At 45.0% G+C, this 66,260-nt stretch overlaps 2 protein-coding genes across 2 annotated transcripts; both read right to left on the minus strand.

The window, feature by feature from the left end:
- Positions 1 to 11,469: 11,469 nt before the first annotated feature.
- On the minus strand, positions 11,470 to 58,482 carry FSIP1 (fibrous sheath interacting protein 1). The gene is made up of 12 exons (XM_075281077.1): positions 58,455 to 58,482; positions 54,677 to 54,872; positions 54,282 to 54,438; positions 53,794 to 53,799; positions 52,223 to 52,315; positions 49,545 to 49,714; positions 47,097 to 47,190; positions 31,536 to 31,625; positions 29,610 to 29,719; positions 26,025 to 26,132; positions 24,779 to 24,946; positions 11,470 to 11,903 (listed from the first exon to the last, which is right to left on the minus strand). The coding sequence occupies exons 2-12, from the start codon at positions 54,839 to 54,841 to the stop codon at positions 11,700 to 11,702; spliced, it is 1,365 nt and encodes a 454-aa protein (XP_075137178.1). The 5' UTR covers positions 54,842 to 54,872; positions 58,455 to 58,482; the 3' UTR covers positions 11,470 to 11,699.
- A 6,988-nt stretch (positions 58,483 to 65,470) lies between these two features.
- On the minus strand, positions 65,471 to 66,067 carry LOC142213323 (jeltraxin-like). Its single transcript, XM_075281638.1, has one exon. The coding sequence runs from the start codon at positions 66,065 to 66,067 to the stop codon at positions 65,471 to 65,473; it is 597 nt and encodes a 198-aa protein (XP_075137739.1).
- Between the last annotated feature and the right edge of the window lie 193 nt (positions 66,068 to 66,260).

Consider the following 66,260-nt stretch of genomic DNA (forward strand, 5'->3'; position numbering starts at 1 on the left):
GACAGGACCAGGGGAGGATGAGGTAGAAGTCAACAAAGTGGCGGAGGCAGATGAAGTGGTGTCCTGGCTCGTCCTCTGGAGTGCATCGCCAGCACAGTCAGCAGTGGCAGTGGCAGAGGCAGTGGCAGTGGCGTGAACGGCAGGCGGCCTTTGTCCTGCCGTTGCTGCCTGCCACTGATTCCAGTGCTTGGATTCCAAATGACGGCGCATTGAAGTGGTGGACAGGTTGCTCTTCTCAGAGCCCCTAATCAATTTCGAGAGGCAAATTGTGCAGACAACACTATATCTGTCCTCGGCGCATTCCTTGAAAAAACTCCACACCTTCGAGAAATGTGCCCTCGAGGTGGGAGTTTTTCGGGGCTGGGTACGAACTGGAACATCTTGGGAGATTCCGGGTGTGGCCTGGCTTCGCCTAAGCTGCTGACCTCTGCCTCTGCCTCTAGCTACCCTTTTTGGTGCTGCACCTGCCTCAACATCCACACTACTTTCCCCGCTTGACATCCCCCCTGTCCAGGTCGGGTCAGTGTCCTCATCATCCACCACTTCCTCTTCCAACTCCTGTCTCATCTCCTCCTCCCGCACAATGCGCCGGTCAACTGGATGCCCTGACGGCAACTGCGTCACATCATTGTCGATGAGGGTGGGTTGCTGGTCATCCACCACCAAATCGAACGGAGATGGAGGAGACTCTAGTGTTTGAGCATCTGGACACAGATGCTCCTCTGTTAGGTTCGTGGAATCGTGACGTGGAGAGGCAGGTTGAGGGACAATGAAAGGAGCGGAGAACAGCTCTGGGGAGCAGGGACAGTTTGGGTTATTGTTCTGTAAAGCTTCGGAATTTTGGGAGGAAGGAAGACAAGACTGTTGGGTAATAGGAGGAGAGGAGGCAGAGTCTGACTGGCTGCTGGACAATGTGCTGTAAGCGTTCTCTGACAGCCATTGCAAGACCTGTTCCTGGTTCTCGGGCCTACTAAGGTTTGTACCCTGCAGTTTAGTTAATGTGGCAAGCAACCCTGGCACTGTGGAGTGGCGCAATGCTTGCTGCCCCACAGGAGTAGGCACGGGACGCCCTGTGGCTTCACTGCTACCTTGCTCCCCAGAACCATTCCCCCGACCTCGCCCACGGCCTCGTCCACGTCCCTTTCCGGGAGCCTTGCGCATTTTGAATTCCTAGTTAGAAATTGGCACTGTATACCAGTAGTAAAAATTGTGGGTGCACGTAACCCCAATATATTCTTTGAATTCCCAGTCAGACACTGGCACTATATGGCAGTAGCAAGAAATGAGGGTATTTGTATTCCCAATATACTCTTTGAATTCCCAGTCAGACAATGGCACTGTATACCAGTAGTAAAAATTGTGGGTGCACGTAACCCCAATATATTCTTTGAATTCCCAGTCAGAAACTGGCACTATATGGCAGTAGCAAGAAATGAGGGTATTTGTATTCCCAATATACTCTTTGAATTCCCAGTCAGACAATGGCACTGTATACCAGTAGTAAAAATTGTGGGTGCACGTAACCCCAATATATTCTTTGAATTACCAGTCAGAAACTGGCACTATATGGCAGTAGCAAGAAATGAGGGTATTTATAACCCCAATATATTCTTTGAATTCCCAGTCAGACAATGGCACTGTATACCAGTAGTAAAAATTGTGGGTGCACGTAACCCCAATATATTCTTTGAATTCCCAGTCAGAAACTGGCACTATATGGCAGTAGCAAGAAATGAGGGTATTTGTATTCCCAATATACTCTTTGAATTCCCAGTCAGACAATGGCACTGTATACCAGTAGTAAAAATTGTGGGTGCACGTAACCCCAATATATTCTTTGAATTACCAGGCAGAAACTGGCACTATATGGCAGTAGCAAGAAATGAGGGTATTTATAACCCCAATATATTCTTTGAATTCCCAGTCAGACAATGGCACTGTATACCAGTAGTAAAAATTGTGGGTGCACGTAACCCCAATATATTCTTTGAATTCCCAGTCAGACAATGGCACTGTATACCAGTAGTAAAAATTGTGGGTGCACGTAACCCCAATATATTCTTTGAATTACCAGTCAGAAACTGGCACTATATGGCAGTAGCAAGAAATGAGGGTATTTGTATTCCCAATATACTCTTTGAATTCCCAGTCAGACAATGGCACTGTATACCAGTAGTAAAAATTGTGGGTGCACGTAACCCCAATATATTCTTTGAATTACCAGTCAGAAACTGGCACTATATGGCAGTAGCAAGAAATGAGGGTATTTATAACCCCAATATATTCTTTGAATTCCCAGTCAGACAATGGCACTGTATACCAGTAGTAAAAATTGTGGGTGCACGTAACCCCAATATATTCTTTGAATTCCCAGTCAGACAATGGCACTGTATACCAGTAGTAAAAATTGTGGGTGCACGTAACCCCAATATATTCTTTGAATTACCAGTCAGAAACTGGCACTATATGGCAGTAGCAAGAAATGAGGGTATTTGTATTCCCAATATACTCTTTGAATTCCCAGTCAGACAATGGCACTGTATACCAGTAGTAAAAATTGTGGGTGCACGTAACCCCAATATATTCTTTGAATTCCCAGTCAGACACTGGCACTATATGGCAGTAGCAAGAAATGAGGGTATTTGTATTCCCAATATACTCTTTGAATTCCCAGTCAGACAATGGCACTCTATACCAGTAGTAAAAATTGTGGGTGCACGTAACCCCAATATATTCTTTGAATTACCAGTCAGAAACTGGCACTATATGGCAGTAGCAAGAAATGAGGGTATTTATAACCCCAATATATTCTTTGAATTCCCAGTCAGACAATGGCACTGTATACCAGTAGTAAAAATTGTGGGTGCACGTAACCCCAATATATTCTTTGAATTACCAGTCAGAAACTGGCACTATATGGCAGTAGCAAGAAATGAGGGTATTTATAACCCCAATATATTCTTTGAATTCCCAGTCAGACAATGGCACTGTATACCAGTAGTAAAAATTGTGGGTGCACGTAACCCCAATATATTCTTTGAATTACCAGTCAGAAACTGGCACTATATGGCAGTAGCAAGAAATGAGGGTATTTGTATTCCCAATATACTCTTTGAATTCCCAGTCCGACAATGGCACTGTATACCAGTAGTAAAAATTGTGGGTGCACGTAACCCCAATATATTCTTTGAATTCCCAGTCAGAAACTGGCACTATATGGCAGTAGCAAGAAATGAGGGTATTTATAACCCCAATATATTCTTTGAATTCCCAGTCAGACAATGGCACTGTATACCAGTAGTAAAAATTGTGGGTGCACGTAACCCCAATATATTCTTTGAATTACCAGTCAGAAACTGGCACTATATGGCAGTAGCAAGAAATGAGGGTATTTATAACCCCAATATATTCTTTGAATTCCCAGTCAGACAATGGCACTGTATACCAGTAGTAAAAATTGTGGGTGCACGTAACCCCAATATATTCTTTGAATTCCCAGTCAGACACTGGCACTATATGGCAGTAGCAAGAAATGAGGGTATTTATAACCCCAATATATTCTTTGAATTCCCAGTCAGACAATGGCACTGTATACCAGTAGTAAAAATTGTGGGTGTATATAGCCCCAATTCTATTGCTAGGGGACTTGCAGGGTATTTCTGGGGTGAAGGTGGGGGGGCACACCGTTGGAACGGGTATCGGGGTATATATCGGGTATACGGGAATACACTGACAGTGTATTCCATTCAGGATCCTGGGAAAGCTGGGTTGCGGCGATTGAGCCCGTCAGTGCCACGTTACACTGACAAGCTTCTCCCTGGAATTTAGCTCTTATAAGAGCTGTTGTGGTTGTCTTCTCCTTCCTATCCTAGCCTGTCCCTGCCTACCCAGAATCTAAGCCCTAGCTAGCTGGACGGAAACCTCCGTCCCCGGTGAATTGCAAGCTCAGAATGACGCGAACCTGGGCGGCGCTGTTCTTTTAAATTAGAGGTCACATTTTTTCGGCAGCCAATGGGTTTTGCCTACTTTTTTCAACGTCACCGGTGTCGTAGTTCCTGTCCCACCTACCCTGCGCTGTTATTGGAGCAAAAAAGGCGCCAGGGAAGGTGGGAGGGGAATCGAGTAATGGCGCACTTTACCACGCGGTGTTCGATTCGATTCGAACATGCCGAACAGCCTAATATCCGATCGAACATGAGTTCGATAGAACACTGTTCGCTCATCTCTAGTAAGCATCAGTATAATATTTGAGATGCAGATCCAGAAGTAGTATGTGCAATGTCTCGGTCGGTCCATAACCTTCGTCTGGCTTGATCTGTGTTTCGAGGTAAGGAGGGCGTCACTGCCATTTTTACTTGAACTTGCTGCCCTAGGCTATCTACATTGGTATGTCTACGTTCCTATAAGCTCCTTTTTCATGACAGATGAACATAGACTAGATACATTATCTCATCAATCTTTGTCAAAATATCAAAAATACCTGATCACAGTGGAAAACGAAACTCTAATAGGTGAAAGTGGAAATTGTAGAGTATTACCATATTCTGTATGGAAAAAGCATTGAAGAGAAGATCAAAGCAGGAACGAGACGGTCATCCAAAGAGCTAGAAACCGAAATCTACAATATGCGTGCTTCAAGCCCTTTGCAGAGATGAAGATCTTCTGTCCAAATCTAAAGAGAAGAAATTGTACCCACAAAAATCACATTGCTGATTCCAAGGGCGTAACTTGAGGGGGTGCAGAGGGTGCAGTCGCACCAGGGCCCAGGAGCCTTAGGGGGGCCCATAAGTACTGGCATCAGTATGGAGATTGCAGCTTCCATCTGGCCAATAAGCCAAGGAGACCCACAGATTACCTGAACCACACTAAGGTGGATTAAACTCCTTAGCTCCAGTGACCATCACTATCAAGAATTCACTGTAGGGAAGAGGTAGGGGGCCCCGGACAAAAGATTGCACTGGGGCCACAAGACCTTAGATATGCCACTGGCTGTGTCCAAAGTCTTAGGTCCACAGGTAGAACTGTATACAACACTATCTTAACCAATTTGTATCAATCTTGCTTCTACCGATTCTCTGAAATTGCTTCTCTAGCCAAATTTGAAGAGGACCAGCCATGGAGGATACTATGGGGCAACTAATAAAGTCCACATTGTGATAATGTAAATGGCAATGTAAATTTACGTTGCAGCTTCTGGCTGCCAAATGAATGGGCCTGAGCAGCAGAATCTGCCATGGATTCCTATGTGCCAATGTACAGTCATGCTGCTCTGCTCCTCCTTATGAAACTTACCTATATAGAACCTCACACACAGAAGTCTATGGAGAGGGAGGAAGAGGCCGGTTATTGATTTATTGCCTGATTCTGTGAGAGTCTTATCTTGAAAGTCAGAAAAGCTCTTATACTCATTGTGTAGCAGAGTTTGCCTTTCTCCTCCCTCAACCCTTTCAACCCTTCTATAGACTTCTGTGTAAAAGTAACTGAACCAGAGAAGGAAACAGATTTCCTTAATAAGATATATTAGAATGTTTCTTGTATTCACCAGTACTATTCATTTATGATATGTGATCTTATAATTGGAGGTACGTATTAAGATAATAACGCCCCCTACTGGCTGCCACTCAGCATTTCCTTAAGAATTTTAAAAAATGAATAAAATAATACCAGAAACAATTGAAGGATTTTTAATTTCCGTTACTTATTAATTATTCATAAAAGAGAAAATATTTCTATATTTTATGATTTTAGACAGTTTTATTCTCTCGGGATATCCTTCAGAGAATTCATCTGCCAACTTTATGGCCGGAATTATTACAATCATGGTTTCTTATAAAACCGCATGGAGTCTATAGAGACTTGGCTCTCTTCATGAGATTGCTATACAGCAGATGTTTCCATGATTCGGAGTGATGTAACATGGTCTGGTGATATGATTCTGGCTCCGTGCTATCTGAAGTCATGCAGTACGAGTATTTCCCACACCGTTATTCTGTATACAGCCAAATAAAGTGTTGTTCTGCAGCTTCCGCTGACTCACCCAACTATGCGAGCGCCTCAGACTTATTTACTTCTTCATTACTACAACTATGTAGGAGCAGAATATTCTCACAAGACTCATCCGTAATTTCTGCTTCTTCTATGTTCCTTTTTCAAAGGGTATTTCCATCTGGACGTTTATGACTATGCCCATGGAATATGTCCTCAACGGCCGATGGATGGGAAAGGCCGCTATCTCGAGAACGTGGGCCGTGACCCCTGTTTTGCAGCCACATAAAGGGAGAGATGGCCAAGCAGAGCAGGGAGCCTTGGCTATTTTTGGAACTGCTGTACAAGTGAATGAAGGGAACCGCACACGCATGGCAATGTCTCCCTTCACTGCAGCCAAGAAATGAGTTCAGTGATGGGTCGCAGAAGCGGAACCCACATCAAATGGACATTTATGGCATATACTGTAGATACAGCCATAAATACCCACCTGAGAATACTCCTTGGAACGACACTTTTCTGGACTCACAAGGTGTAACTGGGAGATGATTTCGAGGCGTCTTCGTCTGTCTCCGTCTGGAAGCTGCCTCCCATTGTTGTGCCAGATGCTAAGTAGAAGAAGCATCTTGCTTGATCTTGTGTATACTCGATGGCTGAACCCACACCAAGATACATGACTGACTAGCCATTTATTGGGGCAGAACTTCGGATTTCCACTGTGGGAAGCGCTGAACCAAAAAGTGGAGGGGAATTCTGCCTCAAACTCCTTTGCCATGTGAACGGCCCCTAAGGTGTGTGTGATCCTAAGAACACAATTAAAGGGGCTCTATCATTCGTATATTGTGATTTGTAAATGAGCCTCTCTGTGTACCCTGGGCGTTCCCACAAGCCTCCGTGCACCCCCAGCATCATACCTTGATAACACTCCCTCTGTAGCTTGTGCTCCGAGAAGTCCTCCTCCTCCGTGTGAGTAACCGCCTCCAGCGTCTGTAATCTTGACCGTGCGCATTGAAATCTCGGGCATGCACAGTAACGCTCCCTTCTGAACGAGACTGCACATGCTCAAGCGCCATTTTCTTGTGGAGACTTGCCCAACTGTACTGCGCATGCGCTGCACACTCATGTAGTTCTCAAGGGAACTGAGCATACGGAGAACTACATGAGCGTGATGCATATGCGTAGTACAGTCAGGCCGATCTACCCAAGAAAATGGCGTTCAATCATGCGCAGTAGCGCTCAGAAGGGAGCTTTACTGCGCATGCACAATATTTCAATGTGTATGGTGAAGATTACAGACACTGGAGGCGGTTACTCGCACGGAGAAGGACTTCTTGGAGCATAAACTACAGACAGGGCATTATCAAGGTATGACGCAGGGGGTGCGCGGAGAGGTTCATTTACATATCGGTTTTGCTGACGTGTAATAAAAACGGGGGGGGGGGGGGGAGGTCTTTTGATCGAGTAGCAGCACCTGAATAGCAGGCATATGAATATCTCAGATCACAAAATACGAATGATAGAGCCCCTTTAATGTATACGCCTGAAGCTTTCCCATCACATACACCAAAAGCAAATGAGATTAAGGCCTAGTTCACATGATGAGGATTTACTAATGTCAAATCCAAGGCTGACACTTCTCATGTCCCTGTATCCACCCAAGAATTATCCTTCGTTCTGTGGGGCTGATCCACAGCTTTTACATGTGGAATCTGCAAGAGTACTGCGGTACATGTGAACAGGATATAAAATACTCCATTTACCAGCCCAGGATACAGGATGTTGGTGGGTTTAATTTTGGTGCAAAATCGTCACCTAAATCCCTATTAAATCCTAAGTGTGAACATATCCATAGAAGACTCAAAGCTTTAAAATTCAGGTGCACTTGTATAAACCTCAGTGCTCCTTGGGAGTTCCTTGGCTGGGTCCCCACAATGAAGAGCTGCTTTACGTGTCCTTGAAGTTACCTTTGACACAAGGGAAGCAATGAAGTAATGGTGAGAGTAGGCTTGATCTAGCTTTGCCTGGTCAGCACAATGTCGGAGACTCGGGTTATTTATTCACTAAGAGATGGTGACTTCATAAGTGAAATATTCTGGCTCTGGATGTGACCTGCTGCTATTTCATTCACCCTCTGAATCACTGATAGTAGCCAGCAGTACACCACATAAGCCATTGTGGTTAAGGAAGTAAAAGTAACCGCGGCCACCTACAGCGCGTGCTATTCTGCAGAAAGTGAGGATGAAATCTCCAGAACTAATAAGACTGATACTGTTTCTCCAGGTCATTGGCTAAAATAAGCCTTTGCTTTATTTCTAGTTCCCAGAGAGTTTTTGTACAGAGCTTGGAAGACTGAAGACAGGATAGACCGTTCTACAGGGGTGTGCGACCTGGACCAGGGCACAAGTTGTATCTACTAAATGGGGAGCCACTGGATATATGATACCCAACCCAAAGGGAGGGCACCTAGCTTATTAAAAGGATTCTTTGATGTCTCAAATGCCTCCCAAACCAATAGTGGCCCATTGTAGGGACCTTTAAAGGGGTTGTCCAGGACTAGGCTGCTTTCTTCTTTTCAGGAAGTGCCATTGTATCTGTTGGTCACGTGGCTATGCTGCAGCTCCATCCCATTCATTTTATTTGGAGGGAGATGTGGCGTTGCCGTGACATGATGTCACTTCCTAAGAAGAAGAAAGTAGCCTTGTTTTTTATGTCATGCACGAGCCTTTTAATAGCAGCTTCAAACCAATGAAGGAAGCAATGCAGAAATATTTGCAATATATTTTTTATTATGGATTGGTAAACCACCTTGGGTGCACTGGGAGTGGAGCTTGACTTGCAATATTTACCTACAGATAGCTAGAAGTGTTTCGACTCTGCTCTGCAAGTGCAGGCCAATGCAGCTGTGAATGACATTTTTAGCCCCTGTCTGCATTACATCTGCCTGTAGGCAAATCCCCCAAAACAGACCCCGTCTCTGATGCACTTCCAGGCCGATTTGCATATCTATATAAAGGTGGTAATCTCTGCATTGCCACTTTGTTTCTAGAAATGAGCGAACACTGTTCGGATCAGCTGATCCAACAGCACGCTCCCATAGAAATGAATGGAAGCACCTGGCACGCAGACTTTGCCGGCGGCCGGCCGCTTAACCCCCCGCGTGCCGGCCGCTTCCATTCATTTCTATGGGAGCGTGCTGTTCGGAATGGCTGTTCCGAACAGTGTTCGCTCATTGTGACTATACAGGTACATTCCTGCTCCTATTCACAGCCCTTACATGGTATTATTATTGGTTTGTGGGTATTTTAGATTTGACGGCTTCCTTTTAAGTGACTTATTTAGGCACAAAAGTGGCAGAGTTTTATGGGCACCATATGGCATAATTGTACATTGTATGATTGGATTGGGCACTTTAAGATATACCATGGGGAAAGGCATCAATAGTAGATATCTCTTGGGGCCTCATCCACCCTAAGGCCGGTTCTGATGCTATACTTCCCTGTTGATATGCTCTACCAGCAGTAAACGGAAGATGGCATGAAAATCCAATAAAACTTGGAATATTGCATCATAACGGCTATTTGGGAGTGAATTTCTCCTTAAAAAAAAAATTAAAAAAAATATTGAAGTGTTAACATATTGTCCCCTAGGTAGCGCTATTCTTAAAGTGGCTATACAGTTCCCAAATGTAATGCTGAGCTTTCCCTACCACTTGGTGATATAGGGTATTTCCATACAACTGCTTGACATGTGGGAGGTGATATATAAGGTCACAGGACATTATGTGCCAGATTAGTGCTATCTTCCATTAGGTCCAGTGCCTAGCCTTATTGCCTCACAGCGCTGGAGTCCCAGGTTCGATTCCTACCAAGAACAACATTTACAAGGAATGTGTAGGTTCTCCCCATATTTCTGTAGGTTTTACTCCCACACTCCAAAGACATACTGAGTGAATTCCGCCTCACAATCCGCTGCCAAAAAACTCCATGTGAACAGACTACAAATGTTTAAAAAATGTACACAACAGGAACAATGTTATACAAAAAAACAATTTTATTCAGGCAATTAAAAAAGAAAAACTTTTTTACACTTTGACACAAGAAAGGTGTGTTTCTTTTTAAGTAACCGGCCCTAAAACATCATATTAGTAGTGATTTTGGGGGTGCTAGACTCATTCAAAAATCAAAAAGTTTTGGTTGATGAAAGAAGAGAAGACTAGAGATGAGCGAACGGCATTCGATTGAATTGATATTTGATCGAATATCAGGCCATTCGAGGTATTCGATTCCAAACGAATACCACGAGCCAAACGCACTAAAAATTCGTATCCCCTCCCACCTTCCCTGGCGCTTTTTTTGCACCAATAACTGCGCAGGGGAGGTGGGACAGGAACTACGAAAACGGAGGCAGTTAAAAAAAAAAATGAAAAAACCCATTGGCTGCCGAAATCAGGTGACCTCCAATTTATACGAATAGTGGATTTAATATCTGGGTCATATGAGACTGTGAACTATGTGACTGTGAGACTGGGATAGATGTACAGGCAGGGATAGCTAGGGATTACCTTTATTTAGGGGGGAATGTCACTCACCAAGCTCTTTGGGGCTCTGTCTGGTCGGAATCCCTGTCAGCTTGCGATATGCGCGAGCTGACTTTTTCCCATAGGAATGCATTGACCAGTGTTGATTGGCCGAATGCCATACAGAGTACAGCATTCGGACAATCAACGCTGGTTCTGCCAGTGGAGGCGGAGTCTAAGATCAGTCCACAGCAGTCTCCATTCTGGTCCGATCTCAGATGTAGCAGAGCTGGCCGTGCGCTGAGCTCTGCTTCGCGAGGCGAAACGGCCTGAAGAATGAGCATCTCTCTTCTTTTTTCCGTGAGCCGGAAGAAATGGCTCCCGGAAAAAAGACCTGAGCGACTCCCTTGGATTTCAATGGGAGCCGTCTTTTTGGTCAGGATTTTGAGATGGATACTGCCTCAAGTGAATGGTTTCAATCTTCTAGGCCTCGGGCAGAGCCGACTGCACATGACTATGGCTACAAGAAAATGGCCGCTTACACAGTAAGCTGTGTAAGTGGCCATTTTCTTGTGGCCACTGAAACAGTAAGCTGGTGTAAGCGGCCATTTTCTTGTGGCCTGGGCATGTGCAGTCGGCTCTGCCCGAGGCCTAGAAGATTGATACTCAGGACAGAAGAAGACACAGGGAGAGGGCGCTCCAGAAGAAGATAGAGGCGTCACTGGAGATTTCTCTCGCAGCATTGAGGACGTCCCCAGTGCTGTTTGAGCGCTGGAGACCACCCCCAGTGCTGCGAGAGAACTCATTTGCATACCGAAGAAAACCCGGATTTCTACCGAACGGTGGCTCGGAGAACACATCTAAAGGTAGGAGAAGAATAGCCTTTCTTAAGGCTATTCCTACGTGTTAGTCAGAAAAAAAGGGTATCCAATGATAGGATCCCTTTACGGCACAATATGCCCCAGTCATAGAGTTGTGATTCTTGGATACGGGCTAGAAACTTTGCTGAGGGAACCGTTCTTCCATAAGTGAAATGTATGGGCCTTTAATGAGGGATCTGGTAATAATTATCAGGTTCACCCCTGGAATATAATGCAAAGTCTGTCTCGTTCTCACTTTTACATCATGTCCCCTTGCCCCATTACTCGTCATGGAGAGACACAGAGACATTGTGCGGAGGATCGGGCGTATGTTGATGCTATGAGATCTGGACAGATGACTCACTGAGCAGCGAGCTATAGCCAGAGACTGATGTTATAGAGCTGCTGCTTCTCTGGATGTCCTCAAGGCGCTGCTCGATTTCCTTCAGACGTGCCTTCTGTTCTCGCAGCTCCTTTGTGTAACGTAAAACTTTCTCCCCCGGTTCAGTCTCCAGGTTCCCAAACTTGACCGTCGAAACTTCCTGAAAAGGAGGTGAAGAGATGATAATACAATGGAGGATGTGTTGGATGAGTCACTTCGGCATCTCACATACTTCCTGTAAATGTGTGCTTGTATTCTCCAGACGTCTTACTAGAGAAGCAGCTGTGCATGGAAGCCATGTTTATATAGAACACTGCACGTATACAAGACCATCAGGAGTGGGGTAATAATTCCATACAGGACATGCAAACCTCTCTTCAGTACATGCCAGGCCAACATCATGGTCTTCATAGCTCTACCAAGTATGGTATACTGATATTAGAGGGCGTACCAGCTCCATTTTATTACCAAAATGAATGCGAGGGGGTTCGGTACAGTGCTGTACTTATAATGTACAGTAATGAAGTACACAGCAGTATAGCAAAAAAGTGCATCAATATATACATATATACATATATAGAGTTATCCCATAATAATGGAGGACAATGGTGAGTGCCCAGCACTGCACCCTGTATTCAGCCTATGGAGCGGCTGTCAAATACCATGTGGAATCAGCAGGGGTGAAAGTGAATAGTCCAGGGCTTCTCTCCCCTATTAAAGGGGTCATTTTAGTTTCACAATATTGATGGCCTATTAGTTCTTGGCATGATCTAAGTTGATGTCTTGGGTGTATATACACAGTCCAGTCATATTAATGTGACCAGCCCCTACTTTTGACGTCAACATTAAATAACCAATGGCAGAAGGCGCGTGTCATCAGCCATCTGGGTGCACTCATCGTTGTGGAAGGCACGATGGATCCACACAAGTATGCATCTATCCTTGCGGACCATGTTCACCCCTACATGTGAATTGTTCTTCCTCAGGAGGATGGCATCTACCAGCAGGACAATGCGACGTGTCATAAAGCTGGCAGTGTACATGCGTGGTTCGAGGAGCACCAGGATGAGTTTACCGTACTCCCTTGGCCAGCAAATTCCCCAGTCTTGAACCCAATTGAGAATCTGTGGGACCAACTTGATTGGGTTGTTCATGCCATGGTTTCTCAACCGTGTAACCTAGCGCAGCTGGCCATGGCACTGGAGTCAGCATGGCCCAACATCCCAGTGACATCATCACAACATCCCCTCTCTTCCTGCACGTCTCGCAGCGTCCGCTCTGCCAAAGGGGGTTATTCTGGATTATACAGGTGGTCACATTAATGTGACTGGACTGTGTATCTACTTAGTATGTAGAGTATTCAAGTGAATATATTAATATATCAATATATCACCACCACTATTAAGAATATAGCATGCAGGTAGACCAGTGTTTCCCAACCATTCCAGACTCAGGGCACTTCTGGTAAATCGAAAATCTCATTGGGGCACCCGTAACAAATACCTTTTACTGAAACACAAAAAAGTCCTAAAGGATGAAGATCCTCCCAGCCAGAGTGGCCCCATGACAGTTTTCCATGGCAGTCTTGTTGGGAATCACTGAGGTAGACAGACCCATGTAAACCATAGAGAAGTGGACTCTTCCAATGTTTAACCATAAGATCTTGAGCCATCCATGTATGATATGAATGTCCAGTAAAGGGTGTTCCCAGAACCTAGCCCCGCAGATAGATAGGTTAGGGTCACCTGAACCAAACAGTGTACTCCCCTTAATAAATAAACACTTTGGATAAATGAGGTCCTTGTCACTGCTCCAAAAGTAAGAAGCAACGTCCTTATTGTTCATTTAAAGAGAACCTTTCATGTCCTCTTGTACAGGTGGTTTTATATACCACTAGAATAGAAAGTCAACAGTGTGCTGAATTTAACGCACTGTCAACTGTCCTGTTATGTGCCCCGGGGCTGGAGTTATTAGTTTCGCACCAATCTCTGCCCAATGTCAGAAGGCAGTTCCTGACAGTCTAGCTGGGGTGTGAGGAACGCCCCTCCTAACAGTACTCATCCATAGACTAGCACTGGGGGGCATTCCTCACAGCTCTTCGTCATCCCTGGGCGGTAAGGAACGCCCCTCTGACCATACAGGGCTATGGATGAGTACAGTCAGGAGATGCGTTCCTCACAGCCCAGCTAGACTGTCAGGAACGCCCTTCTGACAGTGGGCAGGCATGAGTATCGAAACTAACGGCACCAATATCTCCAGCCCGGGGACACATAACTGGAAAGCCGACAATGTTCCGAATTCAGCTCACTGGCAGCTTTCTAATGGTATATAAAACCGCATGTGCAGGACGACCTGAAAGGTCCACTTTAAATGACTCATTTACATATTTACAAAGTAACAGTATCTCAGAAATGGAGACGCAAGAGGAAACACTGATTCGGGTGACCCTAACCTATCTATCTGGGTGGTTGAGTTGATATAATGGGTTCTGGTGACACACTCCCTTTAAGGTGAATGATCGCCAGTCAGGTGTTTTTTTCTGGGAGCTGGTTTGTTCCGGAAAAAGAAGCGAGATGCTCATTCTTCAGCCCGTTTCACCTCGCGATTCTGCCTGAAGACACTCCCTCCTCCCAACTAGGCCCATTCATTGGGCCTAATCTGCACCAGCATTCAGTCGCGACTACCCATATTTTGGATCAGAACCTGAGGCGGCCTCCACCTCAGGTTCTGGTCCGAAATACCCCATGTGATCTTAACCTAAGGGTCTTCTAGATGGCAGACATTAGCACTCCTTATCTTGATTCACCAGGCACATATCGGTTCTTTTGAAGTTCCCCATTTCCCATCTTTATATGCTATCCGGGGTCCACAGAAAGCAGGGTGACAATTTTTATGGCAACCAGAAGTAGTCACCCAGTATTTACTGTGACTGCGGATGGAACAGAACTTATTACGCGCAGCGTTTTCTATACTGTATAGTCTTATAAAATGAAGCCTGTACTGTGTAGTCTTATGATGTCTAGCATTCATTCCTGTGAAGTTTTATTATTTTCACGCACTCCTGAATCGCCTCATTCATCATATGGACTCATTCATCATCTAGTAGCTGCACCCGCAGGAACCTCTGGTTTTTATTTCCTTTCCAAATTCTCTGTGTGGGAGAAGAAAATAATTCACAAATGGCTGAATAATAGGTTAATATATACAGAATAATGGTCACTTACTGTAAATTAGAAAAAAAATATTAGGAGTCGCCAGGGGGTTTCGCGGCAAGATAGACGTACAAGGCTGCCGGCGATGTGCTCTTGTGGAAGAGGGAGCTAGATGGCTGTCACGGACTATTGCTGTCAGTGTGACCCCCTACAGTGCCAGTGCTCCCCCTAGTGTTTCATACAGAGCTGGAACTTGCCTCTGCCAAACAGTGCCAGTCAGAGTGCTTCCTGTTTAGTGCCTGTTAGAGTTGCACCCTAAAGTACCAGCTACAGTGTAACCCCGCTGTCAGGGAGAATGCTCCCAGCGTGCCAGCGACACTAAATACCCGTATTTGCCTCCTGCGTTGTTTCTGCAGTGAGAAAGATAAGCAGTAGCCCTGCAAAATCGGGCAGCTGCAGATGGAGATCAGTTTCGGTCTTGCTGGAATCTTCTTCTGGGACTTCTTGCGCATGCGTGATATGCGCTCTTCACTTCTGCCAACAACTGTACAATAAAGCTTTATTGAACAAGCGCCGGCAGAAACAGAAGAAGTGACACTTCATGCCACAAGACTGAACATAGATAAGTATGATGGGGACAGAGGTAGTAAAGGTGGAGTATTGGTGATGCTTTGTTTCGGTAAATGCGGTAACGAAACATCACTGGATCATCAGAAAATGTATCAGGGGCGATCCCCAGGTATATAGGTAAATATACCGTACATTAAAAAAAAACAAAGTCAAATAGAAGTTAGATGGGGGAAGGGGGTTTAATTTAGGGATTAATTTAGGGTCCTTCTCCACAGCAGGCGCCTATCGCGCTGTACAGTGTGAGCGGGGAAGAACGCCCCCTCCCTCTGCTCACAGTGCTCACCCATAGATGAGTAATATCAGGAGGGGAGGGGGCGTTCCTCCCCGCTCACACTGTACTGCGCGATAGGCACTGCTGTGAAGAAGGACGTTCCTGATAGATTGTCAAGAATGTCCTTCTGACTGTAAAGCACTACGGTACTGGCACTTAGCTCTTCACTCGGGGCACAGATCGGGAAAGCCGACAGTGCGCTGAATTCAGCGCGCTGTCGGCTTTCCAGCAGTATATAAAACTGCCTGTGCCCAAATCCATGAGAAGTCCTCTTTAAGAGGATTTCCAAGCACCTGGTACAAAGATGTTTAAGTATTATTCTGTTTTTATCCCATTTATCTTGTGTTATTGTGTCATCTTTTCATATATATATATAACACAAATCCTTATCGGTATTGGGTATTAAATAGTTAAATGTAATGTTACTCTGTGTTGCTCTATGCATCCGTTACCTTTTTGAGGTGTTTTTGCCGGTGATGCCTGTATATGTGAGTGAGGTTTCTGCTGATCCCAAAGACAGTAGTGGTGGCAGCGTGTATTTGAGGTGCGTGGACTGTGTCGGGGTGCAATTAATGCTCAGTTTGAGTGGAGACTGAATGAGATGACCCGTCAGCGACACCTGCGTCACGTGCTAGGGCGGCCTGTATCTGACACCTCAACAGCCCTGGTGGCTACTTTGTCTCTTCAACAGCACTGGCCACAGCAAGCGACCCCTCCTGGAAGGACAGAGGGACAACTAATGGGATGGGGAGGGCATAGGACAAACATGTAACAAAAAGAAAATAGGGACAGCTCAGGACCACTGGTACGTTACGGAAACAAGGCAAATACCAGAGGGCAAACACAGACTTGGAACTGGTCTTATATGTCTGCATACATGTACTTTACTTAGGCTTCTGGGCCTTAACGTAAAATGTGTATCTATCGTGTCGTCTTATGTGGCAGATGGACTTTTTGGCTCCTTTACACAGCAGGGCACAGATCCAATTGCCATCTCTGCATCCCTTTAAGGATTTCTCTGTTAGTGGAAAGTAATTGTAATTATAATCCGCAGGTCTATGGCTACACACATTGCAGAAGTAGAAGTGTATTCCTGCATTATACACGTGAATAATGCTATTCAGCCCTGAGACCAGGGAAAACAGACAGACCTCCTCCTCCCAACGTCTCCCTTTACCTGCAGCCAGGAGATGTATCACATTCTGTCTATTCTCCGGCAGGGCTGAATACCTCTATTCACATGGAGGGGGGGAGGAATACACAGACATTCTTCTCCTGCGCTGTGCAGAGTGATATAGCTGCCGGGTCCAGTTTACAGGATTTTAGGAGCCTGGTAAGAAAGAATAGCCCGCTACGATGATGGGTAAGCTGGAGGCTATCACTAACCCTATATACAGTCAGACAACTCGATAGAAATCTACTATGTAAGGCAAAAGTCAAAATAAGCACATGGAAGAGATGTGTTGGTCTCCGTCTCTAAATCATTGACTTCATTCGGCACCATTGTCACTAGGGTATTAATCCAGCTCCAGTTCACACAAAGTTTTTTGGTTTAGGATTTTGAGGCCGAATTCGCCTCAAAATCCTGACCAAAAAGACGGCTCCCATTGAAATCAATGGGAGACGGTCAGTTCTTTTTTCTAGGAGCCGGGACATGCTCATTCTTCAGGCGAATCCGCCTGAAGATACTCCCTCTTCTAGACTAGGCCCGTTCTTTGGGCCTAATCGGGAGTGGCTGCACCAGCATCCAGTCACAGTTCCCTGTATTTTGGATAGGAACCTGAGGCGGCCTCCGTTTTTGATGGGTGTCATCTGTTTAGCTTCAGCTTTTAAAGGAGATGTCCCATTACAGACACTTAACCCCTACATTTCAATATGATATCCGATAATATCCATCTGAGTTGTAGCTAGGTTTCCCTTCACCGGTAGCAAAGGCTTAGTACACAGACGAAAATATGCAAATCTGTTCTCCAGGATGTAATTAGGAGAACAGTGCACTCTGTACGCCGCCCTCTAGGGGCAGCCCCCTTAACATCATGCATGACTCAGTTAATAAGCCTACTAACATGATGCGGATTTAATTGCCAAATTAGTATTTCTATTCCAAAAGGAACAGATTGGACAGCGCTGTTTCGGTCTCTTGGACCTCCTCAGATTTTGCTTCTTGGCACCCCCTTCACCTCGGTTGTCACCACCCCCAGCTATATATACCGGAAGTCATTTTTTATATCAGTTTTAGTCACTTTACCTAATGGTTATTGCTATCATGAGCATAACCTAAGGATGCCCATTACATTTTCAATTGGTAACAGACATATGTATGTTTTTATTTTATAGGGGAGAGTAAGCTGCTACTAAACACCTCTGGCATTGACTTTCTTAACTTTGAGAATAAAAAAAAAAAAAAAAATTGAGCATGAAGAATTTTTTATGCTTAGTTTACATCTGCATTGGTATTCAGTCCGCACGGGGCCTCCCTGAACGGAATACCAAACGCAATTACAAGTGCTGTGCAGTAAAAGCACACGAATCCCATAGACTATAATGGTGTCCGTGTGCTTGCCGCGTGTTGCCCGCACGAATCATGTGGGCAGGAAAGTAGATTTTCCTGTCTGCATGATCCCTGCGGAGATCTGGCAGCAAGAACACGGACCCCATTATAGTCTATGGGGTCCGTGTGCTTTCGCTGGCACATCGCTTGCAGTTGTGTTTGGGATTCTGTTCGGGGGGGGGGGTCCAACGCAGATGTGAAAAAGGACTTATTTAGTTATGGGGGCCCCATACACATAAAACAGCCAGACGATCCTGCTGCCATAGTCATATACTTAGCCCCTATCCTGTTAGGAAAGGATACATTTTGTTAGCGGGTAAGCGCCTTTAACCACTTCATGACCGAGTCGTTATCCTTGTTCCATGATTGGGTACAATTTTTTTTGTTAACTGGGAAAAAATTTTAAAAAGTAGAAAAGTGTCTGTTTTTTTTTATTAATTACTTCCCCTCTCTATTACTTTATTTGTCTCTTCTCTTCCTCCATCTTTGTATAGGCAACACAGGTTTTTGCCTTTTTTTAAAAAATAATAATAATAATATACCTTTGGGGAGCATTTCAATAATAAATTCTTAATACGTACTCCTGAGTTGATCTTGGCCCTTTGAGACCCAGCAACCATTGCAGCAGCTCCCCAACACCTGCTGATCATGGGACTGCCAAGTTGGCTTCCATATCTGAATACACATCACTAAGGAGCATCTGTATACAACAATAAGGAAAGCAGGGAAGGTAATAAACTATTCCTTCCTTCTCTCTGGTGAGTCCAGCTGTCACTTCCTAATCTGGGGCAGCTGCAACCTCTGCAGTGACGTACCGTTACACCATTGCAGAGCGAAAAGGCGGTCCCCGTAACGTTTAGAGTCAATGTACGTCTAGCAAAGGGTTAAATCCGCTGATTCCTTTTCCACCGCTGACATTATTATGTGCATTTAACCTGTATAACATCATATTAGAAAGGAACTATCATGTGTTCTGATACTAGCTATTTTTTCCTATCCGCCGCCATTGTCTCACACGTATTAGTTTATGAGCCCCAATGCTAGTAAACTGGCAAGTGGGCGGCTACCAATGCTCAGTGTCAATGACCGACCAGTGGAGAGCGCCCACTTTGGAGGATCCCTACTGTCCTGCATGACACAGACAAACCATTGACGTTAAAGGACACTGTGTAATACTTCATTTCTCCAGTGGTGGCACTGCAGGGAAACTGAATACTTCCTACCAAGAAGGGATTACCCAATGCAGAGAAGTGCAATGTAAGAACATCTCTTATTTATTCTAGTAGGTCCACCAAAGGTCAACCTGCTTCTTATAACCCCTGTGTATGCTCTTAAAAGTAGTCAGTGCCAGGGTTGAGTCAATATCGTGATTTACAGACTCCAACAAAGCAGGAGACATGCATTATATTAGTTATATATACACTATATGTCAAGTTTATGGCAATACATAGATCTTATACAGTCTCCTGAAAATTAAATGTGAACCAGGAAGACCCCATCTTTACCCCTGAGATAGATAGGCACATATAATAGATTGTGCTGCTGTGTAATCCACATCCATTTGGAAAGAATCAATAAAGCTGCCAGTGTTTTAATGCCGCACATAACAGCGATACCTGAGCCTCACTAATACTCCCAATATAATAGAAAACACACCGGTGTCTGGTCTTCATTATACCGCATGTGAATGATAGGAGCCAGGACATAAAATGTGCCGCTATCTCAGATACATGTATAATGTACATCATATGCGATATAGCTCACAATAGTGGCCATATAAAACTGTAATAATACCGCAACCCGAGTGATGGCTTGGCAGGCTTGCTTTTACCTTTTATATGCTGCTAGTACAGTGCCAAACCAACTTGGGGCTAAAGCGTGGGGTCAGGATGGGGAGTAAAATAAAAAAAAAAAAAAAGAGGTACTCACCTACCCCAGTCGTCAACCCCTAGATAGCCAATGCAGCCTCGGCTGTCACATGCTGGGTACTGTGGTGTCAAATATGTGACTGCTGAAGCCAGTTATTGCCTACAGCGGTGCCCGGAAGACATACGTTATTAAATGTGTAATTTTATATATTTTTTTCTTAGGAATTCAGTCACAGATTTTTGTGCGAATTAGAGGATTTTAATGGCTCATACAGGGTAAGAGGGGGCGAATTCTGACGCCAAATCCACCTCAGAATCCGCCCCCTCACAATGGAGGTCTATGTAGACCTCTAACTTCCTTTTTTCCGTGAGTGGTATGTTCCTGCTCACGGAAAAAAGAAGCGAGCTGTCCTTTCTTCAGGCGGATTCCGCGGCTGATTCAGCCCCGGCGTCCGCCTCACGGCAACACCCTACGGACTAGACTCATTCATTAGGGCCTATTCCAGGACGGGAAGCTGCGACTGTCGGAAGGCAGGCACATTTTGGTTCAATTCTTCCAAAACACGCGGTCCCGTGCCTCGTGTGAACAAGGCCTACAGCTTCTCACTGACCATGGATATCAGCCATTCATGAAGGAGTCGAAGCAGAAATTGAAGTTGCGCTGTGGAAGAACAGAGGTGTTGGTAGTTTGGCCTCCCCATTCCAAAGCCCTGGTGGGATCGGACTTTAATCCATAGTAAAAAGTCTTATCATTTTGGTTTACTTCTTTGCCAGTCCCTTGAAAGTAACAAGAAGGCTTGACAAAGCGTACATTTCCCTCTGACAATTCCTGACCCTGTGCTCTGCTATTTCTCATTTATGATTTATATCAATCAATTGGACTCTTTGATTTGTTATCTACGTTTGGGGAAAAAAAAAACTAAAAAGGTTGGTATTGTTTGGTCGCCATGAGGTCACTCTTTCTATGACAACACTGAGACAGGGGACATTATACTTGGGACATAAACCTCTTTGTAAGGGTCGTTCACGTGGTGGAAGGTAAAGTGAAATTTGAGGATGTCTCCCAACATGTCTCCTCTCTAAATTCCAGGCCTGTGCATAGGCTATTCCAATGAATTAACCATCGTTATACTCAGTCTAGTCATATTAATGTGACCAGCTCCTACTTTTGACGTCAACGTTAAATAACCAATGGCAGAAGGCGCGTGTCATCAGCCATCTAGGTGCACTCATCATTGTGGAAGGCACGATGGATCAACACAAGTATGCATTTATCCTTGCCGACCATGTTCACTCCTACATGCCAATTGTTTTTTCTCAGGATGATGGCATCTACCAGCAGGACAATGCGACATGTCATAAAGCTCGCAGTGTACGTGTGTGGTTGGAGGAGCACCAGGATGAGTTTACCGTTCTCCCTTGGCCAGCAAATTCCCCGGACTTGAACCCAATCGAGAATCTGTGGGACCACCTCAATCGGGTTGTTCACGCCATGGATGATCAACCGCGTAACCTAGCGCAGCTGGCCACGGCACTGGAGTCGGCATGGCTCAACATCCCAGTGACATCATCACAACATCCCCTCTCTTCCTGCACGTCTCGCAGCGGTCCGCTCTGCCAAAGGTGGTTATTCTGGATTTTGACAGGTGGTGACATTAATGTGACTGGACTGTGTACTACAAGGGTGGCCTCATATTGCCAAAATGGGAGTCATTTGCACGGAGTTGCCCTTCTTCAGAGGCAGAACCCCAAGTGGTTAGACCACCTCCATAACGTCCATGTGTCCTAATAAAGCACATGGACGGGACTGCCTTCATAAGACTGCATTTCCACTTTGGATTAGACATCTGTAAGGAAATCCAACGAGCTGGAAAACAATGCGGAGATAATATCCATGTCCAGCCTCCTTGTTGAACATAATATGCGCCTTTGATGAGGATTTTATTTAGAGCTGTAAGCTGCGCGAGTCCTCCGAACCGCAAAGACATAAATCAACTCTTCTAAACCTGGAAGTCTCACATTACTCCCTATGTGGCGAGGGTTAATTGTATGTTTTTGTCATTTTTCTGAAACACTTGTACTCGCCACAAAATGACACCCATAAGACTTACATTATTGCTTTAAATATAACTTGGCAGGCCAGCGCTTGGCGTGTTTACTTCCTGCAAGAAGAATTACCTATAATTTCTGTGCAAGTCAATTATCCCCAGCGTCTGCCAGAGAGACATCTGTATGGATTAGTGTTACACGCAGGACGAGGTCTGGATCTGCGCGTCCGATGGTTTACGTATTACTCATATTATTTGTAGCCACGCAGCTCCTCAGAAAACTATGTGCAGGGGTAAAGCACGGCCGTCTGGTATCTAACACTTCCCCAGTAATCTGGTCTACGACGTATGTGCGGTACAGAACTTTCTTTATGTATTTCTGTGGTGTCTGAGACCCCCTGATGAAAACGCCTGCATGGATCCAGATCTCTCTGCAAGTGATATCAACACTATGACAGAATGAGTAAAAATAGTCTAGCGAACACTCTCAAAGGCGAGCGCACACTTCAGGTCTGCATTTTATGAGACATAGGATGGGATTCCAGCGCGGTGCGATACACTGCATCACATGGTATCCTATCCAGATGTCTCATAGGCTGCAGGCCTAATACGTGAGCAATGCTACCTATTGAGGGGAGTGGGGTAGGTGTGTGTCAGTTTTATTATTTAATGGCTCACTGTTCTTGTGTGGGGGACACCACTACTGAATGAGGGGTCCACAGGGAGCATTTATATTAAATAAGGGGACACCATTAAGGCCTAATGTACACCACCAAGTGTACAGGCTGATACTCCTCCAAGAGGGAGTTTGGTGTCCTGTTCCGAAGAATCTAGAGTAGGTCTTATCCTGCTCTGAGTCATCAGAACAAAACACATTGGAAACACTCATAGAGGTCAGTACATCATGGCGTGTACTCGAATGACACTCCGAGTGTATTCTGCTGCATACTCTGCTCCATGTTGGATGCTACACTCGATTCTTAGTCGTGTGCATGAGACCTAATGAATAGAGATGAGCGAACAATGTTCGGATCAGCCGATCCGAACAGCACGCACCCATAGAAATGAATGGAAGCACCTGTGACGCCGGCCGGCCGCCGGCAAAGTCAGCGTCACAGGTGCTTCCATTCATTTCTATGGGTGCGTGCTGTTCGGATCGGCTGATCCGAACAGTGTTCGCTCATCTCTACTAATGAATAAGAAAAAGTAAAGAGACACCATTACTGAATGAGGGGCCCAAGATAACACTATAAGGCCGGGTTCACACGGGTTTTTTGGTCAGAACCAAAACACGGGTAGCTGCGACTGGATGCCAGTGCAGTGCACCCACATTCAGTCGCACACTCCGCTCCGGATTAATCGCAAATCAATGGGCCTAGTCGGGAGGAGGGAGCATCTCCGCCTGAAGAATGATCATGTCCGTTCTTTCTTCTGCGAGCCGGAACAAACGGCTCCCGGAAAAAAGAACTCACTGGTTCGCATTGATATGGCCTCAAAATCCTGACTAAAATACCCCGTGTCAACCCGGCCTAACTAAATGAGGGCCACAAATTGATTTCCATTGGGAATTGGTATACTAAGGAGCACCATTACTGTGAGAGTGCCCCCTACTGAGTGAGAGGCATGAAGAGTACACCAATACTAGGTGGAAGTACTATAAGGTATACTGTGTAGCGAGCACTATTACTGTGTTGGGGGCGCTATTACATTTGAAGACAAAGGAGACCAGTAGGCTTATGACCACTATAACGGTATAGTGCACTAAGGGGGGCAGCAAATTCTGCATCGATGTGGTGAGCGGGAGGAGTCTTCATGGTGATCTGGGCCAGATATTCACTTACATAAGGTCTACAGCATGTTATACAGAGTGCTATTATGCCTGAGCACTATATGGGTACTGCATGGTGCTATTATAGGTTATAATGGTCTTCATATGAGTTCTATACAGTCATAGACAGTATTGTTTGATCGTGTATACTGTATTATTCAGAAATATGCTATTATATTTCCATTAGTTTTTATGACAGGGTAAATTATTTGATTCAGGGCTTATGCATGGGTTCCTGCCCAAAGTAATAACCACAAATAGCGTCCCCGTGTCCTATTATATCTAAGTGTCTTTCTATGTATCGGTCACATGATACAGTCATAGATTCTGCTTCACTGACTTTGCGTGTGACTTATTTGCTGCTAGGTCTGCATTATTGACTTCTTGCTATAAAACTTCAATGAAAAATTGTTTTTAAAGTTGTGTCTTGAATATTTTTTTTTTTTGGTGCACCCGTCAGGGGCTTTCCATATGATCCCCCTAAACTCATCTGACTTCTGCCTCTACCTTGTGGTCGGTTTTACAACATTCTTGGACAGTATTTACAAGACATTGCAGCGTTACTTGATGATGGTGAGTCAATATGGAAACAGCAGGGAGTGCTCACAAAAGGTCTTCAGTAACGTGTCCCAACATAACCCCAAAATTAATACTAGTATGAAGCCCACCAACTAGAGCCCAGTTTACCTGTTTAGACTCCTGGAGCACCATCTCAGGTTCGTCATCATTGGTGACATCAGGGTCTGGAGTGCAGGATAGCATCTGCAGTTCTGCTTCTATTTTCGCCAGCTTATCGAGGTCACCAGGTTGTGGAGTATAGCCTTCACCAGGCACAAGCCAAAGAGAAACGCTGGCCTATAAAATACATACATGCACAATCCATGGACAGAAATCACGTATAATAAGAAAGAAGATTTCACTCTTATATTGAGAGTAATAAGACAATGTTTCACTTTATGCTTCTCAGACTGAGGAAGGTTCAGGATTCTGAGATCTGATGAGATGTTTCCTAGGGCCCTATCATGTTCTACAAGGATCACTATAGTTGCAACTAAATTACCTCCCTTGCATCTTGCATGTATCTGCCCAAAGCTTACAGTCTGTAGCCATGCCCGCACACCGGATGCCCATCCGCATAATCATAACTATACCAGATAGACCAGGGGTTGGGAACATATGGCTCGCAAGCTAGATGTGGCTCTTTTGATGGCTGCAAAAATATGTGGCGTTCATGGCTCTCTCAGCCAAAAAGGTTCCTGACCCCAGAGATAGATAGATAGATAGATAGATAGATAGATAGATAGATAGATAGATAGGAGATAGATAGATAGATAGATAGATAGATAGGAGATAGATAGATAGATAGATAGATAGATAGATAGATAGATAGGAGATAGATAGATAGATAGATAGATAGATAGATAGATAGATAGGAGATAGATAGATAGATAGATAGATAGATAGATATGATAGACGCAGATAGATATGAGATAGATAGATAGATAGATAGATAGATAGATAGGAGATAGATAGATAGATAGATAGGAGATAGATAGATAGATAGATAGATAGGAGATAGATAGATAGATAGGAGATAGATAGATAGATAGATAGATAGATAGATAGATAGATATGATAGACGCAGATAGATATGAGATAGATAGATAGATAGATAGATAGATAGATAGATAGATAGATAGATAGATAACTGGAGGAATAGATATATACAACATCGATCATTCTTGCACCGGTCTCCATGACACATGTCACAGCTGTGGTGGTAACAGGGGTACTGGTGCCATTATTACATGGTGGAATAATCCATCCATACAGCAGTGATTATGATGGTTTGGATCGGTTCCTTCTTTTCCTACTATATAGATGCTGTAATGTGGCACTTAATAAAATTGCAGCACTTAAGCCTAGCACTCACCATGATGTCATCATCACTGCAGCTATCTTGAACATCCCCCAACAGCTGCTCCAGCCGTAGCTTTTCGTCGTCCATTAGAAGGACATGGGACCCGGCGTCTTTCACTAGCTGTAATATAAACAGTCCGTCAGATCTCATTAGGGCCTGGCTCCATGCGAGTGGTCATGCCCAGCGCTGCCAAACATAACAAGCTTTTACATCACATTTAGCAGGAGTGCTAACCAGATCAGCTTCCCGACAACTACAGGGCGTGGAACCATCGGGCAGCTCCACAAACTCTTCTGACACATAGGACGTCTTTCTACTACATGGGGAAGACTACGACGCGTGGTAATAATAGAGATAGGCCTTGTGCAACCACAAGAACCCACGTGATGAAACATCTAGAATGTGTTCCACAGAACTCATTGACCTCAAGGAGGAAAGCCCAAATTATAGGGAGTTGTCCATTTTCTATAGAAGACTCTGGCCACATTACCATAGTAATGCATCCAACATGTTGTGGAAGTTATAGATGACAATTATAAAGGTGCATTGTATGAGGACACAGGCGTAACTACAAATTCATGGGGCCCAATGCAAAATCTATAAAAGGCCCCTAAACTACTTAGTGTCTTCTTATGTGGCAGGGAGACCTTTGGAATCCCTTAGGCCTGTGAAGGTTATAATCATGTAATGTATGAAAAACATTGTTATCCTTAAAAGCTGAACGCTAGATATAGTTGCTTAAGCTTGAAACTGGTATATTGTTATATGATAAGATGGCGCCTTTATCCACGATGGGTGCAAAAAAACCAAATGTTTGGCTTGCTGCCACAAGACAGCTCCCCAAGGTCACCATGCAGAACCTGGAGCAGCCAGCTATACATGGCACCAATCAGGAATGAATATGAAAACTTACGTTGTTGTTATATCACTTCCTTTCTCTGCTACTATGTAACCCCCGTGGTCTCAATAAAAAGTGCGTCAGCACACATTCTTTGGTTGAGAAAAGAACGATTACCAATACAGAGTGGAGTGACTTCTTTACCGCCTGGCGCTCAGCCTAATTACCGTATATACTGGAGTATAAGCCGAATTTTTCAGCCCAGTTTTTGTGCTGAAAAAGCCCCCCTCGGCTTATACTCGAGTCAGCAAATTTTTTTTTTTTTTAGGAAGGTGGGTCTATGACCAGCCACAATATTAATGTATAGAATCTCCCATAAAATAGTGAAAAAAAAAAAAAGAGGATTTAAAAAAAATTAAAAAATAAAAGTTCTAAATCACTCTCACTTTCCCTAGAATACATACAAAAGTAGAAAATTACAGTGAAACACATACACATTAGGTATCCCTGTGTCTGACAGTGCCCGGTCTACTGAATATAGGGGATCTGCAGTGCTCCTGTTCCATCAGGAAGGGGTTAATAGGAGCACTGCAGATACCCTATGTTCAGCCAGGCTGAATTCCAAGTGGGGGGGGGAAGAAAAAACTCCAGTCCTCAAGCTCAGGGAAGGGGCAGACAGACAACCATAACACCCCCTCCCCTTCCCCAGCACCTACTGCACCCAAAAACTCCGACCATTTTAATTTTTGAAATTTTCCAGTAGCTGCTGCATATCCCCCCCTCGGCTTATACTCGAGTCAATAAGTTTTCCTAGTTTTTCGTGGTAAAATTGGGGGCCTCGGCTTATATTCGGGTCGGCTTATACTCGAGTATATACGGTAATTAGGACAACGACAGTTACTCGGGATTATTGGTCAATTAGTCATAAACGTGACTCTGACCTTATGAGGCCCAGGTACATCTATATGTCTTATAGCCACATCTCTGGAAAAATAGATTTATAACATTCACAATAGTATATATCACAGGCAGCTGTGGTTTGGTATAGCGTCTACATATATAGACGTAGGGGATGATTTATGGAGACTGGTGTTTTCTTAGCCAATCTTGATATGCCTTATACACTTCCCGTGCCTCCGATAATCCGTGCCCCTATAATGACCACCATTTATGTCAGAAAACTGTAGAGAATGATGATTTGCCAAGGTCAATGGCCCAACCCGTACTATGTCCCCTTTGCGGAAAGTGTTGAAGGCGGCATAAACTATCATTTTCTACATTTTTGGTCTTTGCAAACCTTTTTTTTCGAATTTTCTAGCCTAAAAGGATGATAAAGCTTCACCATTGTGTTCAAGAAGAAAGAATACAGCTCTCGTGTCTAATGGAACTACTCATTTTATATGAAAGATTGTTACAGTTTTTTTCCAGAAATGTAATCTTGATAACATATCCTTAGGATAGGTCATCAGTATCATATTGTCAGGAATCAGACACTTGTCAAGCCTATCGATCAGCTGTCTGAAGAGGTTGCGGTGCTAGGGAGTCACCTGACGTATTTGCTGCTCAATCCCATTTACGGCAAGTAAATACCAAACACTGCTGCTATACTATGCCCAGTGCAGTGCTTGGGAAAAGGCTGCAGCACTCAACAGTTGCTGGGTGTCCGCAGTGGGCTCTGCCATCGGACCTCGGGCAAACCCTGGCCACAAGAAAATGGCCGCTTACACAGTAAGCTAGTGTAAGCGGCCATTTTCTTGTAGCCTGGGCATCCGTAGTTGGCTCTGCCTGAGGCCTAGAAGATTAAAACCCAGGACGGAAGAAGACACAAGGAGAGGCCGTTCCAGAAGAAGATGGAGGCGGTGCTGGAGAGTTCTCTCGCAGCATTGGAAATGCCCCCAGTGCTGCGAGAGAACTCATTTGCATACAGAAGAAAACCCGGATTTCTACCGAACGGCGGCGCGGAGAAGACATCTAAAAGGTAGGAGAGGAATAACCTTTCTTAAGGCTATTCCTACATGTTAGCGAGAAAAAAAGGGGATCCAATGATAGGATCCCTTTAAAAGACCAGTGTTCTATATCAACAGGGGAGTCGGAAAAAATAGACCACCATTATGGTGCCATTTTTTGCCTTGGTATTTGTTTTCCCAATATATTCTACCCCCAAATAATAAGCTGGCTAAATGCTTCAGATACCCATTGACCAAATGGACAGCTATGCCTATCCTACATGCATGCTTGGCCGATCAGACCTATATGCTGAATAGAGGGGTAGAAAGCTGCTCTCAGACTCCTTGGTTGGTGGCTTACAAGATCTCCCTTGAGAACATAAGAAGGATCAGGTATTTTGCAATCCAACAGCCTGATTCTAACCCCCATACACATTAGATGGCCATCAGGTTCTGACAAAATCGGTGGGTTCGGCCTATATTATTTATAAGAATTCAGCGCACTGCAGGTATATAAAACTGCAGGTGCCCGAGGACATGAAAGGTCTCATGACACGACAGTAAGATATTGGATAAACTTCTCATCAGTGTGTTCAGCCGCTGGGACCGCCTTTAATTGTGAGAAGAGGGGGGGTTTTCACACAGCCAGCGATCCCATTGAAATGAATGAAGTGGAGGGTCCAATCTCAATGGGAGTAAAACTCCTCCATACTCAATAACTTGTGGCATAATCCCTTTAATCCAACGCGTATGGAAAAATTACAGCTAAAAGTAATACCCACAAGACAGGAGTTGTCTCTAGCGGGCACACACCTCAATGTTCCTCTGGATGAAATTAACTCTTCGATGGTCTTTATTCTTCTTTCTGTGATGCGATTTTTCACTGTTGCTTAGGTCAGCAGTGTCAATGCCAGAAACATTACCTGAAATCACAGCAGCGGAGATGAATGGTACGATGTCAAGAAATTCTCTATATAGTAATAATGATAATACGCTACAGTCTAGAATACATAAAACATGAACAAGCACATTGATAACATCTCCAGGACTAATATACCATGAACTGTTCTTCACAATTGTCACATGAAACATCCAGTTCATTCCCGGACAACCTTTATGCATAGTAAAATGGCGCACTCATGGTTGGACATACATGTGTTTCGTGAGATGATCAGCTTTTCAAAACAACGTGACTTTCAGATATTCTGTCACAAGCTGTCTATCCTGTATAAGCCTATGTGTGGCCACTCGTGGGTTGAATTGTGAACTGTAGCCCTGTTAAGGGTTTTGCTAGAATATGACAATATTGTAAGGGTGGACACATCTGTACATTGTAGTGGTTTTCCTACAGAAAGAAGATATATATTCACTTCCCTAGATCAGGCAGTGGGCACATTGTTCCATTCATTTCAATGGTAGCACCGGAGATAACCAAGCTATTCCCCTGTTCTTCGGATCAGTGGGTGTCTAAGTGGTCGGACCCACACCGATTCTGTAGATAGGGAATATCTTGCTTTCGTGGGAAAATCCCTTTAAGGGCAAGCCTACACATCCCAGAATGGTGGGATACAGTTTCAGACAATGGGATGGGTGTGCGCAAATCTTATCTACATGCTGTGGGAACTTTTTGCATGGAAACTGACCTTTGGTGTGGATTTTAGCCACGGTATGACATTTCTACTGCCTAGATTTCCCTTCTTCAGAGCAGCGTGGGTGAAAACCATGGTCAACAAATCTTACACTCATCACTGTACGAATCATGATGGAAATTCCACCTTGTGTAGACCAACCCTAAGAGTTAGTTCACATGTAAATAACGTGTGGCTTATTTTGGCACCGGAAAAAAAAGCTTCCTAATTAGGAAGCTTTTTTTTGGACCTTGCCAAGCTTTTTTTGAAGCTTTTTTTTTTTTTTGTAAAAGCAGCTTAAAAAAAAAAAAAAGCCAGGCTGTTTTCTCCTCCTGTAAAGTGAATGGGCTGAAAAAACCGCATCGCTTATTTTTGCAAAAAAAAAAGTGCGGTTTTCACCTCCCATTCACTTCTATTGCTTTCTCCAGGTGGAAAACCCCCGGAAGAAAGGTCATGTCGCTTCTAGAAAAAAAAAAGCTAGCAGTCTACATAGACTAAGGGCTTGTTCACACTTGGGGAAGTGGGGAGGGTCTTGACACCGAGAGACGCGGCGAGATGCGTCACTCTCAGGTCAAAACCCGCCTGCCACGCGGTCGTGGCTTTCCCCTCCGCAGCCAGCTCGAATTAATGAGCCGACATCAGAGGGTGCTAGCTTTTTTTTTGGACCTTGCCAAGCTTTTTTTTTTTTTTTTTTTAAAAAAAAAAAACAGCTTATAAAAAAGCCAGGCTGTTTTCCCTTCCTGTAAAGTGAATGGGCTGAAAAAAACCGTGTTGCGTTTTTTTCCGTGCGTTTTTTGCAAAAAAAAAGCGCCGCTTATTTTTGCAAAAAACCGCGCGGAAAAAAACGCACGGTTTTCGCCTCCCATTCACTTCTATTGCTTTCTATAGGCGGAAAACGCCTGAAGAAAGGTCATGTCGCATCTTTTTCTCTGCTAGAAGAAAAAAAAGCTAGGAGTCTACATAGACATTGAATGGAGGAGGATTATGATGTGGATTCCGCTGTCAAAATCCTCCTCCATGTCCCCGTGTAGTGCTATAGCAGGGACTGCAGACAAGTGGCTATATAGGTTACCCTGTAGGTCCTGTCCTGCCATGCAATGATCCTGGTTACCTGGAGAGTCTTCCAGGTCCTCCTCATCGTCTTCAGGTGGAAGTTGAGTGGAAAACAATGGAGGGAATATTTTTTCAAAGACAATGGAATCTCCTGAGGAGCAAAAACAATGCAGAAGAACAGTTGTCAGAATTTTGCAAATCGTAAATAACCAACATCCTAGTAATAGAAGAATGAACGGGATCGATACAGCAAGACATATGCGACATAATACACCAGTACAAGATGGCAGGCGAGAGGAACCAGCAGCAGCAGAGGAGGTCACCCTGCCTTCCAAATATTGTACATGTAACATATAAGTCTGCAGTGCTATATACAGGTCTATCATATAGCACTCAGGTGGGCCTATACCATTCCTTGAATTATTTCGCCATTTCAAGGAATCGTGAGATCACTGTAAGGCCGGGTTCACACGATGTCTTTTGGCATGTAATGTGGCACGTAGACGCCGTGGGAGCTTTTGCGGGCTGTATACGCTCCCATTGATTTCAATGGGAACCGAGACCGTATACGCGGCGCTATTTTGCGGCCGCCGCAAAATGACAGCCGCAAAATAGCGCCGCGTATATGATCCACGCTCCCACATGGGCACTGGCCTAGTTGGAAGGAGGGAGTGTCTCCAGGCCGAATCGTGAGGCGAAACAGCCTGAAGAATGAGCATCTCGCTTCTTTTTCGGCTCCTGGAAAAAACATCTGACCGGTTCCCATTGATTTCAATGGGAGCCGTCTTTTTGGTCAGGATTTTGAGGCAAATACGGCCTCAAAATCCTGACCAAAAATCTCTGTGTGAACTTACCCTTAGCATCAGATCAGGTTTTCATATACATTCAATAGATGCGAAAAAAGAAAAAAAGGACGCAAATAGATGGTCATCTTTTTACATAGACACCACTATGAAAAAAAAAATAAAAAATTCTATAAAAAAAATGGTATACCATACTTTTGTGTCCAAAATGGTGTCAAAACTGCATTACAACAGAGGAGATAAATCCACTTGGAAAAAACATGGCACACTAAAGACAATAATAAGTTTTCCTAAAACCTGAAGCGAAGGCCTAAGAAGGCGCTAGTGGGAGAGACTATAGGAAAGTCAAACAATGGCTGACTTCAAACATTCTCGGTGGTGGGAAGAAGTAAAGAAAACAGGTGGCACAAGACGGATTGGCTTCAAGGGCCATTGGAGCGCACATGTCAATGGAAATATAAACTAAGCATTAGCCAAAAATGTCAAACACCCTACTTTTCCTTGGAAACCTGTAAAAGATTGTCCAGTTAACACCTACTGGTCAATACACACAGTCTGCCGCTGTGAGAAGTTCCTTTAGTGATCTGTGCGTGCTTTCCCATACAAACAAAGCCGTAAGTATCTGTACATAGCAACTGCAAGAAGCTTCCTATACACCGCTCTAATAACAGGATCCACACAACCTGAAAATTATCAGACGGACCGAGAGATTTTGAGAGGTTTCAGCCAATGTGACGCCAGAAGAAGACACGACTGCCTCATGCACACGACTGTAGTTGTTTCAAGTATACTTCTCGCAATTATGGCTACAATACGGACCCCAGTGGCGTAACTAGGAATGGCGGGGCCCATGGCGAACTTTTGACATGGGATCCACCCCCCGACCAACGCCAAAGACCTAGACCAACCGACCCACCCACCCTGCATTCCTGCACGCACTATTATTATTATTATTATTTATTTCTATAGCACCATTAATTCCATGGTGCTTTACATTTGGGATTCCATGGTGCTTTACATTATGCCCCATACTGGCCCCTGCACACAGTATTATCCCCATAGTGGCTCCTGCACACAGTATTATCCCCCCATAGTGGCCCCTGCACACAGTATTATCCCCCCCATAGTGGCCCCTTCACACAGTATTATCCCCCATAGTGGCCCCTTCACACAGTATTATCCTCCATAGTGGCCCCTGTACACAGTATTATGCCCCATAGTGGCCCCTGTAAACAGTATTATACCCCATAGTGGCCCCTGCACACAGTATTATTCCCCATAGTGGCCCCTGCACACAGTATTATGCCCCATAGTGGCCCCAGTACACAGTATTAAGTCCCATAGTGGCCCCTGTACACAGTATTATCCCCCATAGTGGCCCCTGCACACAGTATTATGCCCCATAGTGGCCCCTGCACACAGTATTATGCCCCATAGTGGCCCCTGCACACAGTATTATCCCCCATAGTGGCTCCTGCACACAGTATTATGCCCCATAGTGGCCCCTGCACACAGTATTATCCCCCATAGTGGCCCCTGCACACAGTATTATCCCCCATAGTGGCTCCTGCACACAGTATTATCCCCCCATAGTGGCCCCTGCACACAGTATTATCCCCCCATAGTGGCCCCTGCACACAGTATTATCCCCCATAGTGGCCCCTTCACACACTATTATCCCCCATAGTGGCCCCTTCACACAGTATTATCCTCCATAGTGGCCCCTGTACACAGTATTATGCCCCATAGTGGCCCCTGTACACAGTATTATACCCCATAGTGGCCCCTGCACACAGTATTATTCCCCATAGTGGCCCCTGCACACAGTATTATGCCCCATAGTGGCCCCAGTACACAGTATTAAGTCCCATAGTGGCCCCTGTACACAGTATTATCCCCCATAGTGGCCCCTGCACACAGTATTATGCCCCATAGTGGCCCCTGCACACAGTATTATGCCCCATAGTGGCCCCTGCACACAGTATTATGCCCCATAGTGGCCCCTGCACACAGTATTATCCCCCATAGTGGCCCCTGCACACAGTATTATCCCCCATAGTGGCCCCTGCACACAGTATTATCCCCCATAGTGACCCCTGCACACAGTATTATCCCCAATAGTGGCCCCTGCACACAGTATTATCCCCCATAGTGACCCCTGCACACAGTATTATGCCCCATACTGGCCCCTGCACAGAGTATTATGCCCCATAGTGGCCCCTGTACACAGTATTATGTCCCATAGTGGCCCCTGCACACAGTATTATCCCCCATAGTGGCCCCTGCACACAGTACTATCCCCAATAGTGGCCCCTGCACACAGTATTATCCCCCATAGTGGCCCCTGCACACAGTATTATCCCCAATAGTGGCCCCTGCACACAGTATTATCCCCCATAGTGACCCCTGCACAGTATTATTCCCCCATGGTGGCCCCTGCACACAGTATTATGCCCCATAGTGGCCCCTGCACACAGTATTATGCCCCATACTGGCCCCTGCACACAGTATTATGCCCCATAGTGGCCCCTGTACACAGTATTATGTCCCATAGTGGCCCCTGCACACAGTATTATTCCCCATAGTGGCCCCTGCACACAGTATTATCCCCCATAGTGGCCTCTGCACACAGTATTATTCCCCCATAGTGGCCCCTGCACACAGTATTATTCCCCATAGTGGCCCCTGCACACAGTATTATGTCCCATAGTGGCCCCTGCACACAGTTTTAAGCTCCATTGTGGACACCAATGAACAATTATTATACTGGTGGTCTTTTCAAACCCCAGAGTATAATAATCGGAGACCCAGGGGGAGATAAAAACATAAAAAAACAGCGTTAGGCTGCCTTCACACGATGTAACGCTCCGCTCATTTTGTAAAATGTGTAAAATGTAGTTAGCCGTTGAGTTCAATAGCTTTTTTAACACGCGTATTTTTGAGCGCGATGCATATGGACGCAGGCCCCGGTCATGTCATTGGTAAGTAAGTAGGGCTTGTTACCGGCTGGACTGACTCTGCTACCGCTGCTACCCCAGTAGTTACGCCCCTGACGGACCCATTCATTTCTATGGTCCTATACATAAGCTCCTAGCTTTTACTGGTCAGTGCCCAGACTGAAGAAACCATCAACAAATTATAAATCAGGTCCTGGTCATGTGCATGTAGCCTAAAGCGGCTTTATCACTAGCTCCACAATACTGACTGATCGCCGGGAGTGATCGGCTGAACAACAGACTGTCTTTATAAAAACAAACCTATTAAATGAAATGTGTCACCAAAAAAATTACCTATTTTTAAGCAAAGTTCTAATAAACATATTTTAATATATTTTTATACCCATTTTATTCATTTTCCATGTCACTATATGTATTTTTATTATTTATTATTATTTTTTTTTTTAAGTACTATATCCTGTAATTTTCACTCTGTCTACTAAGCATAATAATAGTCTGACATTTAATTCTCTTGGGGTTTTCTTTGCAGCAGTCACCTCATTTACATAATAGAAGGTCCTAACAATAAAAGCAGAAGTAGTTTCAGTGATTTACCACTCTCATAGGAGGACATGGATGCCAGATTATGATACAAAGTGCCTTGAGAAGGCCCTTTTGCACAAGGTGATAATTTGCCAAAGTAGGTCACAAGTGCCCAAAGGGCGGCTCCAATCTTGGCAAGTGTTCGAGCTCTTGAATGTAAGTCGAGTCCAAAGCCTCCAGGGAAGCTGTAGAACTGTGGAGCATTCAGTCAAGACCAAGGGGGAGGATACTGGAATGGTTTACTCGTTGGAACGGACGTAATTGCTGGGCTTTGGATCACTAATGGGGCTTATTTATTGGGTACCATCGCTTATTTAGGAGGTAACTTGTCAATTGTAGGGGTTCGACCACTATGACAACCACCAATCAGGAGAATAGGGGGCCCTTGTACCTCTAAATGAATGAAGTAGCTAATCATGCATGTGCAGCCATCCAATTCACTTCTATGGGAATGAATAGTGCAGAAACACGAATGCTCGACCTGCCGCTCCATTCACGTGTGGGGATGGAACACCCATTCTTGTGACTGATGGGGGCTCTAACAGTCGAATCTGGATCAATTATCAAGTTAAAGGGATCCTATCATTGGATCCCCTTTTTTTCTGACAAACACATAGGAATAGCCTTAAGAAAGTCTATTCTTCTCCTACCTGTAGATGATTTTTCTGCGCCACCGTTCGGTAGAAATCCGGGTTTTATTCTGTATGAAAATGAGTTCTCTTGCAGCACTGGGGGCAGGTCCCAGCGCTCAAACAGCACTGGGGGCGTCCCCAATGCTGCGAGAGAACTCTCCAGCAACGCCTCTGTCTTCTTCTGGAACAGCCTCTCTGCAATTCTTCTTCTGGGTTTCAATCTTCTAGGCCTTGGGTAGAGCCAACTGCACATGCCCGCGGCCACAAGAAAATGGCCGCTTACTCAGTAAGCTGTTTAGCGGCCATTTTCTTGTGGGCCAGGCATGCGCAGTCGGCTCTGCCCGAGGCCTAGAAGATTGAAACCCAGGACGGAAGAAGACGCAGGAAGAGGCCATTCCAGAAGAAGACAGAGGCGTCGCTGGAGGGTTCTCTTGCAGAATTGGACCCGCCCCCAGTGCTGCGAGAGAACTCATTTGCATACCGAAGAAAACCCGGATTTCTACCGAACGGCGGCGGGGAGAAGACTTCTAAAGGTAGGAGAAGAATAGTCTGTCTTAAGGCTATTCCTACGTCAGAAAAAAGGGTATCCAATGATAGGATCCCTTTAAAGGTTTTCTTGGCCTTACAAACTGATGAATAGGTCCCAATGTCCCTAAGGATCAGTGGGGGCCTGACACCCAGGACCCCGCCGATCGGATGTTTGAAGAGGCTGCATTCCTAACAAGCACTGTGGCCTCTTCCCTGTGCTCATGATGTCACATTCATCAGTCACATGATATAGCAGCAACTCAGTCCCTCTGAAGTGAATGGGACTGGGCAGTAATATCAAGCACAGTCCCTATGATGTACAGCACTGTACTTGATATTCAATGGAGAAGCCGCAGTGGCCTCTTTAACCAGCTGATCAGTAGAGGTCCTGGGTATCCTAAGGATAGGTCATCAAAATATATATGTATATGTATATATATATATATATATATATATATATATATATATATATATATATATATATATATAAATATATATATATATATATGTCCCGGAATACTCCTTTATTTCCTATACTGTAGACAGAGGGTAACTTGAAATAATCAGAATACTCTTTAAGCCCCCTACCCATCTGTAATGTCACCGAAATATCTGTTTGCCATAGAAAATTATTTTTCTAAAATACTCAGTTCTGACTCCAAAACTGCTGTGGATGCAGATTTAGCAGGAATAAATCTTCGGAGGTAACCCGTACCCCTAGGCATGTGCAGGTAGCGTACTGTATGTAGCCTCCTTCAGGCACGTATGGAATGTTGTTTTGGTATACTGATAAGGATCGACATTACGGGCGCACAATGGAGCACTCACTTTAGTCACCTGACTCCAATTTTCAGGACGAGAACTCATTTTGAAGGTTTTCTATAAGGAAATCTAGTAGCTTAAAGGGCTTTTATAAGGAATCCTGTTCAGAAAAAAGGAAACGCAATCTAAGAACGATTTTACAAAACGCAGATCCACAATGTCAGAAAAAAATAAATTCGCATAGGAGGCCGGCAACCCTGGGACTGGGCCAAGCCTGGCTCCACGACAGAACCCGGCTTCCATGTTATCTGCCGCACCAGGTTGCCAGGAGGTGGAGACAATGTGGACTGCTCATCCAAGACCGACAATATAAGGTTACGGATTCATTAAACTCCGGTTAACCCTTTCAGACGATCCAGGTGCAAGCTATCAAAGTGAGAAGATTTATAGGGAAAATATTTCCGTACGCTTTGATCCATAATCCCAAATCTAATGCCATCTAAACCTCCTGTGTTAGGAAGGGGATTTGTGGCTATTATATATTAGATAATGGCCCCCATTGTATATAATAAGAATATTAGGAGTCACCCTGAGTTACGTGGCCTACAGAATAGCCGTGTAATACGTATCCACAAATGTACATAACATGGGTATAAACCTGGCATTGGGAAAGCGCAGAGGAGGACAGCACTGGGGGACTGCTTAGGATTTAGTTTTCTTGACTAGGATGCTGTGACTGACAAAGGTGGTAGTGGCAGTGGTAATAGAGGACATTGGGACCGGCAGTGCGGACAGCGGATGGCAGTGAAAGACTTAGTGGATGGTGAAGGCAGAGGGGATGACAGTGAAAGGTGGAACAGATGGCAGTGGAGGGTATAGTGGATGGCAGTGGGTATAGTGGATGGCAGTGGGTATAGTGGATGGCAGTGAAGGGCATAGTGGATGGCAGTGAAGGGCATAGTGGATGGCAGTGGATATAGTGGATGGCAGTGGAAGGGCATAGTGGATGACAGTGGATAGTGGAGGGCAGTGGATATAGTGGATGGCAGTGGGTATAATGTGGGTATAATGGATGACAGTGGGTATAGTGGATGGCAGTGGAAGGGCATAGTGGATGGCAGTAAAGGGCATAGGGGATGACAGTGAAGGGCATAGTGGATGACAGTGGAGGGTACAGTGGATGACAGTGGGTATAATGTGGGTATAATGGATGACAGTGGGTATAGTGGATGGCAGTGGAGGGTATAGTGGATGGTATAGTGGATGGCAGTGGAAGGGCATAGTGGATGGCAGTGGAAGGGCATAGTGGATGGCAGTGGAGGGTACAGTGGATGACAGTGGGTATAGTGGATGACAGTGGGTATAGTGGATGGCAGTGGAGGGTATAGTGGATGGCAGTGGGTATAGTGGATGGCAGTGGAGGGTACAGTGGATGACAGTGGGTATAGTGGATGACAGTGGGTATAGTGGATGACAGTGGGTATAGTGGATGGCAGTGGAGGGTATAGTGGATGGCAGTGGGTATAGTGGATGACAGTGGGTATAGTGGATGGCAGTGGAGGGTATAGTGGATGACAGTGGGTATAGTGGATGGCAGTGGAGGGTATAGTGGATGGCAGTGGAGGGTATAGTGGATGGCAGTGGGTATAGTGGATGACAGTGGGTATAGTGGATGGCAGTGGAGGGTATAGTGGATGGCAGTGGAGGGTATAGTGGATGGCAGTGGGTATAGTGGATGACAGTGGGTATAGTGGATGGCAGTGGAGGGTATAGTGGATGGCAGTGGGTATAGTGGATGACAGTGGGTATAGTGGATGGCAGTGGAGGGTATAGTGGATGACAGTGGGTATAGTGGATGACAGTGGGTATAGTGGATGGCAGTGAATGGCAGTAAAGGGCATAGTGGATGGAAGTGAAGGGCATAGTGGATGACAGTGGAGGGTATAGTGGATGACAGTGGATATAGTGGATGACAGTGGGTATAGTGGATGGCAGTGGAGGGTATAGTGGACAGCAGTGGCTATAGTGGATGACAGTGGGTATAATGTGGGTATAATGGATGACAGTGGGCATAGTGGATGGCAGTAAAGGGCATAGTGGATGGCAGTGAAGGGCATAGTGGATGGCAGTAAAGGGCATAGTGGATGGAAGTGAAGGGCATAGTGGATGACAGTGGAGGGTATAGTGGATGACAGTGGGTATAGTGGATGACAGTGGGTATAGTGGATGGCAGTGGGCATAGTGGATGGCAGTGGGCATAGTGGATGTCAGTGAAAGGCGTAACAGATGGCAGCGGAGGCACAGTAGATGACAATGGAAAGCATAGTGGACGACAGTGAAAGACTTAGTGAATGGCAGTGGAGGGTATAGTGGATGACAAAGCAGACCCAGTGGATGGCAATGGAGGGCACAGCGTATGCAAATGTAGAGCAATGTGGAAAGCTCAGAAGACCATTGTAGATGTCAGTGAGGGGCACAGTGTATGCCAGTGGGGCACATTTTGGATTGCGGTGGGAAGAATTATTGCTGCCACTGTAGTATCCATTAGAGCTGAGACTGGAAGTGTTAACCCTTATATTACATGCTCTGTACTACAGGCTTATTCATATATAATACTACTATATCCCCCAACACTAATAATAACAGATTACTGGGGGATGAAAAATACAAGTATCAGCTGACCACTGGAGCGGATGACATCTATAACATGCTGTTCAGATGAGAGAAGCCGTTTAGACTGACGTGTCTCCAGAGTAGCCTACACATGTCTAAAGAGGTGACAAGTCATCAAAGTGCACCAAATCCAGAAAAGAGAAGAAAGAAGATATACTGGGCCAAGACACATCTCAAGAGATTGCTAGAAGACACAGAGAGTGACTTAGTAGAATAAGCAGGAAATGATTGAAGACCTTACACATAATCCTCACTGCCAAATACAAGAAATATTCTACCATAAAGTACCTGAGATAATGCGTAGAGGAGACAGGAGGTGTAACATGTGGAAATATGAGGACTTTCACTTTCTGAGGAGTTTATCTGCATGCTTAGATAGCAACTTGGTAAAGAATCAAAGCTGAAACAGGCCAAAAGCAACGTAAGAAACCGGTGTACGCTCTACAGCGATCTCACAGTCTACATTCACAAAGGAGCTCCATGAGAATAGACGGCAGGGTCTGGTGTTTAGTGTTGGTTCTATTTACCTGTGATGCAATACCAGACCTGGCCAACGGACAAGAGTGGTGCTGTTCCTAAGAAACCCCTAGCTATCTCCTAACATGTACGAGGTTCCAGGTGATGTTGGGAAGGCTCTGGGCATACTTGATATATCTGCTACGAGGGAAGGGTTGAAAAGATCCCCTACATATCAGATTGGTAGGTCAGTCTTGCCACCATTAATCTCATGTGTATGGCCAGTCACTTACCTGCTGACTGTGTATTTCTCTTACCGACTCTTATTCCTTGTGCTACCGTTCCTGATCTTGACTCCTTACTGACTCCTTAGACTGTTTGTCTGGTACTTCTTGTTCTTCTTCCAGCTCTGACCCTTGACTTGGCTTCTGACTATGCTCCCATCTTTTCCTCACACTTGTCAGATTCTGGCAGCCCTCCTCTTATGACCCTTGGCTCTGTTCCAGACTTCGCTCCCACCTCTTACTCAGAATTGTCACATTCTGACAGAATTCCTGACCTGGGAATCTGACCATAGACGTCCATACCGCTTTGTATAGGGAAATTCCATAGACTTCACACCTGACTGTGACCTAAAGGGGTTTTCTGGTAACACAAATGTATCCCAAATCCAAAGGATAGGGGTAACTTGTAGATCAGACTGCTGAGGCAACCACCGATCAGGACAACTGGGGTACTTGGCACGCCAATCCTGGAGAGGCCGCTCAGGCATTGCACCAAAACACAGGACTCAGCGATCTGCGGCAGGTCCAATGAAATGAAAGGAGAAGGGTACTGCCCAATTTGTCTCTGGCTGACATGGCCACACCCCCGATGCACCGTACAGCTCATTTATATACAGGTTAAGGCCGGGTTCACACAGGGTTTTTTGGTCCGGAACCTAGATGCCGGTGCACTGCACGCGAACTCCGCTCTGGATTAGGCCCAAATGAATGGGCCTAGTCCGGAGGAGGGAGTGTCCTCAGGTGGATTCGTGAGGCGACTCCGCCTGAAGAATAAGCATGTCTGTTCTCATTGATTTCAAAAGGAGCTGTCTTTTTGGTCAGGACTTTGAGGCGGATAAAATCCTGACCAAAGTACCCCGCATAAAAGTTTGTTTTCTTGACAAGAGGAAAAAAAATGTACCCCTGGTTTAGAAGCCATCTTGATGTTAGTAGACTCCCTTTGAAAAAACCTATAACCGGCACTAGGCAGCTGTGATATTTGGCGGCATTATTTTGTACATTGTATGGTGGTTTTATTTAGACACGGAGTGACCTATTAATATGCAGGTCTAGGAAAACCCCTGCTCGCTGCCTATTTCGACGTATGTTCTTAAATTTTATTTCTACAAAGGAACAAGATAATCTCAGGTCAGGACAGATAGTTCCAGACAAGGGTGAGATTATTGGGGCAAAAATAAAGTGTTTGCAACGTGATGCAACACATTCCCATGAATATGAAATTTACTCCTATATTACAGGAATGTGCGGCTTGTACAGAAATGTGGGAAGACGGTGCGAGGCCGAAACTTGTGGAGGTGAATAGAGCGGCTCAGGGACGTTCACCATCATCATGTTTAATGGACCAGCAACTGAATGGACGTACACAATACAACGCTAAACCCAAGGCTTGTCAATGGATTTATACTGGAACGTATGGGAAGAAGAGAATGAAACCAGTAACCTATCACCACGTGAACAGACCCATATCACAAGCTCTCGGTTTTGCTGGTGTCTCTTTCACGAGACTTTTACTATGTGAGCTGATGCTGCCATCTACTGGTCTTTTATGCGAACTGATTGACGCATCATGGTATGCGGAGCAGCAGGGGTCGCAGATTTTGCAAACCCAACTGGTTAGCTAAGCCTGGGGGCACAATGAGCCCTTCATCACATAATACAGTAGAATGGCAGAGTAGTAAATAGATGGAACATCGGCACATGCCAAGAGGACAGTAAGATACAGAAGGACAGTTTGAGATTTTTTGGCATTGTCCAATTGTCCCAGTTTCAGTCCTCTATTTTGCAATGTGTCTGACGCAGTGATGGCGGCGCTACAGCTGATCCCGTACAATGAGACTGAACTGCGCTTTGTACTGTAATAGGGGCAATGGGGGTAGCACTATTTTATTTGGGCACTATTGACACTATTATTTAGTATCTGAGAATTGCTGAATTATTTCTGCCTATGTGGCTATTCCCACCCTCAAATTATACTTGTGACCCTCTATACGGGGGAGGGGGACAAGAGCATGCTCCCCAGTACTGAGTAGGTTCACCAGCTGGATAGGAGAAAAAACTCTGAAATAGACGTCCATTAGTTTAGTTACAATCTCTAGTCCTGTTAGGAAGCTCTTTAAGGCCGGAACCGCCGCACTAAAGCGCTGTAGGAACAACTGCAGCGTAAACACATCACGGTTCTTTCCACAGCGTTTTGAATAGAAAATTCACAGAGTTTTCCTCCGCGGACTTTCTGTTACAATTATATCTATGGTAAAGCCGCCGGCGTTTCCGTAGATATAATTGACATGCTGTGATTTTCAAAACCGAGACGTTTTTGGAAATCACAGCGTGTCCGCACTGCAATTTTTTCCGCAAAGTGGGCATGGGATTCGCATGAATCCCATCCACTTTGCATGCCGCGATTTTGAGGTGGATTCCGTGCCAAAATCCACCCCCTCTTGCCCCGTGTGAACTAGCCCTAAGGCTAGTTCATGCATTTCAGATCATTGAGGATCCAGCAGCTGATGCACAGAGAATGGAGCAGGACGCAGACAGCGCCGTTTTCTGTGCAATGAATGAATTGAGTCAGGGCAGCTTGGTTTACATTCAGGTGAATAGGAGCTGATCATGCAGTACCTACTCTGACCACTAGATAGAACGGCGCTGTCTGCTTCCTGTTCTAGTCTCAGTTGCTGAGAATAGCTAATTCATAGGTGTCCCCGGTGTCGGACTCTCACTGATCTGACATTGCTGACCTATCCTTAGGAGAGATCATCAATATTTTTAGTCCAGAAAACCCCTTTAATGGATCAGACATTGACTTACAGGATAGCTATCTACAGTGCTCACTAGATGGTCACTCCTCCGGCACCAGTACACGTCCGTCAGGCAGGGTTTGCATAAACTTCAACATCCTTTGCTGACATGGGTGCTGCCATAGTAACTCTGCCCCCATCCCAAACCTTGTGCATGTTCCAAAAATTCATGACTTTCCAAGCGAGTTTACAGTGTTGTCAAGTGTAAGAGTCTATAATCTCCGATCTGCACCAACGCATTGCCAGGACACATTTTCCACAGTTTTTGGCAGGTGTTCAGGCCTACAGGGAACACATTCATGAAATGAACCAAACATTGCTGGGCAATCATGATGAAGTAAAAAGTACAATGCCCTGAGAATACAATACTGCGGGGGGAGTGATGTGCGGCACCGAGACGGGGAACCAACTCCGTCTACCAGGGCCCACAACGGGCTCTACTACCACTACAAACAACCTACTAGGACAGCAGATGCTGGGTGTTTAACTATGGTTCCCGGGCAGCTGCAATGGCCGCCGGGTGTCTAATGTTTTATACAGTAGACAACCAGCACTAATGCCCCCTGTCGGTGCCCACACTGTTCAGGGCATTAACCAGTCCGGCTCCTAGTTTAAAATTGACTGAGGCGCCATTTCCCAGTGATTGCCGGCACCCGGGTCTGGGATTGTGATGCCATAAAAGCGGGGAGTCTTGTGAAGGCTCCCTGGCCTGTCATTCAATGGATTCTATTGCAGGTTACTCTATGTAGCCTGCAATAGAAGCCCCAGTATTTTGCAATGCATTAGCATTGTAATGCATTGCATTAGTGATCACACCCCCTGGGGTTTAAGACTCCCCCCCCAAAAAAAATAAAAATAAAAAATAATAATAAAAATTCAAATCACCCCCCCTTTCCCTAGGACACATATAAAAGTAGTTAAATACTGTGAAACACATACACATTAGATATCCCTGTGTCCAAAATCACCCATAAGAAAATTGCACAAGTGCACTTTTTCTTCAAATCCCCCCCCCCCCCATTCTGATTTTTTTCCCTGCTTCCCAGTACATTATATAGAATAAATAATGGCGGCATCATGAAGAAAAATTTGTCCCGCAAACACTAAGACCTCATATGGCTCTGAGAGAGGAGAAATAAAAAAAAGTTTTGGGGTTTGGAAGGCGGGGAGTCAAAAACGAAAAATGAAAATCAAAATTACCATCGGCGGGAAGGGGTTAAAGGGAGCTTACTAACTGATGAGCTACCCGCATGCCCCCTGGTTGTGTTCCAGTGAGCGCTGCAGCCTCTTTGGTATCTATCAAGCACAGCACTGTACATGTCACTTGAATGGGACTGAGCTGCGAGCAGGCCATGTGACCAATGAACATAACTAGCTGGATATGTCAGAACCTCTGTATATAAAACCTGGATACAGATATTTCTAAAAATTTCAAGGGAATGGTGCATGTTATGGCATGATGGTGCTCAGCATAATGTCCCCTACAATGCCCAAAGATGGTTTGATTTGAGTTTCCTGGTGACAGTCTCCTTTTAAGAACCTTTAAGGAACATTTTTTAAAAAAATTTTGGCTTTCTCGTATTCCTTTCCAATTTACGGGTTTATCCAAGCTTACAGATTTAAACTATCCTTAGCTTTTTGGCTGAATGCTGCGGCTTCTTCAGTACTTACAGCACTGTACATTGTGCAGCAGACGTGCGTTACATAACAGCTCAGTCCCATTTACTTGAATGGGACTGAGCTGCGAGCAGGCCATATGGCCTGCGAAGTAGAAGTGAACACTGCCGCTTCAAACAGTTGATTCCAAGGTCCTGAGTGTCAGACACCCCAAGGATCCTAAAGATAGGTCATCCATTTAAAAGTACCAGAAAACCCCTGTAGGAAAAGGCCCCACGTGACGTCCTGCAGCAAAAAAGCACTGTGCGAAAAAAAACGTGGCAGCAATTTTGGAAATCACAGCATGTCCACAGTGCAGTTTTTACCGTAGTGTGGGCAGGGGATTTGCTAGAATCCCATCCACTTTGCTTCGACTGTAAAACGCAGTGATTTGTTCCATGGAATTTACGCCACATGGTGCCCGAGCCTTAAGGCAACGCAGGAGAATTGTTTTATCCAGCATGACTTATTTTTTGAGTACACAAGTTAGGGTGGGTTCACACCTGCGCCCCGTCTTCGCTTTTAGGAAACCAGCAGTCAGTTTTCAAACCCATTCAAATGAATGGGTTTGCAAAGTGTCCGCCCGAGAGTGTTTTGTGGTCTGCGCAGCAAAACCGTTGTTTTTTTTAACTGGACAGAAAGTCTGACATGCAGGACTTTGTGTCTGGTTAAAAAAAACGGTTTCGCGCAGAGACCATAAAACGCTCATGGGCGGACACTGTCTGCTGGGTTTCCATCTCCTGTCAGCAGAAGACGGAAACCTAAAAGCGTAGACCGGGTCTCCACTTTGTGGGTTTCTGTCTGCTGACAGGAGATCGAAACCCGGCAGTCAGTGTCTGCCCGTGAGCATTTTTTGGTCTCCGCGGCGAAACCTTTTTTTTTTAACCGGACACAAAGTCCTGCATGTCCGACTTTGTGTCTGGTTAAAAAAAACGGTTTCACCGCAGAGAGGCAGAAGGCGCTCACAGGCGGACACTTTGCAAACCCATTCAAATGAATAGGTTGAAAACTGACTACCGGTTGCTGTCTCCTGTCCAGAAGACGGAAACCTGAAAGCGGAGACCGGGGCGCAGATGTGAACCCACCCTTACTTGTACAGTTGATTCCTGAAAAAAATTCACATAGCCTGGTATAGATCTTTCACCACTGTATCCTATGCATCGCTTTTTAAAATGGTATGCTATACACTGGAGTTCACTGCAGGTATTACACTGAGCGCATATGGCGGGTGTACGCCCTTATAGTCACTAATACTAATCTCAGGCCCCACTGCCCCTTCTCTGCCCTTCAGCATCCAAGTTATAGGGTCCACGGACAAAGTATCAGCCCTATAGAAATGATGGGTATACGGATTATATTATTGTGCACTGCCATTATTACGGCATACAGCAGCCTACTTCTCTGCTTCCTAAACCAATGTGAGGAGAAGAACAACGGTCATACCTGTTTTCAGCTGTGACTGCAGGCTAGCTTTATTATTTCACAACTTACCTTCAGGGTCCTCCAACTGCGGAGTCAGTGCCAGATATTTGTTAGTATTCACATTCTCCTCATGGCTGCGCGCTGAAGACTGCTGTGACACAAGCTTGACAAAAGAGAAGTATAATATCAGGATAGTGTGAACATGTTTTAGATCACATAGTATCCATGTGCAGAGCTGATCTGACAGATACGGCATGTAGAAAGCTAAACTAAGACATCTGTGACCAAAAACGGTAACAACAAACAAATGTGACAGACCCAACTTATTCTGACTATTATAGATTAGTCTATACATACAGGAGGACATCATAGCTGGAACCATCACTGGTGCCTACTACCAAGGAGCCATGCTACTCTGTTAGGTTGAGGCCCCATGTTGCAGAAACGCTGATTTTTTTGTACCAGATTTTGCAGCGTTTTTTTTGAGCCAAACCTAGTAGTGGCTACAAGAGGAATGAATATACTCTAGCGAATCCCATGCTCGCGGTAAAACCGTGGTGCAGACACACAACGATTTCCAAAACCAGCACGTGTCAATTATACCTACGGAAACGCCAGCGGTTTCTCCATAGGTATAATTGTAACAGAAAATCCGGGGATTAACTCCACAAACTTTCTGTCCAAAGCACTGCGGGAAGAAACATGATGTGATGCCACCACAGTTTTTCCTGCAGTGCTTTTTTACTGTGGGATGTCTCATGGGGTCTTAGTCTTAAAGGGATACTATCATTGGACACCCTTATTTTACATAGGAATAGCCCTAAGAAAGGCTATTCTTCTCCTACCTTTAAATGTCTTCTCCGCGCCGCCGTTCGGTAGAAATCCGGGTTCTCTTCGGTATGCAAATGAAGTCTCTCAGGGCATGGGGGCGGTCCCCAGCACTCAAACAGCACTGGGGGCGTCCACAATGCTGCAAAATAACTTGCTTACACAAGAAAATGGCCACTTATACAGCTGAGTAAGTGGCCATTTTCTTGTGGCCCGGGCATGCGCAGTCGGCTCGTGCCCCGGCCTAGAAGATTGAAACCCAGGACGGAAGAAGACGCAGGGAGAGGGCGTTCCAGAAGAAGATAGAAGCGTCGCTGGAGAGTTCTCTCGCAGCATTATGGACGCCCCCAGTGCTGTTTGAGCGCTGGGGACCACCCCCAGTACTGCGAGAGAACTAATTTGCATACCAAAGAAAACTGGGATTTCTACTGAACGGCGGTGCAGAGAAGACTTCTATAGGTAGGAGAAGAATAGTCTTTCTTAAGGCTATTTCTACGTGTTAGCCAGAAAAAAAGTTATCCAATGATAGGATCCCTTTAAATGGGTTTTTGAGCCCCTAATGCATGTTTCATACTGATGACTAATCCATGGGGTAGACCATCAATATCTCACTGGTGCGAGTTCAACAACTGAACTGCAGACAGGCCTCCCCGAAGCTGCAGCAGTGGACAGGAAGAGGAAACAGCTCTGCTCCTATTCAAATCATAGAATACAAAATAAAATATATATATATATTATTTATTTTAGGTGGAAAATCTGTCTTTTTTTTTTAAACAATTATGCAAAAACTTATGCAAACAAATACAACACGTCAGTTTTTTTTTTTTTTTTTTTTTTTTTTGGGGGGGGGGGGTTGCTGGATACTTCATATAGTGAATGACTCTTTTGGAATAAAAGCTGTAGAGACAGCGGCCTTCCACTAGTTACAAAGTCCCCGCTATCGCTGGTCTTCTACTACTGCTTGGCTATAAGGCTATTTCAGGAATATTCTGAACAATACAGTTCTTTCCAGAAAATCTCTTCTCTCCTTGCCCTTAACTTACCTCTCCATCACCACCAATTACCATGATGGAGTGAGCTCAGCAGTATAACACGAGCCTGACCCTACTTCTAGGCCGAATCCCCTAGTCCTGTGGTGAGAGGTCTTCAGGCTTGTGTCATGCTGGTGAGATCAGTAAGACTACAGCTATGGGGGGCTCCCAAACAGGAATGACGGCCCTCTGGAGATTAGGACATCTGTAATTGCCTAGCTATGACTAAGCAGGGGGTACTAGGTCACCAAATTCCCTCCACTTCCTAATTAGGGATCTTCCAGTTCCTTAGGGTCACTGCGTGCTATCTTCTTTCAGGGTTGGTGGGATAGCAGGAGCAGGCATATATTGTGGCAGACCCCTCCACTGCTTGGCCAGCACAATTGTACATTCTAGTTTTGTTGTACTGGGTACAATTCACTACCGGGGCAACACGGTGGCTCAGTGGTTAGCACTGCAGCCTTGCAGCACTGGAGTCCTGGGTTCCAATCCCACCAGAAACAACACCTGCAAGGATTTTGCATGTTCTTCCCGTGTTTGTGTGGTTTTCCTCCCGTGCTACAAAGATATACTAATAGGAAAAAAAAATGTACATTGTGCTCCCTATATGGGGCTCATAATCTACATTTTAAAAAAAAAAACAAAAACTATTCACTACCTGGAGTTCTTCCCAGAGTTGTTTTCTCATCTCCAGACCCTGAGCTTTGACCTCTTTCTCTTTTGCTATTTTTTTCTGTAAGATTTCATCCAAAGCTTTCATCTTCTTAATGGCTTTTTCCAGTTTGGGGTCAATCTGGTCTTCTGTACTGTCAGACTGCTCAGTGGATCCTGCCAAAACACAGATATATAAATTTCTTGGTGCATTGCACCTCAGATCTAGCGCCCTCTATTGTACGTGGCACACAACAACCTATCTGGAGTCACTCCTTATATCCGTGATGGCGAACCTATGACAAGGGTGCCAGAGGTGGCACTCAGAGCCCTCTCTTTGGGCATTCTTCCGTGGAACAGATTATACTGTGTGGGGGCCACTGTGGAGTATATTATACTGTGTGTGGACCACTGTGCAGCAGATTATACTGTGTGGGGGCCACTGTGCAGCAGATTATACTGTGTGTGGACCACTGTGCAGCAGATTATACTGTGTGTGGACCACTGTGCAGCAGATTATACTGTGTGTGGACCACTGTGCAGCAGATTATACTGTGTGGGCACCACTGTGGAGCTGATTCGACTGTGTGGGGGCCACTGTGCAGCAGATTATACTGTGTGGGGACCACTGTGGAGCTGATTCGACTGTGTGGGGGCCACTGTGCAGCAGATTATACTGTGTGGGGGCCACTGTGGAGCAGATTATACTGTGTGTGGACCACTGTGCAGCAGATTATACTGTGTGGGGGTCACTGTGCAGCAGATTATACTGTGTGGGGGCCACTGTGGAGCAGATTATACTGTGTGTGGACCACTGTGCAGCAGATTATACTGTGTTGGGGCCACTGTGGAGCAGATTATACTGTGTGGGGGCCACTGTGGAGCTGATTGGACTGTGTGGGGGCCACTGTGCAGCAGATTATACCGTGTGGGGGTCACAGTGGAGCAGAAAGCTCTATAAAGCCCCATTCTTATGACCATATTTTGCAAGTCTGTAACTGTCTGAAATTCTGGATCCGCACATTATTAAGGTTAAATTGCTGTGTTGGCACTTTGTGATAAATTACCTGTAGTAGGTTTTGGGTTGCAGTTTAGGCACTTGGTCTCTACTAAGTTCACCATCACTACCTTATATGATACCTCTGTTGCTATGTAATGAACAAACAGCATTCAGACTTTCTCATGAAACTATTCATTAAAGGGGTATCCAAGCCATAAATTGTTCTCACTTATCAACTGGATAGATGTTAAATGTAAGATCAGTTAGTGTCAGACAAGTGGGAACCCCCCCCCCCTCTAATTGCTATAACAGCATACTCTGGTTTCCATCAAACACATGACAGTGGTCTCTACTGAGTAGAAGTGAAGCGCTTAGACTCTGTATCCCAGCCTAGGAGAACTCACACCCTCTTAAGGCTAAGGCCCCCCGTAGCGAAATGCAGCAAATAAAAGACTGTAAGGGTCCATTCACACGGAGTAACGTGCCGTGTGACCTGGCACGTATACGGCATGTTAGATTTTGAGCGCCATAAAAGCTCCCATTGATTTCAATGGGAGCCTGGATTGTATACGCCGTGTTATTTTGCAGCCGCAAAATCACGGACACAAAATAACGCGGCATATATGATCCAGGCTCCCATTGAAATCAATGGGAGCTTTTACGGCGCTCAAAATCTCACACGGCGTATACGTGCCAGGTCACGCAGTACGTTACTCTGTGTGAATGGACCCTAAGAAACCACACCAGAATCCTATTCACTTTGCAGGTACTGTAAAACGCAACATGGGGCTTCAGCCTAAAGGAGTTTTCTGTGTCTTGCATATCAATGACGTGTTCGTAGAAAAGGTAATCAACATATTATCAGTGGTGCTTCGGCCCCTGGAACCCCCACTGATCAGCTACTTGAAGAGGCCACAGTGCTTTCAAGTGCTGCCGATGACATTACGGAGGCAACTCATCCCATTCAAGTGAACGAGCTGCAATATCAAGCGTAGCCCCATGCTATGTACAGTGTTGCGCTTGATACTCATTGAAGAGAAAGCAGCACTCACCCAAACATTGTGGCTTCTTGAACCAGATAATCGATGATGGTCCCAGGTGTCCTACCAATCACATGTTATGACCTATCCTACGGACTAGCCAACAATATGCAAGCCAAGGAAATTACCTTTAAGAGACGTTACACATCTGTCACAAATGTATGGCAAGATTAAGGGATTTGTAGAAGAAGGTTAAGAGGCTCCTGTAGTCTTTGGAGACCCCCCATATATAATTAGATCAAGCCCAGTCTGCTTAGTGGTCGACACAATTCCTTTTTCTTTGGATCCAGTTTATCGCAGACATTTTGATGTGGTCTATAGGAAGTTGGTGCCACATACAAAGATAAACTCATGTGCTCCCCATATGTTCCAGTATCAAAGCCTCACTTCTGAGAACTGACTGCCAGACATCTTATATGAATATGTTTCTTATTTGATCGCAACATTTAGGAATATTTTATTTTATTTCAAAGCCAAATGGGCATGTGGTTTGGGATGCACAACTGTGATAGAAATGGTATCAAGTGTGAAGGCGTTCAGAGGATCAAAGATGTCTTTACTATCTGGACAAGTCTGTCACATTACACACATATCCTTCAAAGTACAGAACAGATTCAACCTCCTGACCCGGATTCTTCTAGTTACCTTCTATACAGTCATCTTCAGTAGTAACATGATCTTCTGCCGATGAAATGTCTTGCAATTCATCTTTACAGTCTTCACTTCCAAACCAGAGAACTAAAGAAGCAAAAATAGCACAGAGTGTAATTCTCATTTTTGTAAAAATGATCTTATGGGGGTAGTTGACCCCTTACCTGAGGTTACCAGGACGTGACCTGATTGTCCAGGGGAAGGTGCTGCTCAAGCCATATTTTTCTTTAAGAAATGTAGTACTACCAAGACACCCTGGCTCTACAAGAGTAGCTATATGTGGTGCTGTGCTAGTTGCCAATGTCTAAGGGAGTCCAAAGACTTTTCTGCTACATCATTGACCAGCAGTGTAAATAGTACATAGTGGGTTTGGGCCCTGTCACAAATATTACAATAGGGCCGAAGTGCTTCAAGTAACACCTCTATGACTACTGGAGGAGGTGAGCGGGTTGCATAGTAAAGGCTGCTAAACCCATCAATTTCAACAGGATTGGTATAAAAGTAGAAAATGACTGTGAAACACATACACATTAGGTATCCCTGTGTCTACTGAATATAGGGGATCTTCAGTGCTCCTGTTCCGTCGGGAAGGGGTTAATAGGAGCATTGCAGATCCCCTATATTCAGCCAGGCTGAATTCCAAGTGGGGGAAAAAAACCTCAGTCCTCAAGCTCAGGGAAGGGGCAGACAGACTACCAAAATACCCCCTCCCCTTCCCCAGCAACTACTGCACCCAAAAACCATTTTAATTTTTGAAATTTTCCAATAGCTGCTGCATTTTCCCCCCTCGGCTTCTACTCGAGTCAATAAGTTTTTTTGTGGTAAAATTAGGGGGGTCGGCTTATACTCGAGTATATACGGTAGTCCTTTTGTTCTCAAGTCCCCTCCAGAGGTTTCTAGCATCAGCTTACTCCCCTCTCCCTGCTGACAACAAATGCACACTTGGCAGAACTGAGGGTGTATGTGTGATGACAGCTTACACTTTCATTGACTTCAGGTTGAAAAATGGAAAAATGTAGACTTCTGGTTGGTATGTGAATCAGCAGGTCACTCTGCTGGTCACATGACCAGGCAAGGAACTTATTTAGAGGCTGAATAAAGTGAACTGTGCATTCATTGTGTGACTGCATTGTTCTATTTACATTAAGATAAGATAATCCCTTAATAGTCCCACAGTGGGGAAATTTCAGTATGTTACAGCAGCATAGTAATACAGATACAGGATAATACACAGTAATAGATTACAGACGTAGACACACATATGCTGAGAAGCGAAGATATACTAGGAGTCCATAGCAGCTAAGGAACAGAAGAAGAAAGAAGGAAGACTTCATAGTCATAATCAATGATCATTAGTTCTCTGTGCGGAGTGATCTTCGTTTGGACTGATGTACATTATACAGCCTGGTCGTGGTTGGAAGGAAGGACTTGAGATAGCTCCTTCTCACACTTGGGGTGAAGCAGACGGTCACTTACAGTGCTGCCAAGTCCCATCAAGGTCCCATACATGGGGTGGGATTTGTTCTTCCGCATGGAGGTCACCACGGACAGTATCCTTCTGTCACCCACCACTTGTACTGGGTCCAGGGCGCTCCCCAGGACAGAGCTGGCCCTCCTGATCAGCCTGTCAAGTCTATTTCTGTCCCTGGTTTATATACAGCTCCCCCCAGCAGGCCACAACGAAAAAGATGGCTGAAGCAACCACAGAGTTGAAGAAGGCCCTAAGAAGTGTCCCCTGGACTCTGAAGGCCCTCAGCCTCCTGAGCAGGTAGAGTCTGCTGTGACCCTATATGCATTATACTATAAGGATAGAGAATAAAATCTCTCTCTGGGGCTGTTTATTACTTACATTCAATTATATAATTTACTATAACAAAATTATAAAAGGGAATGAAAAAATAAAAGATACCGGTTATAGTGTTGTAATAAAAACCCAAGTAAGCATCTGCTGCACAAACAGAGCTTTACTTTATAAAAGAAAAAAAAATTGCCATGAACATTCAGTTTTGGAAAGAATAAAAGAATACAGAGAGACATGAAGGGTCTACAGTACCTGGGTCGTCTGCTGGGCCGGTCATATTATCGTGAGCTGTTTCCCGTAGCGTTTCAGTGCTGATCCTTGTACAGTTCTGTGAGGTCTTCTCATCACCAGGATCTGACAATTTGGGATAAGTCTCTTGTTCATCATCTGAAGTCCTTGTATGATCCCACTAATAATCAGAAGACATGTAAACATTAATAGGCGAAGGTTCATCTTAATGCTATACCCCTTGTAGTGGGGGTGAAGCACTTAGCGAACCACCCACACAAAGTGCCTATGGTTTCATACTACATCACAGGGCTCAGTATGCCACCATTCGGCTACTGCGCACATGGCCTTGCCGCGTGCATGAGCTCTTAGATTTGGAAATAAAGTTGAGAGACTTCTACTAAACCATCACATTTTACCTGCGCTATTCCCGGTTCTGGAGTCAACACTTCCAAAGAACATAGTGATGAGTTCACTTTTTGTTTATCCGCTTGGAATGAACTTAATAAGCGACTTCCAGGACGGGAACGAGACACCGTGGCAGGTCTGGAAATGTCATCCAAGCTTCCCTTCAAAATATCCATCTTCAGGAAGCCGAGGACTAATCGTTCCGAACTGAAACATAAAAACATCTCAGATGAAGACCAAGGCCAAAGTTTCAGATGCGTACAACATCCTACCATCTCATACATATATAAATCCCTACTGTCTGACACCTACATGACCCCCACCTTCTGAAATATACACGACCCCAACTATCTGATACATATATATAATAAGCCTTCACCATCTGACAAATCTGCTGCGCCCCCATGGTGACAGTGATATACATGTACAGCATTGTGCAGAAACTAAACCCTACAGATGATAGACATGGGTGATGGAAATAAAACCGAACACTATAAGAAAACCTTGTGTATCACACATCTCCCCACAAAGACATATTCATCATAGATGGAGAGATCTGTGTACAGCCCTGCACTTCCATCTGTATGAACACACACAAGGATGAAACCCTAAACTGCTCCTACAAAGTTGGGAACAAACAATTATCCAAAATGTCTTGGCATACAGAAGCATTAACATTTCCCTTCACTGCAACTAAAAAACCAACCCCATAGTATTAGCCCTCCTCCTCCACCTAATGAAGGAGGTGAAGTCAGGCAGGTGACGTTCTGGAGGCCCAAGGAAGGAAAGGGAACATCGAAAAAGTATTACTTACTTCTCCTGTGCTCCAGAAGGCTTTGGGCCTGTTTGGTGATGTCACGTGAGCCAGGCCGGGTCTGCGTCATTATGCGTTGCGATGCCGGTCTGGCTCACGTGACATCTGTACCAATACTGAAGAGAATACTGGGGAGCGCGCCGGAACCAGGCAGAAATAAGTAACAGTGTTTTTTATGTTTGTATCCTCCCCTTGGTGTCTGATCATTATACTTTGGGGTCTGAAAGACCCCAGAACATAATAAATATTCATGGTTGGTCAACAATGGGTCATAATACTGTGTGCAGGGGCCACTATGGGGCATAATACTGTGTACAGGGGCCACTATGGGGCATCATACAGTGTGCAGGGGCCACTATGGGGCATAATACTGTGTGCAGGGGCCACTATGGGGCATAATACTGTGTGCAGGGGCCACTATGGGGCATAATACTGTGTACAGGGGCCACTATGGGGCATAATACTGTGTGCAGGGGCCACTATGGGGCATAATACTGTGTGCAGGGGCCACTATGGGGCATAATACTGTGTGCAGGGGCCACTATGGGGCGTAATACTGTGTGCAGGGGCCACTATGGGGATAATACTGTGCGCAGGGGCTACTATGGGGCATAATACTGTGTGCAGGGGCCAATATGGGACATAATACTGTATGCAGGGGCCATTATGGGGCATAATACTGTGTGCAGGGGCCACTATGGGGCGTAATACTGTGTGCAGGGGCCACTATGGGGGATAATACTGTGCGCAGGGGCTACTATGGGGCATAATACTGTGTGCAGGGGCCAATATGGGACATAATACTGTATGCAGGAGCCACTATGGGGAATAATACTGTGTGCAGGGGCCACTATGGGGCATAATACTGTGTGCAGGGGCCACTATGGTGCATAATACTGTGTGCAGGGGCCACTATGGGCATAATACTGTGTGCAGGGGCGACTATGGGACATAATACTGTGTGCAGGGGCCACTATGGGGCATAATACTGTGTGCAGGAGACACTATAGGGCATCATACTGTGGGCAGGGGGCACTATAGGGCATCATACTGTGGGCAGGGGCCACTATAGGGCATCATACTGTGTGCAGGGGCCCCAATGGGGTGTAATACTGTGGGCAGGGGCCACTATAGGGCATCATACTGTGGGCAGGGGCCACTATAGGGCATCATACTGTGGGCAGGGGCCACTATAGGGCATCATACTGTGGGCAGGGGCCACTATGGGGCGTAATACTGTGTGCAGGGGCCACTATGGGGGATAATACTGTGCGCAGGGGCTAATATGGGGCATAATACTGTGTGCAGGGGCCAATATGGGACATAATACTGTATGCAGGGGCCATTATGGGGCATAATACTGTGTGCAGGGGCCACTATGGGGCGTAATACTGTGTGCAGGGGCCACTATGGGGCATAATACTGTGTGCAGGGGCCACTATGGTGCATAATACTGTGTGCAGGGGCCACTATGGGCATAATACTGTGTGCAGGGGCGACTATGGGACATAATACTGTGTGCAGGGGCCACTATGGGGCATAATACTGTGTGCAGGAGACACTATAGGGCATCATACTGTGGGCAGGGGGCACTATAGGGCATCATACTGTGGGCAGGGGCCACTATAGGGCATCATACTGTGTGCAGGGGCCCCAATGGGGTGTAATACTGTGGGCAGGGGCCACTATAGGGCATCATACTGTGGGCAGGGGCCACTATAGGGCATCATACTGTGGGCAGGGGCCACTATAGGGCATCATACTGTGGGCAGGGGCCACTATGGGGCGTAATACTGTGTGCAGGGGCCACTATGGGGGATAATACTGTGCGCAGGGGCTAATATGGGGCATAATACTGTGTGCAGGGGCCAATATGGGACATAATACTGTATGCAGGGGCCATTATGGGGCATAATACTGTGTGCAGGGGCCACTATGGGGCGTAATACTGTGTGCAGGGGCCACTATGGGGCATAATACTGTGTGCAGGGGCCACTATGGGGGATAATACTGTGCGCAGGGGCTACTATGGGGCATAATACTGTGTGCAGGGGCCAATATGGGACATAATACTGTATGCAGGAGCCACTATGGGGAATAATACTGTGTGCAGGGGCCACTATCGAGCATAATAGTATGTCTGAAGGCCACAGTGGTGCATAATAGCGTGTATACATTATGCTGTTTGGAGCGGCCACTATGAGACATTACACCGGGGGAGGGGCTGCAATGGGACATTATACTATCTGGAGGCCACTTTGGGACATTACAGTGTGTGTAAATGGGGTGTTATACTGTTTGGGGGACAGACACGCTTTGCCACATGTGTGTGTGGGGGAGGGAGCCCAAGTCAAAAGTTTGTTTGGGGGCCCTGTCATTACTAGTTACATTGACCGCTATCAGAAGTATACAGGCTGTGTAACATCACCGCTGCAGCCGCTCTGTATACAGATACCATATAGATATACACTATATAGATAGATTTAGGCTGACACCCCTTGTTGAGGAAATGCAGCAGAAAAACACCTCTGCATATTACAGTCCCGGCAAAGCTTCATCTAATCTCATCCACAATCCAAAAAACACAAAAAACAACGCGTTTTTCTCCATAGCCTAAGGTCCCGTGCACACGATGTAACGCGGCGCTGATTCTGACACGTAAACTCGTGTCAGAGTCAGCGCTTCAAAACAGAATCCCTTTGACGTCAATGGGTGCCGGCTTACGCCCGCTGCACATTGAAATCAATGGGAGGCTTTTTAACCCTTTGATTTCAATGTGTTACAGAATCAGCGCCGCATTACATCGCGTGCACGGGCCCTTATACATGGATGTCGGCTGTATCTTAGTATAGACAGACAACCAATATGGCAATCCCACAAGACTGGACAAATCGGTTATTCCTGGGACTTGTAGTTCCACGGCAGCCTAACCGAGCTTAGTGCGGCGCCATTACCAGGACTGGACAGCGCACAACCTTCCCTTCAGCGATCCCGGCTCTTCGCCATAGATGTGATAGCAGCGTCCACTGTTGCTAGGTTACTTTCTTGTCTAGTACGAGACCACGTGATCCCCTACAGCGGCCGATGAGGCTCAAGACTCTGAACGCGTTCTATACAGTTGTAGAACTACCGTAGTAAAATAAGTCTCTGTGTGATGTCAAGGGCCTTATGGTTGTCATTGGTAATGATAGAGACCTGCAGACTGTATTCTAATGTATCCTGTGGTAACAGTAATTCATAGTCCTTGTCCATGCTAATGGACTATGACTTATATCTGACATGTCTGTACCCAGCAAATAATCGTAGGCTCAGGGTATAGTAATAATGGAAAACCTTAATTCAGCTTAGAAAACCATTAACAATCCAACTGATATAAAGAAAACCCTAAAATATTCATTGACCCGTCTCAGACACTATTCACACCTGCCTCCAATGCATATTCCATCATAATGCAGGAAAAAGTAACGAATCAGTCCCAAAGGCCCCTATTATAGTCAATGGAATCCATTGGTTGTGTCATGTGACAATTCCAGCTCTCCGCCATGTTTGTTGTTATGTTTCTATGACAGGACATTTAACCACAGTCTAAGACAGGGGTCTCAAACTTAATTTACCCCAGGAGGTAGAGCCTGGGTGAGGCTGGGCCGTATCAGGTTTTCCCAAATTTTCTTTTTTCTAAAAGTCGCCATATTCTGACAGCCGTATCTTTTTTATACTTCCGTGTACAGGGGTGCATAGGGCGTCTTTTTTTGCGGGGCCGGGTGTACTTTTAAGGCCGGGTTCACACGATGCATTTTGGCACATAATGTGGCACGTAGACGTGGTGGCCGCAAAATCAATGGGAGCGTATATGGCTCGCAAAAGCTCCCGCGGCATCTACGTGCCGCATTATGTGCCAAAATACATCGTGTGAACCCGGTCTTAGTTCTACCATTTTGGGGAATTGCTTTTGCTTTGATCATTTTTCATTCAAATTTTTATCAAAACTGTGAAAAAACTGCGGTTTGGCACTTTTGACTTTTTTTTTCCCACTACGGTGTTTACCGTACAGGAAAAATATTTTATAGATTTGTAGAGCGGGCTTTTTCGGACACGGTGATACCTAACATGTAGGTCTTTCACAGTATTCAACTACTTTTATATGTATTCTAGGGAAAGGGGAGTGATTTGAATTTTTAAAACTTTTTAATTTTTAAAATATTTATTTGTAACTTTTTTTAAATTTCTTTTTGCATTTATTAGACCCCCTATGGGTCTTGTACCCCAGGGGGTCTGATCACTAATGCAATGCATTACAATGCTAATGTATTGCAATACATTGCAAAAAAATGTCATTTCTTTTGCAGGCTGCATAGAGCAGCCTGCAAAAGAACATCACTGCAGGCGGGCCAGGGAACCTTTACAAGGCTCCCGGCTGTCATACCAACATGATGTCGGCCCTGGAGCATGCTCCAGGCGCCGGCGATCACCAGCAAAATCCATACCTCCCAACTTGCGCGCCTTGGCAAATTTAGCCCAGCCCACTTTTGTGTTGACTCCGCCCATTCTCATTAATTTTTCATGTGCCCGCACACAGTATAATCCTCCTACAGTCACCCGTAAATTATATGTCCCCCCTCCATCTCTCCCCCAGTTTCATATACACCCTTCATCTGCCCCCAGATTCATGTCCCCTCCATCTCTGCCCCCAGATTCATGTCCCCTCCATCTCTGCCCCCAGAATCATGTCCCCTCCATCTCTGCCCCCAGATTCATGTCCCCTCCATCTCTGCCCCCAGATTCATGTCCCCACAACTCTGCCCCCAGATTCATGTCCCCCATCTCTGCCCCCAGATTCATGTCTCCACATGTCTGCCCCAGATTCATGTCTCCACATGTCTGCCCCCAGATTCATGCCCCCAGTGTCATGCCGTCCTCTCCTTCATCTGCCCCCAGTTTCACGTTCCACCTCCACATTACACTTACCTTCTCCTTCATTCCCCCGCTGCACTCTGCACGCCTCTCTCTCTCACTGGCGCACAGTTGTAGACGCGATGTGACGTCATCACATCGCGTCTACAAGCCAGTAGGCGGCGTTCAGCGGCGAAGCAAGGAGCTGACCTGTGTCAGCTCCTTGCTTCAGCCGCGTATGTATTCAACTCAGATCTGCGTCCTCTGGACGCAGATCTGAGTTGAAATCGGGACATACCTCCCTCCAACCGGGACCGCGGGACATGTCACCGAAATCGTGAATGTCCCGCGCAAATCAGGACGGTTGGGAGGTATGAAAATCTCAGCACAGCTCCATTTATGTGGATGGGGCTGCAGTGCGACACACAATCTGTGAACTGATGTGACGCTGTTTTTCTTAGCCCACTAGGGACCTTGACCTTGCGATCATCTGATCACTTCGATAAAACACTGCAGTACTTCTGTATGGTGGTGTATAATGCTCTCCTTGTACTGACTGGCAGCCTATTATGTCACGCCTTAGATGGAGCCTAAGGCTGGGTTCACATTGGGTAATTTAGGCCGGAATTTGATGCAAGGGCCACCTCAAATTCCAGACCAAAAAACAGGTAGTTGCGACTGGATGCACCGGCATCTGGTCGGGGCACTGCGCTACGGATTAGGCCCAAATGAATGGGCCTAGTCGGGAGGGAGTGTCTTCAGGCGGACGTCCTTGGCTGAACCGGCCGCGGCATCCGCCTGAAGGTGTCGCTTCTTTTTTCTGGGAGCCGGACCAGACCGCTTTTTGATCACTTTTTATTTAATTTTTTGGGAGCGAAGATTATGAAAAACAGCAATTTGTATCTTGTTTTCTTATTTATTTTTTAAGAGGGCTTTGCTAGCATCCGTCAGAAAATGTTAACAATGGACGCTCACAGACCCGTCAAAAATCTGTTAGAAATCCCATTGATTGCAATGAAATTTGATCTGTTGTCTGTTAGTGTCTGTTTTCACTAGAGTTGAGCGAGTACTGTTCGGATCAGCCGATCCGAACAGCACGCTCGCATAGAAATGAATGGACGTAGCCGGCACGCGGGGGGTTAAGCGGCCGGCCGCCGTCAAAGCGGAAGTACCAGGTGCATCCATTCCTTTCTATGGAGCGTGCTGTTTGGATCGGCTGATCCGAACAGTACTCGCTCATCTCTAGTTTTCACCAAATCCGTTACAAGTCCATTATTTTGGCAAACATAATACCGCGGGGGGCAGGACTGCTGCTTCCATTATAGGGAAACCACCAGCATTTCCGTACATGAATCGATTTCCAAAATCGCAATGTTTTTGGAAATCACAGCATTTCCGTTTTTTGTAATTTACTGCAATGTGTGGATGGGATTTGCAGTGATTGTAAAACACCACAATTTTTGCCACAGGATTTACACCACATGGGGGCCCGGCCTAAAACAGCTTTTCTTTTAGCTAATATAAGATAGCTGCGCCATAGGATTATTTCTAATGGTACAGCGCCATCTGCTGGATGCAAACTGGTCTAACAAAAAAAATAGAAAAAAATTATCAAACAAGCGCTACACACCCACCTGTAGAATAGCATGGCACGGCATATTTTTCTATAATATACAGGATATCTTCAGTTGTGGTTTCTCTGTCTTTCATTATTTTTAGAGACAATTGTGTGTTAACCCTGATGCACGCTGGTAACCCAGTATGGAAGCTATTTAGGATATCCAGAACTCCGCACAGCTGTCCTGGGGAAATACATTTACCATAGGGAATCATCCAAACAGTGGATTAAAGGCAGTATTGTAATTAAGAAGGGGTTAGTCCTTCTGCAGAAGACAGGAACAGAATGGGGAGATATTTATTATAGTTTCCACACCAGTTGTGTGTTGTAAAAAGAAAAAAGAAACAACCCTTGGCTTTGCAACTTCTTAAATGCAACTACATGCTCCTTCCAAAAAAGGGTGTAGTTAGGGCACAAATGCAGTTATCAAGAGTACGGTGAGTGAGGAGCACAGCGCCTGGCATGTAAACAATGCTGCAACGGTGTAATATGCTCCACAGTGGCCTCCAGACAGTATTATATGCTCCATAGTGGCCCCACACAGTATTATTTACTCCACAGTAACCCCCCGCAAAGTATTATATACTCTACAGTGGCCTCCACATAGTATTATATGCTCAACAATGACCCCCCCCCACAGTATTATATGCTGCACATTGCCCCCTTCACAGTATTATATGCTCCACAGTGGCCCGAACACAGTATTATATGCGCAAAGTGCTCTCTCCCCCCTATTATTATACATATTATAAGTAGAGGCTCCGGGGAAGTGATTAAAAATAACAAACACTTATACTCACCTTGCCACACCTCTCCTGGGCATCCTCGTTCCACCCAGCTGTCTTCAGGTTAAAAAAAAAAAACTAAAAAATTTGAAGCCCAGGATTATGTCCTGATACTTTACTAGATATTATTATGATAATATTGCTACAACTAATATGTTTTCACTTTAACATTGTAAATACTAGAGATGAGCGAGTAGGTATTCGATCGAATAGTCGTATATTGAGGTCTACTCAAATCAAATTTTCAAATATTTCACTACTTGCTCATCTCTACTGTATACTTTTTTTTCCTAATGCCTACGTTGTCCTACTTCCTGTCCCACCTCCCCTGCATAGTTATTGGTGTAAAAAAAGCGCCAGGGAAGGTGAGAGGGGAATCAAATTTTTACTGCATTTACTGCGTGGTATTCGACCGAGTACGAGTATTTCGAATAACGTAGTAATCGATCGAATACCTACTCGCTCATCTCTAGTAAATACCGTTAGCACTTAGAGTAACATAGTGGTATGGCAATCCTAATAGCAAGGGGCACGACTGCCTTCACTTACCTGTTGACGGAGCAGAAAGCCATTCGATCCCTGCCCTGCCATTTTCTCTGACAAGTCATAGGCTGAATCCAGACGTCAGAGGGGTCTCACTTCAGTTACACGCAGAAGATAGAAGAGGATGCAGAAGGTAGCCAGAAGGAGTAAGGATGTCCAGGAGAGGTGAGGTGAGGTAAGGTGAGTATAAGTATTTGTTATTTTCTATCACCTCCCCTAGGCCTCCAATTATTATTCTCTTGGGACTAAGGCAACCTCATTGGATAATAGCAAAAAAACTAATCTGAGTGTTGAGCCTCGCAAATATTCATTGAATTTCGTTGGTTTTGCCTGAAGAAGCTTAAGGGGGGGACTCCTGGAAGCCACTGTGGGGTGAATAATATATTGTGCGGGGCCACTGTAAAGCATATTATACTATGTGGGATCCACTGTTGCGCACATTATGCTGTATGGGGGCTACTGTTGAGCACATTATACTGTGTGGGGACCATTGTTGAGCACACTATACTATGTGGTGGCCACTGTGGAGCACATTATACCATGAGGGGGCCACTGTGGAGGTCAGTTTTGCCCTCCTTTGTATCTGCTAAATTCTTTATGGTGCACTAGGCATTATAAATAGCATATTACCTTTATTCAGCACAATTACAGAGATACAAAATTTATATTGGACTTTTATATTGCATTACTTTTGCGCAATAAAATCACTTATTTTCCCAAAAAATTTGTTTTAGTGGCACCATATTCTGAGAGCATATATATATTTTTATTTTTCAACCATAGGAGCTGTGTTTGTGCTTATTTTTTGCAGGAATATGTCGTTTCCGCCTGCACCACTTTTAGTAATATGTAACTTTTTGCTTTTTTGATAATTTCTTAGAGTTATTTTTGGCATTTTTTTGGCAATGTGACTTTAAAAAATAAATATTGATTAAAAAATCAACAACGTTCACATCCCATAAGAATGTATTTGGTAGTATTGGGGGCAACAAACACAAAAATACCTCTTAGGTGCTACTGTCATTTTGATGGCTGCATCTAAGGGGTTTAATGGCCACAATCTGTGTATTTATGGATCTCAACCATTACAGCTGACATCCCCTTCTGATCTGGTGCCATCTTCCTGACATAATATCACGCCAGTTCTTGGAAACGGATTCCTACTGCTGACGTAATAGTACATTATAGACTGAGTTTAGATGCTTCCCTGATCTACACCATGGTCTTCATGATCCAGCAGATAACCAAAAACGTGTTTCATGATGGGATAAAAGGAGAGGAAAACGGTATCTATGCAAAAAGACAGGGTTTATTAACCATAAGAAGAGATTAAAGGATTTGCAGATGGCGTTTACATGCTGTATACATAAAGAATGGCACATGCTCAGGAGTAGAGGTGAGATGGTTTAGAACAAATTGGATTCATCCCAAATTTTCCAAAAGACACCATCGAATTGGAAATTAAACTGTAATACTCTGGGGAGCCTACAGATCCCAGGTTGTGACAAGTGGAGGCCCAAGGGAGGTGTTGAAACATAATAAACAGTCTCCCGCCTCCCCTGGGCATCCTCTTGGCATCTAGCACTCCCTCGGAGGCCTCCTCTTGCCTCCTGGGTCATAACGTCATAACAGTGACCACTGGGGCTCCATTACAGGCCGCAGTGATGACCTGGAAGTGCGTGACATAACCAAGGATGCCAGAAGAGGAATCCAAGGGAGTGCTGGACACGGGAGGTGAGAAAAGCTGAGTATAACTTTTTTATTTTATTTTTTAAAACCTCCAACTCTGGGATCTGAAGTGAGTCACTAATTAAGTCAAAAACTTTTGGGCCGATAAAAGTCATGAGAGGTTTGCCCTTCTCTGCTTGAGAGGTTCTTCTTTTTTCCAGATGAAGTGCTCGAAGAGAAGCATTAAACCAGGACTATACATAAATGTGGGGTATCCACCAGTAAATACATCATTACCGGTTGACCCATGAACCCCATCAAGCAATGCTATCTAGGAGGTAACAATGGAATTATGGATTTAGACTGTGCCATATATCCAAAGCAGGCTTCAAGCAGCAAATGGTAAAACCAAACTATGCAAGCTGAGATTTTCGTGATGAATTCAGAAAAGATTTATCAGTAGACTACAGGTCACATTGCCTCTTCATCATTTACGATAGTACTGGTTCTGTAAGATAGAAACTTGCCCTGTCACCGTATATTTTTTACGTACCCAACTATAGATATTTCCACTTATAGTGTAATAGTCAGCAAAATAGGCCATGACCATTGCCGGGCTCAGAACGTAATTCCATATATTGACATCCGTAATTTCCCCTACAAAGGACTGATTCAAATCAAACGAACCCCCAAATTTATCCTGCTCCTGCCCAAGGATGACACTTACTGGAGGTGTTAGGGGAACTCTAGTTTTAGTAACTCTTCTAGGGTAACGCTTGCCATTGATCCAGAGTTGGAGCAGTCCAGTCTTGGAGTTCCAAGTGACACAAGTGTGCTTCCACTTCAGAGATTCGGGATCCACTTTGTAGTAAATGTTTTCATTGTTGATGGAGATGCATAAACAGCCCGAAGGATTTGGGTAGATAAGGAAAGCATTGTGGAAGTTATGCTTAGCCATGGAAAAAAGGGAATGCTCTCGGGTAAGCTCAGTGTAGGAACGTAGGCAAACTGAAATTTTTGTTAAAGTTTTTTCCTTAGGACGCAGGGTCACATAATCGGTTTTTGTTGCCTTGGGAAAAACCATGACGAATTTAGCAATGGCTGAAAAAAAACATAATGTTATATTAATCATCAGAATCATCAATGTAATCACCATCATAATTAACGCCGTCATAATCAATATCATCATCAGCACCTTCATAATTAGGGATGAGTGAAGAAGTGGAATTCGATCCAAATTTCAGGAAATCTTCAATTCACCTAGACTTTGGATTTCT

The sequence above is a fragment of the Leptodactylus fuscus genome, chromosome 7, assembly GCF_031893055.1.
Source record: "Leptodactylus fuscus isolate aLepFus1 chromosome 7, aLepFus1.hap2, whole genome shotgun sequence".
NCBI classification, from domain to species: Eukaryota; Metazoa; Chordata; class Amphibia; order Anura; family Leptodactylidae; genus Leptodactylus; species Leptodactylus fuscus.

What these genes read in the sequence shown, in the direction of transcription:
- FSIP1 (XM_075281077.1), bottom strand. Translation starts at nt 54,841, where the DNA reads ATGGATATTTTGAAGGGAAGCTTGGATGACATTTCCAGACCTGCCACG. An exon ending in TGAAGATGACTGTATAGAAG is followed by an intron (nt 49,715 to 52,222) that starts GTAACTAGAAGA and finishes GTGTTTTGGCAG; the next exon opens with GATCCACTGAGCAGTCTGAC. An exon ending in AACTCTGGGAAGAACTCCAG is followed by an intron (nt 47,191 to 49,544) that starts GTAGTGAATAGT and finishes TCTTTTGTCAAG; the next exon opens with CTTGTGTCACAGCAGTCTTC.
- LOC142213323 (XM_075281638.1), bottom strand. Translation starts at nt 66,067, where the DNA reads ATGGTTTTTCCCAAGGCAACAAAAACCGATTATGTGACCCTGCGTCCT.